General features: G+C 50.7%; 6 protein-coding genes across 16 annotated transcripts in view; all 6 read right to left on the bottom strand.

Annotated features, from left to right (window-relative positions):
* The window catches only part of UNC13D (unc-13 homolog D), a 20,490-nt gene extending 19,010 nt beyond the window's left edge, over positions 1–1,480 (bottom strand). For all 4 annotated transcript variants that reach the window (XM_065694108.1, XM_065694109.1, XM_065694110.1 and 1 more), the window contains exon 1: positions 1,198–1,480. In XM_065694108.1, coding sequence (XP_065550180.1) covers positions 1,198–1,458 — 261 coding nt within the window. In that variant the 5' untranslated portion in view covers positions 1,459–1,480. The remainder of the gene's footprint in view (positions 1–1,197) is intronic.
* A 3,421-nt stretch (positions 1,481–4,901) lies between these two features.
* On the bottom strand, positions 4,902–12,957 carry WBP2 (WW domain binding protein 2). The gene is made up of 8 exons (XM_065694137.1): positions 12,826–12,957; positions 11,011–11,119; positions 10,341–10,476; positions 8,694–8,786; positions 8,269–8,385; positions 7,914–8,036; positions 6,751–6,827; positions 4,902–6,561 (listed from the first exon to the last, which is right to left on the bottom strand). Exons 1-8 carry the CDS (start codon positions 12,882–12,884, stop codon positions 6,508–6,510), a joined length of 768 nt encoding a protein of 255 aa, XP_065550209.1. The 5' UTR covers positions 12,885–12,957; the 3' UTR covers positions 4,902–6,507.
* Positions 11,033–24,881, bottom strand: TRIM47 (tripartite motif containing 47). Of its 2 annotated transcripts, XM_065694135.1 has the most exons (7): positions 24,112–24,881; positions 22,404–22,499; positions 21,658–21,888; positions 20,896–21,091; positions 20,125–20,199; positions 18,305–18,922; positions 11,033–11,119 (listed from the first exon to the last, which is right to left on the bottom strand). In XM_065694135.1, the coding sequence occupies exons 1-7, from the start codon at positions 24,820–24,822 to the stop codon at positions 11,112–11,114; spliced, it is 1,935 nt and encodes a 644-aa protein (XP_065550207.1). In that variant the 5' UTR covers positions 24,823–24,881; the 3' UTR covers positions 11,033–11,111. The 2 variants fall into 2 exon arrangements, with proteins under 2 accessions (XP_065550207.1, XP_065550206.1); XM_065694134.1 differs by lacking the exon at positions 11,033–11,119 and having other exon boundaries at positions 14,784–18,922.
* A 2,026-nt stretch (positions 24,882–26,907) lies between these two features.
* TRIM65 (tripartite motif containing 65) lies at positions 26,908–32,209 on the bottom strand. Its single transcript, XM_065694136.1, has 6 exons — positions 31,638–32,209; positions 30,780–30,875; positions 30,472–30,705; positions 29,664–29,835; positions 29,254–29,334; positions 26,908–27,964 (listed from the first exon to the last, which is right to left on the bottom strand). The coding sequence occupies exons 1-6, from the start codon at positions 32,082–32,084 to the stop codon at positions 27,432–27,434; spliced, it is 1,563 nt and encodes a 520-aa protein (XP_065550208.1). The 5' UTR covers positions 32,085–32,209; the 3' UTR covers positions 26,908–27,431.
* A 1,708-nt stretch (positions 32,210–33,917) lies between these two features.
* Positions 33,918–39,836, bottom strand: MRPL38 (mitochondrial ribosomal protein L38). 2 transcript variants are annotated; one of them, XM_065694174.1, is made up of 9 exons: positions 39,758–39,836; positions 38,551–38,730; positions 37,570–37,698; positions 37,278–37,486; positions 36,832–36,904; positions 36,234–36,279; positions 35,688–35,846; positions 34,946–35,082; positions 33,918–34,569 (listed from the first exon to the last, which is right to left on the bottom strand). In XM_065694174.1, the coding sequence occupies exons 2-9, from the start codon at positions 38,693–38,695 to the stop codon at positions 34,433–34,435; spliced, it is 1,035 nt and encodes a 344-aa protein (XP_065550246.1). In that variant the 5' UTR covers positions 38,696–38,730; positions 39,758–39,836; the 3' UTR covers positions 33,918–34,432. The 2 variants fall into 2 exon arrangements, with proteins under 2 accessions (XP_065550246.1, XP_065550245.1); XM_065694173.1 differs by lacking the exon at positions 39,758–39,836 and adding an exon at positions 38,947–39,054.
* FBF1 (Fas binding factor 1) lies at positions 39,667–54,991 on the bottom strand. 6 transcript variants are annotated; one of them, XM_065694168.1, is made up of 23 exons: positions 54,890–54,961; positions 54,294–54,440; positions 53,601–53,789; positions 52,571–52,639; positions 50,708–50,821; positions 49,461–49,581; positions 49,083–49,216; positions 48,574–48,676; positions 48,077–48,472; positions 47,557–47,651; positions 46,680–46,773; positions 46,191–46,249; positions 45,185–45,315; positions 44,666–44,850; positions 43,808–43,915; positions 43,370–43,500; positions 42,987–43,087; positions 42,733–42,855; positions 42,235–42,333; positions 41,353–41,529; positions 40,800–40,932; positions 40,388–40,506; positions 39,667–39,868 (listed from the first exon to the last, which is right to left on the bottom strand). In XM_065694168.1, exons 4-23 carry the CDS (start codon positions 52,626–52,628, stop codon positions 39,800–39,802), a joined length of 2,550 nt encoding a protein of 849 aa, XP_065550240.1. In that variant the 5' UTR covers positions 52,629–52,639; positions 53,601–53,789; positions 54,294–54,440; positions 54,890–54,961; the 3' UTR covers positions 39,667–39,799. The 6 variants fall into 6 exon arrangements, with proteins under 6 accessions (XP_065550240.1, XP_065550238.1, XP_065550241.1 ...); XM_065694166.1 differs by lacking the exon at positions 53,601–53,789; XM_065694169.1 differs by lacking the exon at positions 54,294–54,440.
* Between the last annotated feature and the right edge of the window lie 10,621 nt (positions 54,992–65,612).

Here is a 65,612-nt window from a genome sequence, read left to right as displayed (position 1 = left end):
GCAAGGTGCACAACAGAAGCACAAGGCAGAGGAGGGGAAAGTAGTTTCAAAATGAGAACAGGGAGGATCCTGCTCCTCCTCCTCAGGGCTGCCCAGGCAGGGCCTGCCCTGGGGACCTCTGAGTGCTGTGTGCTTGAGCAGCAATTTCACATCCAGTGAAGTGAAAATGCCAGTCATTTCACCTCCTTGTCTACTATGGGGTCTTCCAGTTATTTCTGCCCTAATCCCTCATCTTTCCTTCCAGAGGCTCTCCTGAGTGCTTTGAGGGCACCTCGCAAAAAATGATGGTCTCTGAAAAGAAGTGGGGGAACAAACAGCACCCCCCATCCCACTCACATCATCTTAGAAGGACATGAAGGCAAAACCCATCCTTTTAGGAAGAGCGAAGGGGACTTCCAGGCACCCATAGGGGCAGGGCCCTTGTGAAAGCTGAATTTTCCCTGGGAGCCTCAGGCAGGAGCGAGGTCTGCCAGCGCCACGGCATGAGCATGTGAGGATGACTCTGGCCACACTGCCTCCACAGCAGTCATCACCCTGAGGCTTCCCTGGACAGCCCCAGCCCCTCCAGAAGACATGCTGCTGTGATGCCAAGCTGTGCCCTTTAGAAGGTCACAGACTTCAGGTACAGGCCTGGATGGCATTCATTTGGCTTGCAACATCACGTCACAGCTTTAAAATGTTTTCTCCATCATTGCCATGTTCTATGTGTACACAGCAAACATTTCTGTCACCTCCCTCTTCCAGTGAGACGAATGCCATTGGGTTTATCATCCCTTTACTCACTGCAGGGACAAGAAAGGGGGGGACAGACATTTCAAGGCTATTTCATCTGCTGGTTTGGGGCACTGAGTTCAGAGCAGCAGGATCTATAGGCTGTGCAAGAGCTGAGGAGGGACCAGGGTAGGTGTTCAGGAAAGTGGAAGAATTTGCAGCAGACACTCAGGTACCTGAGGAGCGCATCAAGTGGAGTAACCCCCTGTACCACCCCAAGATCCCACTCACACACATCAAAGCACAGAGTACCACTGCAGCCAATCTGTGCCACGGGAAGAGTGACTTAGCCCCAGCCAGAGCCTAGCCATTATGGAGCAAAGTGCATGGAGGAGAAGGAGAGACTGGACTTGAGCAAGGGAAAGGAAAGGTTTAGAAAGACAGGATTTGCTGAATCAAGCTTGCAAATGGAGTCCAAGCTGATACCTTTGGCTCCAGTATCCGGACACTGTAGGAAATATGTAGGAAATGGCTGGAAGGATGTAGCAGAGACAGATCCTGGCCCTTTTGCACCTGAGACGTGAGATCCAGCAGCCCCCACCAGGCAGATACAAATCCCCACTCCTGCTCGTGGTTCCTTGTGGTTGCGTAGGTCTCCTCACACCCTGCTGTGGCCTCTCCCAGCAGCACAGTGATGGCCCTTGAGCAAGGAGTGTGCTGAAATATCAGTTTCCAGTTGAACCTCATGATAGCAGCTCTTTGAGCTGACTCAAGTGGCAGAGCAGACGGGTGACTAATACCCTGTACAGCTGTAAAGGAAACCCTTGCCTAAAATGAAGATCTGTGCCCTGCATGTACTGGCATTTCATAACAACCCACAAACCCCCAACATTTGTCACTTGGACTTACTTCTATAGCCTTAAACCTGAAACCACCTCTTGATCACAGTCTGTCTTAGCAAAACCTATCTTCTGATACCAACCTGGAAGCTGTTTACGGCTGGAAATACCTGTGATATGATCACATTAGCCAGCCACATGGTGAGGGCTGACCCAGCTCATGGCTGCTTCTGGGAACAGCTCAATCCAAACTTGTCCCCACACCTCCTGCCACCTCCAGCAGTGCTTGCAAAGAGAGACATAGCTGCAAGCCACAGCTGCAAGCCACAGCTCATCAATTCCTGTGTCCAGCATGTGGCAGAGATGCAATTTGACTGTCTACGGCTCAGAGTGGTGGAAAGACCACGTGGTCTCTGAAGGAAGACACGGGACAGGAGGGTGCTGCCCAGCCAGGCTTAACCACGGTACCCATGTGTGCTCAAGCGCATCCCTCCAGCAATCAGAATCCCAAGCTGGTTTAGGTTGGAAGGAACATTAAAGCTGATCCAGTTCCAACCTCCTGACACTGGCAGGGACCCCTTCCACTGGAACAGCTTGCTCCAAGCCCCTGTGTCCAACCTGGCCTTGAACACTGCCAGGGATGGGGCTGCCACAGCTTCTCTGGGCACCCTGTGCCAGCGCCTCAGCACCCTCACAGGGAAGAGCTTCTGCCTAAGAGCTCATCTCAGTCTCCCCTCTGGCAGGTTAAAGCCATTCCCCTTGGCCTGTCCCTACAGGCCCTTGTCCAAAGCCTCTCTCCAGGTTTCCTGTAGCCCCTTTAGGCACTGGAGCTGCTCTAAGGTCTCCCCTTAAGGAGCCTTCTCTTCTTCAGGTTGAACCAGCTCAGCTCTCTCAGCCTGCCTCCAGAGCAGAGATGCACAATAATGATTTAATTTTTTTCTTGGAAATACCTTGCATGAAGCATGAGTGCTCAAGGTAAAATCTGGGCAGAATGGTGTGGAAGAAGAGGGCTCAGCTTTCGTTCAGCTGGAGGGAACCCTGGGCAAGCATGCACATATCCCATCTTTCCAGGGAAAAACCTTCTCCAGCTCCCAGGGATATCATCAAGATTTCAGGGCTGATCATAGGAAATCTGTAAGTAGTACCCACACTTCCTGTGGTAACAGGTTTTCGCATAAGATCTCAAAGCACTTTAGAAATAGCCTGGTTGTGCCACACTCATGCGGAATGGGGAAAGAGCTGTACATGCAGAGTGGGGAAGGAGGCAGAAGATGCAGCAAGGGACTTCTCAAATAATGAGCTGAAGTTACATCAGAGAGATAAAACCACACAGCAGTAGAACATCTGCCTGTGCCAAAAGATTTAACTGGATCCAACATTAACTATTCATTTTTTTCTTCAATAGTGTAACAGCATCCAAATATTGGAATTTAATGGCACTCATCCAGCTCTCACATGACAGCCTTTCTGTTGTGGTGTTAATTATGCAAGAAGGGACCAGATCCGGAGATGCATTAACGCACAACATTCCCTCCTGCCCTACTCCCACCTTCTTCCAAAGCAGAAGTAGACCTTGAATTGCACTTCCCCACTTTAATATTTAAAACCTTCTATGCTGGCAGCACAACCAGCTGACCCTTTGACCTGCTCTAAGGCCTTTGCAAAGAAGAGTCCCATCAGGGACATGGGAGCAAGTGCTAAAAATCTAGGCTAAATTTGGGGTTTGGGGTTTTAGCAACCAAGGCAGGGATTCTCACCACCATCTGTCTGGCCAAAATTTGCATTCTCCTGAATTGTGCTTCTCCACTCAACCTAATACATGCATGAGCCTTGCTGACTCAGTGACTTGCCCAGCCTTCCAGGCCCACAGATTCAGTGTTCCCAAAATATGCTTCACTTCTCATCAGTACCTTTCCAAATGCACCAATACCACCATGATCAATCAATTAGGCTTGCTTCTTCTCACCTCCCCACAGACTATGCCAAGCTCTAGCCTGGAAGAACAGGGACATTCACTGACAAACCAATGCAAAAAGATCACAGCTCAAAAGTCATTAATTTAGCTCACTAACACCCACGTGGAGGAAATGAGTATTTCATTTATTCCAGCCTGACTCAACCTTTCAACATATTTTCCATTTTCCTGGCACCAACCTTCATGGTCTCTCTGCAGATCTTCCCACTTGTCCACACTAGCAGAAGAGACACTCAGCTTGAACCAGAGCCAAGTTTTCATCAGAGCAGATACCTAAATGTTTCTTCTTCCAAGAACACCCAGTTGAGGGAAGATTTTTAAAAACTTCCTGAGTTTGTGGTGATTGTTGGCATGAGCTCCACAGTGAGTGGTGCTGGGTGAGAGACCTGGAAACTTTGTGCAATCTGTTTTCTAGAAGCATCTGTCTGGGAGGGAAATTTTAAATCCATCTGGGAGAGAGACATTTTAAACTAGAGTACAGAGAGGTTTCTGCAGCATCTTGAAGTTGGACTAATGTGATTCAGGAAACCTGATTTGAAGTCATCTAATTCAAAAAGCAGGATTTATTAGGCTCTTACGTGGCTGTAATATTTTTTCTTTTCATGCTTTCCTTCTCCAACCACTTCTTGCTACAAAAACCAAACCCAAATAGCTCAACCAGCCTTAAAATGCTGGGAGGACATGAAAGTTGAAAATCACATAGAAGAGCAGTACCTGGAAAATGTTGGTCAGGGAGTTCAAGAGAATTAAGGCTGCTAGTGGCAGCTGGGAAGAGGAATGAAGTCAGGCAAGGTTTGACTGTCACCCGTAAAGCAGCTTCTGAACTTCTGTTTGACAAATGTCAGTACAAACTGGACAGAGTCACCTCATCTCGGAGGAACCACAAAACTAGACCTCATGTGGGACACTTCCTGCTCCAGAATATCCAGACAGGCCTAATTCTGCTCACTCTGATGAGCAACAGCTCTTGCAGCGCTGCCAGAGCACACCTGGGAGGAGCTTCATGGTGCCTGAGAAACAACTGCTCCACTTTGCCAGGGAGGAGAGCTACCAGGTCGACCACAGCACCTTAGAGTGTTCAGGCCTAACAGAGCAGAACTACCCAGGCACCTCAGCACACTTAAACAATAAAAAAAGATTATTGATTGCTTCTAATTAGAGAAACACTTTACAGGCAGTAACTACACTACATCCCTTAACTACTTTTATCAGGTTACAACCATCTGGTAAAGTGTTAAGCAGCTGCCGCACCAGTTTACAACAGGAATAGCAAAATGGTGTTTGACAAAAGATTTTAACATCTTATTTTTCATTTTACAAAGTCAGTCAAGAGAAACCAAGCAACTAATGTCAGCAATGAGTAGCCAAGAACAAAATCCAAGTGACTTTGCTGTTTAATTCTCCCTCTCTCCATCCAAAGCTACTAAATCACCATTAAGTTTGCCCATTCACACAAAAGTGCACAAATACTTTGAGTTTTGAGCTTTCTCTTTAGTTCACAGTCTCAGCAAAACAAATCTGCATTCAAGAGTCATTTCACAATATATTAATCAAACATTTTCAAAATAATTATTTCTTTTTTAAATAACCATTTCTTTACATCACTGCAATAGCAATTCTAGAAAAGTCAGTGTACAGGTAGTAGCAATTTGATTAATCAGCTAGACTCAAACAAAATGAGGGGTGGACCTTTTTTTCTCTCCAAGCAGGTTGCATGCAGCAGGTCTCAGCAGCTTCCCTAGCACACACATCTTTCTTCACACTTGCTGGGAAGGATTTTCTCTCTTAGCTGTCAGAAGACAGTGAAGTCTGGTTTGTGCAAAGCTTTGTATAATGCAAAGTTTCACAACCTAGATTCTGATCAGTCTTACAGAGGTTCTGCACACTGGAGTCATTGCTAATGAGATTGATGAATCAATGCTACAGAAAGGCAAGGCCTGAACCCTCAGTCTAATGAGCCCATGTTCAAGTTTCCAGGCAGTATCTTCAAAGCTGATGCAGGAACACTAACAGCACTAAAGAGCATTCAAAAAAGCAGCTCAGCTGTACCCAATAGCTTGTCCCAGTGTTCTGCATATTCTCTCAAGACCTTCCAAGGCAGAAGAAACTATTTTCTCCCCATTAGGTATTAATTCAACAGGTAAATGACAGCCATAAGATACTTCACTGGCCAAAATGTGTAACGTGTATTACATCAAAGAAAAATTAAAGAGAATATTCAGGACTTGATCTCAAGCCCATGAATCTAAATGGATAAATAAAGACATGAGAAAATTAGTGTTCCCATATGATCTATAGCGAGTTAGCTACTCATCAACCCTGTAAGGAGTATTATGTTTTTCTTAAGAATGGAAGCTCATCAGCATCATCACACACAGTGCACAGCAGAGAAATCTGGAGGGCTACCAGATTATCTGCTACAATTGTAAAGAACCCAAGGAAGTTTAATAGTTATCTGAAAAACACAATAGGTAGCCATTTCCTTTGAGATGCTAAAGATTCCGTTTGAAACCCCTTCTCAGTAGCAGAGGGGAAAGTTGGATATGATACTCTTGAGAGGAATGTCCACATATGCTCTTGGCTGCATACTAAGGTAAATTCAAGACACCCCTGCCCCCAAACTTCATTTCCATGTTATGGGCACTTTAATCATCAGTTTGGAGCAGCTGCTCACTCTAAAGAGGTATAATATAAGAATAAAAAGAAACAGACATAAGGGAAACAAATTAAAAGAACCTCCAGTTCTAGTGATGCGGTGCACAGGGAGAAGGGAATACTGCAGTAGAACAGCAAACCCTCAGAGCTCTACAAGAGAACCCAGGCTGCCGAAATCTCTCCCCTTCCTCTGCATGTATCTACCACTAAAGTCCATGAAAACTATGTGCCTTGGTGGAGGCTCCTCAGTGCTATGGACTATGCCCCAAGATTCTGCCAAAATGGGAAGTAAGAAAGCAATGAGTTTTGGAGAAGTTCTGTGTTAGCTTATTGGTTTTTCTTGTCCTCTGGTGGAAAGTATGGAGGAGGGGGTGGCTGGTCCTGAAATAAAGACAATAAACTGACATCAATTCATGACTAAGAAAAACAAAAGCAATCCCAACCACCCTGCAAAAAAACCCCCAAAACACTGAAATGAATTCAGACAAAGTTTGCTGTGTCACAGAGAAAAAGAACAGCTATGTGCACATTTACCTCACACTGCAAACCCAGGATGACACAGGAACTCACCGGAGGCATGTAGACATTATGTGGGTTGACTGGGCTGTAGTAAGCACTGGCAGTGGCTTCGGCAGCCTTCGCTTCAGCTGTCACAGAAAGAGAAGTTACAGATCTAGTGACACACACAAACTTCTACACTGAAAAAAAACCCTCTACATATTACTGGACAGCAAGTGTTACTAACAAAGCACTATTTGACCAACACTTGAGTTGCAAAATAGCTACAACAAACACGATGACTGAGCATTATCTCTTCCAGTTGCCACAGGATTTTCACGTGCAAAATGAAGCAGACCAAGATTTCATTTGGCAGTGTCACCTTGGAGTAGACTTGTAAATAAATGCTAACAGCAGTTTTGCCTGAATACAGACAATACCTCTTAAAAAGGCAGTTAACAAACCTCCTTCTTGGAAGTAAAAACACAAGAGAAAACAAGAATCAGCAGAAGTTTATAGCAGCTCAGGGACTCATTCTTTAAAGGTGATTTATGAAGGTAATCCAGGTTGTCTGTTTCTGCAGAATACAGAAAACCTGTACAACCATCTTGATCAGTGCCACTTCCCAAATAATAGTTCATAGGTGACTGGTTGTTCATTCAACCCGAAGAGAGACAAATATCATTACCTGTAAGAGATCTATGACTGTGTCCAACCACAAAAAGCTCTCTTCCCCCCCTCCCCCACAAACCTTTTAAGACCACACTTGAACTCATTTTGATAAACCACAAAGAGTGAAAATGAGACTGATATTTCCCCAGCTTCTCTCCATCATCTATTCCTCTGTTACATATTGTTTAAACAGAAGTAATCAAGTTAGAGTGAAATGGAAGAAGGCAGAGTATCACCAAAGCCCGCTTTGCTAACTAAAATGGACTACAGACACATTTCACCAGCAACATTACCACAGCAGGATAATCATAAACTGTATTTTTTGTTTCAACAAGAAAAAACCAGCCGCAAAATATCTGCTAATGGCATCTACCCTGGAGAGAATCAGGCTAGCCTCCAGACAGAGCTGGAGATTAGGGGAGCTCCTTAATCCCTTTCCTAAATATTTTTAACTTCTAAGTGCAGTTTCTACATTCTATGTTCCCTAAGAGATAACAAAGAACAATGTCCATTTCATGGGTAACCAAACAATGTGAGCTAATTCACCTGAACATGCTTCATACCTGCGGGAGTGGTGGGCAAGTCTGGCCCACTCACAGGAGGTTCCATGGGCCCCGGGTATGGCGGAGGTGGAAACTGCATGTAACCCATGTCTCCATCCACCACAGGAGGGCCAGGATAAAACTCTGTCAGGAAAGAAGTAACACAGCAAACACTTCACTCCTTTGGGAGGGTCACAGCACACAGCCAAAACAATCCAAAGGAAAATACAGTTAAGCTCAGAAACAAAAGTGGCACAAAGCATCAGTTCAAATAAAAGCAAATCCAATTTGATTATGTAAAAATCAGTATTCTCTATTTTACCTATTTTAACTCTTGCTAACTAGAATAATCCCTATCTTCAATGCCCAGACTTACCAGGAGGAGGTGGGGGGTACGGATAGCCCCCATTAGCTGCAGGTGGTGCAAAAGCATAGGATCCATTTGGCATACAGGAATAGCCATAAGCTCCATTGGGTATTTCACCTCTGGAAACTGCAAAAGTAAAGATAAGCTGACCTCATCAAAACATCAAGCCTGCAACAAACACAGGCCAAGAACTCCAAGAAAATTAGAGTCCTTATCTGAAAAACAAGCTCCATCCCAATAACTCCTCTGTTCATTGGATGCAAAAAAAAAAGTATTTTAATCTATTATGTAATTATTTTTTAAAGCAAGCAGGTTCCAGATATAGCTTGAAACTTTCATCAATTTGAATCTATCTTGAAACCACCCTTGCTATGGAACGAAGGCAAGGCCTCCTGAAACCACTGAACTCTGGCAATACTGCCAGTCTCCTGTACCTTGTGATGCCACCTGCAGCATCCGCTGGCCAAACTCAATCGCACCTCCAGCTGAGAAAGTCATCTTGAACGTAGCAGATCCTTCCCAGCCACCTGCAGGGAAGAAAGACAGAATTCAGAAGCAAGAAGCCATTTTGATGCTATTTAGCTTCTAAGGTTTACCTACAGAGGCCCTATATGCAATTCGTTAAAGAGTTTATCCAAAAACTCAAGGAAAAGATGCAGATAAAGTGGCAGAATTACCCTACGAGAAAAATTCACATTGGGGTATTTTCAGGTCAAGAGACACCTGAAGAAGACACATAAGGAGGGAGATCTTCAGAAGCTTTCTAAAGTTGTGCCTGTTACCACACCAGCTGTCAACAGACCAAGCTATCAGGAGTGCTGGATTTGCTCTAGCTTTATAGAAGATTAGTGCAGAAGACAGGGATTTTCTTAATCCTGTTTGCTAAAAAGCCTTTGCAACTACACCTAACTGTCAGCTGTAAATTAGTTTGGGTCTTTAAGTGCCCAATACAGAAAAGAGCTCAATGAAAAACATGCTCCACATAAATCCATTAGAGTCCTCAATTTCAAGTCAGGATAATAATAACAATAAAAATAAATAATAACATCTCATATTATGGACTAAAAAAGAAAATCAAGCACAACCCAGAGTACCAACAAAGCATCAAAGCAGAAGCTGTGTCAGTGCTGAAGCAGGGACATGTAGATTAAAGAGCCCTTTGAGGTAAACCAGACTCTTACGGCTGTTAAAGCAACACCCTCATTAAAAAAGACAGCCTTTTGGGAAAATTCACAAAGATTTAGCTAAAGCCATTTGCCTTTCACACAGCTTACAGAGTTTGTCATTACTGCTCAGGTTTCCGCTCATGCTGGATGGTCCCACTCTGCTCCTCTACAGAAGCTATAATGCTGATTTCAGGATTACAGACTGAAGGCTCCTAAGAACTCCAATTTCAGTGCTCAACTAATAGACTAAATCTAGCTGGAGATAAAAGAGTGTACTGCACTATGTGTCTTTGGTAAAAAGGGGGAGCATAAAGCAGTAATTAAAAAAAATCTTGCTGAAAATATCTACCACAAACTTCTCATTGAACATACTATGAAACCACCCCTGGAAGATTCCTTGGTTTCAAGACAGTCCATTCTCTTCCAAGTGTCATTTTTACTGCTAAGATACACTACAGCAACTGTGTGCCTTTTCCTAAATTGCACAAAAAACTGATGATGGGGAACAGTGCTCCTGAAAACCCAAACAAACCCAGAAAGGATCATGAGCCTTTGGCGCAAGAGGACCCGGATTCAGAATTACCAGGTAACTCCACTGAGCAATGCGGAATGACATCCTCACTCCTGCTGACTCTGCTCTGATGTTTACTCATCACTGAGATCACCTGGCTGACTAAAGTCAGTATTCTGCACAGAGGGCAGGAGTGAGATCAGTTGCAGGACACATCTGGTCACTGTAATTGTACAGGGGGCAGGCAAGGGGAATATTTTTGGCTGTTAATTTCAAAGACAAGACACATTCTAGCAGCACTGTAAAAACCCAATTTGGCCAGTACCCAGCTTCAGTTACACTGATACTTTGTCATGAACTGTGCAGCTGAACTATGACACAACTTACATCTGTGCTGTACATACCTCCTGCCTCTGCTTTCACTGTGCCCTTGATATAATTTGCTCCAAAGACAGGCTGCTTAATTTCACAATCTTTCAGCAAATAAAAGGGCATCACAAAAGACTGCATAGCATCCTTTCCCTTTGACACAAAGATAACCTAAAAAGAAAACATTACAAAGGGTATTTAAAACAGGAAACATAGGCCTGATTCATTATGTGAAGTGACTTTTTGCTGGACTGAAACTCCCTCCTACATCTATAGTTGTGCAAACCAAAAGCTACACAGAACAGTCACAAGGGCAAACTGCAGCCTCCAGGCATAAAGCGTTCCAAGAAGGCTACACTTGCTTAGATAATACTCTTCCCAGCTTCCAGAGAACTTGCTACTGCACACAGCTATGATCTAGTAGCTGTGCTGTTGCATTCAGCATTTCCAGACCACTGCTAATTTCCAGCCTCAAAGATGCCTGATGGACTAAACAGCTGCCTTTATAAGAACTAACCAGATTGATTATCTTTTGACAAATGGATAGGCTGTACAATGAATTCATAATGTTCCCCAAGGGGAGAGGATGAGCCATAATTCAATGGGTAGTAGATTATCCTGACTTTCATGCACTGAGGACATTTAAATACAGAATTGCAAAGAGCCCCTATCTCCTTACACAAGACAAAGTCTTCTACTACTTACTCGGTAGGGAGTCAAGAAAACACTCCCTTTCTTGGTCCCTTTGAACGCATCTGGCATAGGTTCGATATCACTGAAGGTAATTTCTACATGATCATAGGTCATCAAGACACTGCAAACAAGATGAAAGAAGTGACACAGTGTTACAGTGTTATAGCTCAAGTCAGAAGTACAACACACGTGTAGGTTTACTGACCTACCAAAACTGCCTTTAACCTCAGCCTAGTGCGCAGCAGACAAAAATCAGAAATCACTCTGGCTTGCATTTTCCCTTTTTTTTTTTTTTGGCAGTAGCAACTTATGCCATACTTGGTGCTTGTTCTCAGCCTTGTGCTCCCTCCTCAGTGTGCTGGCACAGCTACCACTGTCTGCATAGCCAGGCAGTGAACCCAATCAAGTGAACTGATCAAAATCTCAAGACATATATATAATTTTAAGCACTATATTTCTGCTGGATCAGTTCTCTAATTTGGTTCACCACAAGTAACACAACAGAGGAAGGACTGCTGAAGCAGGAACTGCTTAGGATGGCTTGCACAACACAGCTGTCAAAGGTCTAACCACAGCTTAAGCATCTCTGTCACAGAAACAGGATGGAGAGGAACTCCCCCTTTTATGCCACTAGCCTTTATTAACCCATGTTGTCTGCACTGACTCCTTCATTCTCAATTCAAAACTGATCTTATTAAAACCAGTGCAATACCCTTGCACAGATACAGCTGGTAACTCGTATTAACATAACAGCATCCACATTAGGGACTCTAATCCCTAAAGCCAGAGAAACCTCCACCACCTTTACCTTTGGCAGCTTACGTGCTACCATCCTCACTCACCTGCCCTTCCCTTCTGCCAGCCCATAGCCGTCCCTCCAGCAAAAGCTCTGGAAAGGCACAGGGGCCAGCAGCATTGTTTGGGCTATAGCACATCAGCTGAATCAACCACCACAAGCAGCATAGGCTGCCACATGAGAGGTAACCCTGATCCAAGGCAGGCTGACAACTAGGAACAGTAATACACAGTTGTTTGTTTCAATGAATGCAAATTTAAGCCCCAGAGTTACTAAATTCTTCGAGGAACGGTCACATCCCGAACTGAAGTCAGGCACAGAATTCCTGTACCAATGTTTAAGTGGCCCTACAGAAAGTCACCCTGAAAACTGAAGTACTCCTTTGCCTAAGAAGCAGGTGACTGCCACGTCAGAACCAGAGCGCGCCGGCAGACGCAAATGATGAGGGCAGCCAGGCAGACAAAGACAGCTCTGTGGAGGCTTTCCGTTTCCATGGTTATATCCTAGTGCCTTTTCCCAACACTGCTGCTCCATCCTGCACACACGGAGGGGGTGTGGGTGTAAAGAAACCAGCAGACCCAAGCGGGCAGCTCTTGAACTGCGGCACACTGCGTCGAGAGACAGAAGATCGGGTCCTGGCCAGAATCACAGGGCTGGGGGGATGAGCTCTGCCAGCTCTTTCCGAGCACTCGGAGAGAGGCTGGGACAACAGGAGGGGGCAGGAGGGGGCAGGAGGGGGCAGGAGGGGGCAGGCCGCAGAGGGGAGCGGTGTAAGAGGGAAAAGCCCACGACAGAGGCCCAGCAGAGTCTCCCCCGGGGAGTCCCAGGGGCGGGGGATACGTACAGCCCCTACCCTCGCAAGGAGAAGAAGGAAGGACGACCCACGCCGGCACCGAGAGGGTTAAACGAACCCATTCCTTATATCCCCCCACCCCACCCTCCTCTCCCCAGACAACCGCTCCCCCTGAGGAGAGTAAGCAGCATCCTGCTATCCCCCGGCCGGAAGCAGGGAGCAGGGAATGGCACCTCACTTCTCGCTGTTGTTAACGATGACGCCACCGCCCTCCGAATGGTTCTTGTTCAGCGCCATGTCCTCCTCTTCCTCCTCCCCCGGCGCCCAGCTCGCTCTGCACCCGCGCCGAACGCGGCGGGAGCGCCGGCAGGGCCGGGGCGCGCCATGCATGCTGGGAGCTGTAGTCCGGCAGCGGCCAGCGGCCGCCATGGCCGTCCGCGCGGCTGCGCTGCTGATGCACCACCACCGCCCGCTCACGGCCCAGAGCCCGGCGCAGCAAGGGAAGCGCTTCCCTCCCCAGCCTGGCCACCCCTGAGGGCACCCGCAGCCGTGGACCCCTGCTCCCGCCACGATTTATGATCAGTATTAATTTACCGAGCGCAATCCAGTTTAGGTTTTAAACTACCTCAGTTTTCTAATGCAGAAGAGCCAGTCTCCCTTTTGGAAGAGCTCTCTAACATATTTATAAACCCCATTAATCATTGAGTACGTGTCCTGCTGACCATATATAATAGAGTGATTTCAGTTATTTGGAACTCGCCTGAACTTGCGAGCTCTCAGTTTTCCTGGGATTTCTGCCCTCCAGGCACTCTGGCACAGCAGCGCTTTGCCGGTGGGAGTTCGCAGAGCATCCCGACACTGATCACACATTTCGTTTTAAAACGCTGTCTTTTGCTGCTGTTTGCACCTCATTTTTTATCCTGAATACATTTCCTGGCCAGCTCACCAGAGAATAAAACCTTTTCCCTAGGAGGCTGTCCAGTTTTGTTTGTAGGAGGGGGCTGTTCACACATCTCATGCAACCACAAGTGATTTTAACACTGTTTGGCAGGATCTCCCAGGGAAAAGCCCAAAATTAAGTGAAATAGAGACAAAAATGAACTTCCAGAACTTGGCTGAGCAGAATCCAGATGTTTGGTAGAGTAAAATAAAAATCATCCCACATACTTGGTGGTACTGCACATAAAATGAAGCTTAACCCCTTAAACAGCAAATATGTTTGCTCTGTTTCCAACCATTTTTTAATTCACTTTCGACCTACAATTCACGTTTCACACACTTGCAAACATATATTTGAGCCCAATGTTGGCTGCTTTCCGTGCTGGAATCAATCACATCCTAAAATTACCCCTTTATATTGGAAAGTGTTGAACTGGAAAGGCTAACCAGTTGCCCTGTGACCAAGTCAGGACTGTGTCTGTCTGCCTGGAGGGTATCTGGGAGCAGAAAATTCTCTGTGAAAATTTCTTTGCAGGGTTACAGTGAGGGTCTAATCTCCTGCCTCCAGGTGCACAAGCAGGAGGAGCTCTTAAAAAATTAATGTTTGCATGACTTCATTAAAAATAGGAGCCTTACAAAACCAATCAACAGTTTTGTAGGGCTTCTCATAGCAATAACGGTCAACTGTGTATCAGTAATACACAGATATTTATTAAGAGCATATATTACCTTAAATTTTACCTTCTCATATAGATTTGAGCTTTTTTCTGCAGGGTTTACAGCTCAGGCCTGTTTGAGTGCTTGAGAACCAGATGGGGTGTGGGAGCAAAAGCAGAAAAACTACATAATGGAAACCAGGTTTAAATAAATGCAGTGACATAATCTGTATGGTTCTTGGCAGAAAAGAGCATATTTCTACTTTTCATATTCGCTTTTTCAGTAAGCTGTAAGTTTCCCTTTTAAGAAATGGTTATAACAAACGTTCTGATTTCTCTCCTATTAAAGTCAGTAACAGACATCCGCTCAGCTTCCGCTAAAGCACCCAGCTGTGAAGCACTGCCACCTCGTATGAGCCAAGACTCCCTGAATGTTTCTCTCCTCACTCCAACCAACATTGGTATTAAGAAACACAGCCTTCATTTAGAAAAGGTACTGGTATAAATGCCAGTATACATGGGAATATACAGACCTCCTCATCACATAGGAAACCTTGGAAATTTATGCTCTAAAAACTGAAAACACTCAGAGAAAAGTGCCTAATCTGTTCATCTTTATTATTTCTAGTCTGAGGACCAAGACAGAAGAGAGAACTGAGAAAATTCATTGTTTTGAATTGCCCAGGACTGACAATATTGTTATTGGATTTTAGGATTATTCTGCTCCTAAAAATATGTATTTGGCACAATTCCCTTAGACACACTTGGAAAATAAAATCTGTATTATTTTATGCCAGATGTGCAGGACATGGAAAAATAAACACAAGGTAATGGGACAACTCTAATGGTTTGGTATTTACAGGAAAGACAAACCAGAGCGATGTCTGTGTAATATTTAATGGCAAATCATAGTCTCTAACATCATTACATTATTCTGTTACAGTTCTTTTACACACTGTAAAATACAGTATTTGAAAAATCCTAATTAAGAGGAACACTCTGTGACAGCAGAAATAAGTCAAGGGAACACAGAAAGACTGTTTCAATTGCCAAGTGTTATCTAATCATCTAAACTAATCCTATGCCACATTTAGCCCTTTGTTTGCAGCAAAATCATGGACCCAGAGCTGGGGTAGTGTACATTTCCTAATCATTCCAGTTTATACCCCATATTATAGGCAACACAGCAAACTCTGGTCCAACACCATGGGGGTTTGCTCCCATCTTACATCAGTCAGGATTTGCTTTATGTGTTAAGCCACAAGGATTTACAGTGCTTCCAAGCAGGATAAAAGCAAGCAGCAGGAAGGAGATGGTTGGGTAGCACTTCCCAACTATCTACAGGAGCACTCAGAACCCCCCCGAAGCTGCATATCAGCATCCCAGCTCTTGGGGCAGAGGTGAATTAAGTAAAAGCAGCAGCACAATCAGAAGCAAAGCCCAAACACCAGACGTGTCCCCCTGACCTGCTCCCATGTGGTTACAGGATGGAAAGACATGGGGTCCCTCCAAACCATCCCAAACCCTGAAGGAGTTCAGAGACTTGTGTCTGTGCATTTAGGAACACAGAGAAGGGAGGGATGCATGACTTAAGCATGGATTTCCCCACAGAGCTATCAATCTGCCTACAGCAAAATGAAACGGGGCAAAGGCCCAGACCTGCTGTATTTACTCTGGCAGAACTCCTCACTGCAAACAGTGGGAGTTTTGCCTGAATAAAGGAGATTTAGGGCCTAGATTTGAGCCTCCATGCAAAATCTCTTCCTGCAGACACGCAGCAGAGATCACGATTACCTTCCTGTTCCTCTTGGGATGTTGCATGTCTCCACCCTTCTTATCTGGGTAAGGCATTTCTGTTACCAAGTCCTCTCCAGTATTGCAAATAACAGCAGTGCCACCTGTGCAGTGTCACTGCTGACATCTCATCCAAAGGCTGAGATTTGCAGGAGAGTGCCTGGCATGAGCCAAACAAAGCAGTTTTGAGGTAGGAGCTCAGGACACACAGAGTGAATTCCCATCGGGACAGAAGCCTGGGCGGCATTCCCACTGACCAAGTAAAGGCCAAGATTACACTCTGGAAGCCCTTCCTCTCCTCTCCATCTGCAGCATTTTAGGAGACGCTGCATGTGGAGGACAAAGAGAAGGGATCTGCAGACATATCCCAGCAGTCTGCCTCCCAGACCAACTCACCCGCCCTGCCCCAAGTCAGGGGCAGCTGCATTTAGACCCTTCAGCCCCCAGAATAAGAGCCCACAGCAGTGGCCGTATGTGGGGAACCAGCACCTCTTCCCGTGCCAAGAGGAACTGGCAGCACTGGCAAACAAGTTACAATTAAGCAGCTCTTCTAAATATGGCTTTAATTTTAAACCTCTCAGCTTTGTGATTGCCTTTTTATTCATGTTCACTTTTTTCTCTTGGCTCTTCTTGAATACACTACTACGATTTCCAGCTTATCCTTTACAGAATATATATATATTTCATATATTTAGCTAAATGGGCCATTTTTTATCCCTTTTGACCGTTGATGTGTCATCACCAACCTGCTCATACCAGCAAAGAACCTGACCCAATATATTTTCTCTCTGGGTGCCTATTAAACAGCAGTATGATGTTGTAAAGCAAGGAGGTAGGTAGCAAACTAATACTAGAAAAGACAAGCTTGTGGAAGGGCGGCCTGTGCTGAGACAGGGGCTGCAGTGTGTTGCCCTCACAGGCAGTACTTCTGTATTTTCCTTCTGGAAAAGCTACCTCAGGACATGTGAACTGGCATTTTTGGCTCTCAGCCTCGAGTTTCCACCCTTTCCAGAGAGGAAACTTGCTTGAGAGTAGTTTTTGTTAATTGTTACTTATTACCAGAGTCCAAAGTATTGTTTAATAACTGACTGATGCTGTACCTTTAATCCATGTGCTCACAGCTGTTCCTAGAACAGGCCATACAGCACCTCTTTGCCACTTAAAAAACTCCCTAAGCTATGGGGTGCATTTACAGCTCAAGTAAATGCAGCTGTAAAAAAATGCCCAGGGTACTTTAAGAGTTGGGGGTTAAACAGTATTAAAATCCCTTAAAATAGTAGTGTCATTAAAAATGTTGGGGGAAAATTAGGCTGTAAAGCTTTGGTAAGCAGTTCCTGAGGAACATGTTTACTAAAAGCAAATCCTCAAAAGTGTTCCATGCTGCTCACTTCACCCTCTCAAGGCAAGGAACAGTGCTGTTGCTTCTTGGCAAAATGTTTCTCCCAACTCCCAGCTGGGATTTTTGGCTGCTGTGGGGAACAGCCCCACAGCCACGGGGCTCCAATACATGCAGGCCCACAGCTTTTCCCAAATAAGCCTGACCACAGAACAAAGTACACCCTGGCTGTCATGTGAGGGAAGGCAAAGATCCTTGTTTTGTATCTGCAGCACTAATGGGTGGCCAGCCCTGCAAGGAGAGGTACTGCATCACTGCAGCATAGCCCTAGCCAGCCTCCTCTGCATCCCACCCACCCTGGAGCACCCTGCTTACCCACACCAAGGCACAACAGTGATGCAGGCACCAGGGGAGTGACTGCATCTGCTCTGCAGGCTCGCCCAGTCCATGGAGGGCTTGCTACTTCAAAGGCACTTTATAAGGAACATGTGGAAGGTGTTGATGAGCCAGTCCTTCAAAAAACCAGCAGCAACATAGTGAGCAAAGTAAGGCACAGCATGGAGCATCTATACAAGTCACCAGAGCAGTGTTAGCAGATATTAAGGAGAGGGATTGGACAGCCTGGCAGCCGGACAACACACAGCTTCAAATCTATGTGGCACTTCCCCTAAGCAGTGCACTTTACCAAGAAAGGCTGTATCACAGTCCCTGAAAGGGAAACCGAGGGGCAGGGAGTAGCAAAGACTCATCCAAGTTTGCTCAGCAGCCCAGGGGCAGAGCTGGCACTTGGATCCAGCTCCCTCCTGGCTCTCAGCCCATGGCTCTGCCAGCCAGATAGCTTCATGCACCCTGGGACACAGGCAGCACAGAACAAGGATGGCTGTGACAGAGATATACAACATTACCAAAGAGAAGCCGTGATTCTGGCAATACAATGCAAGAGAGACTTTTCTGAGTCCTCCCATGCTCCCACTCTCTGAGCAGTTACCTACGCTTTAGCACTGAAACACAGTCTTTCTTCAGTGGTCCGATCTGCAGGTGGGCATCGACGCTCTCCAGGAAGAAGGCTGGCTTCAGCTTGCACAAGAAAAGAGAGGCAAATTGGTGATTGATCTTGTTCTGGAATGGGTCAAATATACCCTTGGCAAAAGGGGAGACCTTGAGCTGCTGCAGGCAGGTCATCTTGGAGTCCTTGACCCCATAGAAGGTCAGGGCCTTCTCTGAATACTCCAGGAAGACCCCAATTGTCTGGAAAAATGGCTGCTGAATGACAGACTCAAAGCCCCCAAACCAGACCACATAGTTCTGTCCATTCCACTGTAGGCAGCAGGACTTCTCATTTCTCCCCAGGCGGCCACGGGTGTAGGACTCGCGGGGGTCAAAGTCCTCAGCAATGACACCAATGCTGACCCAGCCGTCGATGAGCTCCACCTCCCAGTAGTAGTTGCCCCGATTCATGAGATTCAAACCCAGCACCTGCTCACAGTTGATGAACCGGGTCGGGCTTTCTGGGTAGGGGATGGGGCACAGCACCCGCTTGGCCCCTTTGGTGCCAAACAGCTGAATAAACTTGTCAGCTGTGTCACTGTCCAGGTCAATGACGAAGGCAACTGTGTGGGAAAAAAAAAAAAAAAGACATGACGATGAGGAGGGAAACAGGAGGAAATTCCCCCTCCTGTCCCACTCTGATCCCCTGCTTCAGCCTTCAGTGATTAGCACGATCCTTTCTGACTTCTGCCATCACTCTGTCCCCTTGTTTTTAAATACCATGGCCAATTTCAGCCTTTGAGGATGAGGCTCTGGAACAGCTGATAATAAGCAGGATGAATACAGGTAACCAGGCAGAGGAGAGAGCAGGGAAGCTACTCAATGAGTTCAACCATGATACCAGACACTGGAGAATCTACCTGACAGAGTGGTAGCAGTAACATCCCACACAAAAGCAGATTTCTGGCAACCACAGACAAACACAACAAGGAGGGACCCCAAGAAGACAGGGGAAAGCCAATCATATAACAACCACAAACCAGCTGCTCCTTGCAGGTGGCTCTCACTGCCCTATGGCTCCTGTTGGAGCACAGACAGCCTCCAACATGCAGAGCCACATGAGAACTGCCACTGGATCCCAGACAGAGGGGATATCCAGCAGGAACAGCCCTGGACACGTATTGCTGCCAACTGTGTTGCAGGCCTGAACCATAGCCATCCAAAGCCTATAGAAGTGGCACAGCAGACTCTACTTGAGCCCAGGCTTTGCTGCCCAGCTCCCTGTCTCAGTAGATGACCCCATTTTCCCTGTACAGGCTGTGGGGGGATGCACAGGGTGTTGAAGCCCAGCCCTGCGCTCTCCAGCCTCAGCCCCTTCTGTTCCACTGTCCCTGTGTGGCCACAGAATTATCCCTCTGCTTGCTCTGCTGAAGCTGACCCTCATCAGAGTGCACAAGGCAGATGCACAAACTCTGATTTAATTTAATGGAGGATCCAATTTGTCAAGGATTGGAAGGCAGCAGAAATTACGTAGTGCACCTACAGCCCCTTGTCAGTTGGTCCATCAGAACTACAGACAAGGGGGAAAAAAATCACCTAAACAGATTATGGCTGTTGTCAGGAAAGCAAGGAAGCTTCCTTGTTAGCTGAGCAGAAGCCTCCTTGTTAGCTGAGCAGTATTTCCCACAGTGGCGGCAGCGCTCCTGCCAGCTGTTGACTTGGGGTGAGCACAGCCGGGCATGTGGGAAGGAGCTTGCTGGCTGGGAGAAAGGAAAGGGAAGATGGACCTTAGTAACAACTGTCAAAGCAAAAGTCCCTTGCTTACATTTCAGGAAGTAATCACGGCTCTCCTGGCAAGCAGGACTGTTTAACTTCTCTGGTAATCTGGACACAGCCAACACTGCAGAGACAGGGACAGAAGGGTTTGTCATTAACAAAGAAACCAATGCCACAAGCAAGGGTGTCACTGGAGCATCACCGCCTGCCTGACACCCTGATGGTACCCAGCTGCTGCGGGCCTCGAGCCCAGGCCAGCATCCATAGTTCCCCCTGCACATCTCTGCTGGCTCAGGTACAGGGAAGGACAGATGCCGTCTTTGCCACCTCAGGGGGATGAGCTGGGGAAGCAACAAACTGGCTACAGTTCCTATGGCCATCTGAGAAACGAGAGAGAGGAGAGAGCTCAGGCTAAATGAGAAAGTGTGGGAGAAAGCTACCATATCATTTTTATAACCCTGGTGGGTTTGGGAGACCACAGCCTCCCCCATAAAGAGGATCGTCTGTCCTGCGAGGAGAGTCCCCTTTCATGGGAGGCCTCTTTGGCCACTTGCCCTGTCCCACAGGGCCCTCCCTAACTCCCAGGCTGTTTGTTGCCTCTCTAGTCTCTGTGGAAAAAATCATAAAACCTCAAAGACAAGGAATAAGCCCAGACAGGAACTGTGCAACACAGCGCAACCGTGCCCTGCAGCTTCCAGGGCTGGAGGGAGAGGGGCCAGTGCTCACAGGGTCCATGGTGTCTGCAGGCACCTCCCACCTATGCAGGGAGGACAAAACGTGCTGGGGTGACCTCCGGGCAGAGGGCTGGATGAACACAAACCTTCCTCTATCTCCTGGTAACTCTGCTCATCAATCCCTTTCCCCTGCAAGTGGTCCCACTGGTTTTTGCAGGTAGCAGACAGCACATCCTTCACAGCACTCACAGCTTGGGTGCATTTGGTGAAGTTCAGCTCGTTTGGGAAGCTCAGAGCTGGTGAGAGGTTTTCTTCCATGGCAACTTTTAAGGCCTGAAATTCCTGAGCAAAAAGAGACAAGTTTCAGGAGGTTTCAAACAAACCAAAGTTGTCTCTTGTTCCACAACCCCACCCTGCCCCAGACGATTTGGGAACTGGCAACTCTCAGGACGTGGCACAAGGCCAGCCTTATGAAAAGGAGGAGAGTGCTTTCCCAGCCACACATTCCTGGAGCCTTCTCTTCACTCCCTCTCAAACCAGACCCATGCCAAGCTCGCACAGAGCAGCATTCCCCCACAAACCAGTCTCTTGCTGGGCTGCCAGGGAGGGGAGGATGCTGGATGGGAGCAGTGGGACACCCCAGCCTCTTGCTCTCTATCCCACCTTGTGCCCCAGCCTGGGCAGCACAACAGCTGCTCCAGAGTCACAGCCAGGACAGAGATGGGGACCATGGAAGAGGGTCTTGGCTGCTCGGCCCCCCCAGGAGCAGAGGGGGATAGCACTGTGTCAACAGGACTGAGACTCTGTAGCCCTCACGTCCCAGGGCTCCTGGGTCCATATGAGATGGGACAAACCCCCCAAAAGACCAGATTATCAGCTCCTTCTCTCCGCTACATCTACCCAGGCACCTGGAGGAAGTAGATGGTGTCAGTGCTGGGGACATTCTCCAGGTTTTGCTTGCACTGGACTAGCTTGGCTCGTCTCTCCTCCTTCCAGCGGAGATCAGCCTCAGCCTCCCCCAGCATGGAGCGCTCCCCTTCCTCGATGAAACTGGCCACCTCCTTCTGGAAGGTTGCCAGGACCTCAGAGGCTTCTGCAAAGAGCTTCTCAACTTTTTCCCTCTCCTTCATGGCGGCACCCTGAGCACAGGGAGAGAGGGTTTGGAGTCGCCTCCCACAGGCAAGGGTGCAGAGCCCCCTTGTTCCCTGCCCAGCACCCAGTTCTTAGCTCTGTGGGATCCTTCTGACACCCTGTAACACCCTTTACCCAAAAGCTCAGAGCACTTTACAATGCAGGTGTCAAGGGACCTGGCTAGGCACAGACTGCTCCACCATGTCTCATGTCCCCAGGCCGTGATGTGTTTGCACAAGGGGCAAAGGGGACCAAAACCCCCTTGGACCTGGGGAAAGAAGCTGCAAGAGCCAGTGGATGCCCTGGCACAGTCCTTGCACCAGGTTGCAAATGAAAGCAACCAAAGATGTCGTGAGGGTTAGCAGAGATGAGGAGCAAGAATCCTCAGGGATCCTTGCCAGGGTCATCATCCGTCTGCTCCCTTGTGAACACCACCTCTACATGCCATGCGCCCCAAAAGCTCATGGCTGCTCTCCAGCCCAGCAGAGCTGCAGCTAACAGAGCAAACCCATTGCAGAGTCACCTTAATGAGCTCCACCATCTTCTTGGCCTGTGCAATGGTGACTGCCAGCTCCTCCAGCTCATTTTCAGCATCACTGAGGAATTTGGCTTGTTGGGCCTGCAGGCACAAAGGACAAACATTGAGCTCTGTCCCCTAACCCGGGGTCAGGGATGTGCATGGGATCCAAGCTCTCCCTAGACTCAACCCTCAGCCCCCTCTCTGACTGACATTGCTACTAGGCTTCAGGTGAAGAGTGCAAGCTGTTTCCCTGGTTTCCTCCCCTGTAACATCCAACCTGCAAATACTCCTTCTCAGCTGGGCTGCAAAGGGTGATGGCCCAGCTCTATGCTCCCCACCCTGGTCCCAGCTGAAACCAAAGAAAAAGGGAATACGAAAGCAAAAGCATCAGGCAGCAATTGAAGCAACATGTTCCTAGTGTGTATTTCAAGGCTGGGAAAAATCCACCAGGGACTGGTGTGGAAGCTGAAAGGCAGACCAAGAGCATGCAGAAATGCAGCGCTGGAGTTTTTTTCAACATTTCTCCAACTTCCGCTGGAGGTTTTTCATTGGGAGCAAAGCAAACCAGCTCTGGAGCATGGGGTGCTGTACGGCCGCAAAGGAAGCACCGTCTGAATGCAGTGCTTCCTGACATGCTATTGTTAGTGCCAGCATGAGGACAGGTCCCCCAGGACCCTGTAGGGCAACAAGCAGCTCGCCACCATGGTCAACCCCCACTCCAGCTCCCTGCAGCACTTGTGCCCAGTGAGGCCAGACAGGTGCTTCCCCTGTCTATCCTTCCCACCCCGTACAGGCAATGTTAAGCAGCACTTGCCGAGGCCCGGCAGCTCCTCAGGTCTGGGATCACAGGGGCTTTCTATTTTAAGGCACCTGATGACTAATAATGTCAGTAAAAGGGTTTTCCTGCAGTCCCATGAGCTCATGAGGGAGTGGGAGGTGGCTTGGGTCTGCCACTGTGCTCCCTGCCAGCATGTCCACAGCCCCCTGGAAAAAGCAAACCCTCTCCAAATGCCCCACAGCAATGCAGAGGTGCCACCATGCTGCAAGCTTCACAGGTTGTGACCTGCAAAGGCACTGTGTGCTCGAGGCAGCACTGCCCATGAAGGCAACACTGGGATGGATTTGGAGCCCCAGCTCGTGGGTGCGGATTTTCTAGGTGACTCAACCACATCTGGGAATGGGAATGATGGAAAAACCCTGCTGCCAAAACACCAGGACACAAAGGACTGGGGGAGCGGCAGCTGGGCAGGCAGCCAGCATGCCAAGAAAAACTGCCTTGACAGGGCTGTTGGAACAAGACAGAGAAGGCAAGTGCCCTGTGACTATGGGGGTGGCTGCCGTGGGGTGTCCCAGGCACCCTCACTCCTAGCCCCACACCCGTGATTGCAAACTTAGCCCCGCAGTGGGACAACCCCTCCGGGCTGGCTGTCAGCTGCTCTGCCCCAGTGCTTGTCCCCATCTCCCACCCTGTCCACACCCCACAGCACCCTGTGCCCCGTGCTGAGGAGAGGTCCCCTGGGGGTGGGGAGAGAGAGGGCGGCAGCACCCACCACTTATCTGGCATCCTCTGGCGCTGTTCCCTCGCACTGCACACGTGGGGATCAGCTTTTCCGTGGGTGCTGCACGAGCCCGTCCCAGAGCTGCCCCGCACGCACACCCCACAGCAGGGTCCCACCAGTACGGGGACGTCCCGAACCCGCTCCGCACGCACCTCCTTGTGCTCGCGCTCCCGCTCGAGGGGCACCACTTCGTGGCCGCGGTGATCGTGGGCGCGGCAGCGAGCGCACACGCAGGCCTGCTCGGCGCGGCAGAAGCCGTCGAGGGGCTGGAGGTGGCGGGGGCAGAGCCCCTCCTCCAGCCGCCGCAGCGGGGCCACCAGGCGATGTGCGCGGAAGGCGCCGGCGCGTCGGTGGGGCTCGAGGTGGGCCTCGCAGAAGGAGGCCAGGCAGACCAGGCAGGACCGCGCCGCCGCAGCCCGCGACCCCGCCGGGCACACGTCGCACAGCACCGCCGCGCCTTCCTCAGCCGCCGCATCCTCCTCCTCGGCTCCCGGTGCCATCGAAGACCCGGCGGCTGGCGACGGCGGTGACGAGCCGCCTGCGGCGGCCGCCAGCAGCGGCAGTACCTCACAGAGGGCGCGGTTCTTGCGGAGCCGCAAGGCTGCGGGGACGGGCTCCTGGCAGAGCGGGCAGCGGACAGCCCCGCCCGCCCCGCCGCTGCCGTCGGGCGGGCCCGCCCGCTGGCGGAGCGCCCCCAGACAGCGTTGGCAGAAGTTGTGCCCGCACGGCACAGTGACCGGGTCCTTTAGAAGGTCGAGGCAGATGGGGCAGCCGAATGGGCCGTCGGGCAGCCCCGGAGCCGCCAGCGCCAGCCGCAGCGCCGCAGCGGAGAACGGCAGGGCGCTCCCGCGAGCCGTCTCCATCTCTGAGCGCCCAACACCAGCCAGCCCCGCCGCCCGCCCCAGCTCCCTGTCCCGGCGGGAGGCGGGTGGCCGCCTCGCCCCGCCCTCCCGCTCCGCCTCCCCGCGCCCGCCGCCGCCGCTCCGCTCCCCGCGGTTGTCGGGGGTCGGCTGCCTCCCGGAGATCCTGCCCCCCCCATCCCCGGGACCTGGTCCCCAGTCACCCGCCCCCCTGGAAGGACCCTCTCCCCGGCTTCTGTTGCCTTCTGGGGATCCACTTCCCCAGAGGGATCCACCCCCCTGGGGATGCACTGCCTTCCACCAGGGCCTGCTGTGTCCTAAAGGATGCATCCTGCTGGAATCTGGACCGTCCCCGGGGCTCTGGTGCCCCCAGGGTTACCTGCTGCACTGCCAGCCCATCCCAATCCCCTTTCCAAGATCTGCTGCCCAGATCGCTGGTTGGGGAGGGCTGGGCATTGATTGGCAGGTGGTCAGCAATTGTACTGGGTATCACTTGTGTTTATTGTTTTCCTTTCCCCTTTCAGTGTGTCGTGGTTTAAACAAAGTCAGCCATAAACCACACAGCCCGTCCACTCACTCCCCCCCTTCTTGCCCTCCCCCTAAACCTGGAGGGATGGAGAGGAGAATCAAAAAGAATGCAACTCCCATGGGCTGAGATAAGAACAGTTTAGTAACCAAGGTATAACACAAATCACTATTGCTACCACCAATGATAATAATGATAAAGGAAATAACAAGAGGAAAGAATACAACACCTCAACACCAGCCAACCAATAACTCACCCCACTCCCCCCAGCCGAGCACTGACCGATACCTTGTCCAAACCTTCAGTCCCTATGCCCTTCTGGGTCACTCTCCGTTACATCCTGGGCATGATGTGCTGGGGTATGAAATACCTCCTCGGTCAGTTTGGGTCAGGTGTCCTGTCTCTGCTTCCTCCCGGCCTCCCCTCCTCCCTGGCAGAGCATGAGGCTCAGAAAGTCCTTGGCCAGACCAAACATTTGACCAGCAACTAAAAACATCAGCGTTATCAGCACTGTTCCTAGGCCAAAAAATCAAAACACAGCACTGCAATAGCTACTAGGGAGAAAAATAACTGCTACTGCTGAACCCAGGACACAGTGTCATATTCTCTCCCCTTGTTATTTCCTTTATCATTATTATTATTGGTGGTAGCAGTAGTGGTTTGTGTTACACCTTAGTTATTGGACTGCTCTTACCTCAACCCATGAGGTTTACATTCTTTTGATTCTCTCCATCACTCTGGGGATTGAAAGGGGAAAAAGGGAGGAGTGAGCAAGCAGCTGTGTGGCTCTGAGTTACCAGCTGGGCTTAAACCAGGACAATAGCTGCAGGTGCTTTCCTACCACCCTCATGCCTATGGCCCCACATCAGCCATTCCCATGTCCAGGAAAAGCTGCAGCACTCAGGTCCTGCCTCTGTCCCTGTTCCTTCCTTCTCTAGGACCGGCAGGCACCAGGCTGGGATGGGAAGGCACCAAAGTGTTCCCAGTATGAAGATCTGTCTGATAAACATGGCATCTCCAGACACATTCTGTGTAGAGGATACAATATATAATTTTTTGGCTTGGATAAGTTCCCAGGTCCATGCTGGGCTAAGGTCCCACCTGAGGACACAGCTGGGAGGAGCATGGAGGTGAGGAGTGAAGGGGGAAACACAGCACAACAAAACACATGTGTCTATGAAGGAGAATGAGCCTTTTAAACCTTTCTTTTTCCTCCAAAGGAAACAAGCTGATGTGATTCATTCCACAGGCATTGCCCTGCATGTCCCCAGCACCTTTGAACCCAGTGCCCAGTTTCACCCTTAGTCCTCACCAGCATTCTGGGGGAGAGGAGGAGATCCCAGACCTGCGGTCTCACCCTTGGAAAAGCTTCAATCAAAGCTTCAGATTTTATTGTGTGCTGGATCAACCTTGGAGCAGAGCTGTAGGAAACCAGGTTTCCTCATTGCAGTGCTACTGTAAATAAAGCACCTTCTAGTGTGGAGCAGGGGTACCCAGGGCACCCAGCTCAACCCCCCTGCTGCTTGGTCCCACAGCTTCCACCATCACAAAGATCAAACCAGTAGTAAAATAGGGCTTTACTGGGGAAAACAGCTTCGTACATTGAACAAATGCAGCATGGCACCCAAAAAAAGTTGCTCTCCCATGTCCAAGAGTGGCAAGAGGGAAACAGAAGGGCTGGGATGAGTACAGGACTCCCTCCAACAGCACCCTTCTCCACAGCACCCTTCTCTAGGGTTCCCCTCACCTCAAATCTAGGCTTGGGAGATTGGGCAAGGATGGAAGAAAGAGGAAAAAACTCATTCTTTCACCCTCCCTATCCCCCCACCTCACCCCATCTACACCTCACACAGCAACTGGCCCCTGCAAGCTTTCCCCTGCCCTAACTGTGCTATCTGCATGACACTTGCACGTGCAAATCAGAGGGCTCATTTGTAGGTGTGTCCTCATAAGCTCTTGTTAAAACACTGCACCCCACTTGGCACTGCGGTCCCACTCGCACTGTGACAGCCACTGAGTGCGGCCTGGCTATGGCACCAGCCTATGGCTTGTGGTCTGGTTCAGAGAGCCACACGTTTGTGCTGGCTTAATCCCTCCAGCACAGCTCCACTGCTCGCCCCTCGCACAGCCAAAAAACTGGATAGAGGGGCTCGGTGAAGACATCATGGAATGAGTGGATAAGCCATGTCCTCTCCCCAAGCCCATAGAAGGAGAGGAGCCCCTTGTCATAATCCAGGCTGACCCCCAGGTTCCTACACAGCTGTTCCTGGATTTTCTCTGGCTGGCCCTTGTGCCAGGCCAGGTAGCAATCCTCCCGCACCTGCAGCCCCCATGAGCCCCCATCCAGACCAATGTTGAACTTATGTCCTTGCTTCTGCTCCTGGGGGAGGCTGCGATAGGTCACGCCCAGGACAACGGAGTGGCTGGAGATCTTCACCTCCCAGTAGTGGTGGCCATGGCTGTAGCCCTGCGTGCACAGCACCTGCCAGGGCTCGAAGCGGGGTCCCTGCTCCTGCTGCCTACAGATGGTGCTGGGGCTGTGCTTGGCCTTCCGGTTACCTTTTGACAGCTTCAGGTACTTGTTGGCCCTCTTGGGATCAAAGGTCAGGTTGCGGTGGTCTGGGAAGAGCAACAGCATGAACAGGGCTGAAATGCTTCTACAGGCCTTTATGCCCTTGGCATGATCTCCCCCAGCAGTGATGTGGTTTAAACTGCATAGGGCTGGTTCCCAAAATAGAAGGGAGCAACTTGTAGTGTGTTTGGAGGGGAGGGGAAGCAGGGTGAGACCAAATACCTGCCCGCCTGCCTCCCAGAAGGAATGCAACAGCCCAGAAATAGCTGGTGAGGAATGAAGATGCAGCGCTTCCTGCTTTTCTTGCACAGCCTGGCTCAAAGCCAGTGAGCAGCCATGGCTCTCTGGTCATTTTGGAAGAGATGTGCTTGGTTTTAAGAGCAAAAGAGATGAGTGTGCATGGGGAGAGGGAGAGAAACCCAGGCATTAAGTGAGCAAATACAGTACTGTGGGGACTCACTCTCCTCTGCACTGGCTGCGGTAAGTTCTTGAGCCGTGAGCATTCACTGGCCACCAGCACCTCATCTTCCTCCTGCAGTACCCCAGCCTGGCAGCTATGCTGGGCTGAGGATGCTGCCCAGAAATAACTTTGGGTTTTTGTTTTTGGTTTTTTTTTTTTTTTTTTTCCAATTAATAACCCTGAGAATGTTTTGGGGGGCTTGATGGAAGGAATCTTCACAGGTCCCAGGACATTGATTGTCTCCCTCGCAAGAGTGACATGACCAACATACCCTAAACATTATCCAGCCCTCTTCCCAACAGGGAGGAAATGGGAAAAGAGTAAATCCCTAAGGAATTAGAGTGTGATGGGCTGAGAGAAGACATGAAGGACTGTAGCTGGCAGCACTGGGGCCATATCCCTGGATAGAGCACTGACTGCAGGCATGGCTCTGGACTGGTGCTGTGCTATGTGGGACAGCTCATGGCCAGGCCTGGGGTGATCACTTGCCAGCTGCTGCATTGCCTGCAGGAAAGCACCATGTTTACATATGGATCATCAGGAACAGGCAGCAGAGACACCCAAGGAGGGTGAAAGGAGAGGATGGGGATGAGGCAAGATCCAGGTCAGTGGCTGACCCAATGCCAGGCACTGGCAGCCGCCATTTTCATGGGAAAGTGCTCCCTGGTGCACCTGATCCTCCTCATGGCCCTTTCCCAGCTGTGCAGTATCCCCCAGCCCATCCACCCCAGCCCTGCACCACCATTCTCTGAGTTTAGGGAGAGCGACTGGAAGAACAAGGGAAGGAGCCCTTGTCCCCGCAGCCACAACCAACCTCCCTCGCCTGCTGGGACCCCAGGGGAGTGCTGTCCCTTAGGAGTCCCATGTTCTCCTCACCCTTCAGAAGCTCAGCTTGGAACTGGCGATCAGGGAAGTGGGCTGCCACCTTCACCACCATCTCCTGGGGATGCACGGGGCCTGTGTAGGATGGGGACAAGTATTTTGAGTGATGGCACCCAAAAACCTATTTCTCCCTGGCTTTGATGGGAAGAGGAGGAAGCCCATTGTATACAAGCCTGGGAGTGGCCACATGCTACTGCAGCTTGACACTGCCTGCGAGGAAGAAAGCCACAGGGAAGCCACCCAGCTCTTTCCTCCCTTTCTTGACATCCATCTGCTGAACAAGTGTGTCCCCATTCCAACCCTCTGTGACCAGCAGCCCTGTCCCCAGAACAGTGACATGGGCCAGGCAGTGATTCAGGATGACTTGGAGCCCTTTGGGGTGGCTCTGCAATCAGACGGGTTACCTTGGATGACAGGATCAAGGGCTTTGGGGGCCACAGAGCTGGGCAGGTCCTCCAGCAGAAGCCTGGAGATGTTGGTGAGGATCTCAGTGATGGGCTTGACCATGCCTGCCACATCAAACTCCATTGGGAGCAGCACCTCTGGGCTCTCCAGAGATGGGAGCAGGGGGAACTCCTGTGGACAGACACACAGATATGCATGCACTGGCCTAAGGAGAATCAGAAGCTCCGACTCCCAGCCACACACTCTCCAGTGGGTGATGGGGGCATCCCCTAAACATCTGCTGTCAGCTGTGGCTGGTGCGCAGGGGTCAGGGGACAGTTGCAGGGTGAGTGTGAAGCTGTGGGGAGCAGAGGAGCTGCAACACAAGACTGTTTTGCTGGTGGTGGAAGAGCCTTGTGGAGTGGTTTCAGGGGTGGAAGATGCTGTCCATGGTCTGTGGGCAGCACCATCCACTCCGATCCAGCATTGTCCCCCAAATTTTAAGGGACCCCTCCCAAAAGCAGCACTTCTCTGCAGCCCCATCACATCCCAGAGCTACGCTGAGGATGTGTTTCTTTTGGAGAATGGGGTCGACCAAGTGTCTGCCCTCACCTAAAGGGCATGGGAGGGGACATAGCACCAGGAAACTGTGGCTGCCCCACCCTGGCAGTGTTCAAGGCCAGGTGGGACACAGGGGCTTGGAGCAAGCTGCTCTAGTGGAAGGTGTCCCTGCCCATGGCAGGGGGTTGGAACTGGATGAGCTTTAAGGTCCCTTCCAACCCAAAACATTCTGTGGTTCTGTGTGTGTGCAGTTCTGTGGGATGGTACCTGGAGGAAGGTCCTGTTGTCGGGGCAGGCCAGGAGTTGCTGAGCCCTCTCCCTGTGCTGGCTGAGAATGTCCAGGCGGTCCTTCAGGCGGTTCCAGTCCTCCCCCATACGTCCCAGTGCCACTGCCTGCTCGTGCTCCATCTTGGCCACTGTCTGCCGCTGGCAATCCTCCAGGGCTTTCCTCAGGAGGGCAAATTTGCTCAGAATCACTGATTTGAGCCCCTCGGAAGAGTCCTGCATGGAGAGGAGGCATTAGAGCTGGCACACTCCCACCCCTGCAGCTGGCACAGAGGCAGCCACAGCATTACCTTGATGCTGAGTGTTCTCTCCTCCAGCTCCTTCATCACCTGCTTGATCCTCTCTGATTCCTCCCGGGCTTTTTCCATGGACTCTTTCAAAAGGGCCTGTGAAATGAGGCACCAATGTACTGTGGTGCAGCATGCTCCTCTCCACCTAGCACCTGGAAGCCCTCTCCAGGTTGCATGACAAGGCCCACAGGGAAGGAGAAGGCTTGAGAAGGGGAGAGGCTGCATCTAGAGTCAGAGAGAAGTGAAATCCTAGGCTGGTTGTCACCCCTTTTTTAACTTTTCCCTCTAGATCAGTGGGTCACAAATACCTTTGGCACTGTTCATCTGGTGCTGCTGGATTTACTTAGCTCTCTGCTGCTCTTGACAGCCTTAGATTTCTCAGGGAGCAGCTGGGTGCTGTTGTCATAGAATCATAGAATGGTTTGGGTTGGAAGAGACCTTAAAGCTCATCCAGCTCCAACCCCTGCCATGGGCAGGGACACTTTCCACTAGAGCAGTTTGCTCCAAGCCCCATCCAACCTGGCCTTGAACACTGCCAGGGATGGGGCAGCCACAGCTTCTCTGGGCACCCTGTGCCAGCACCTCAGCACCCTCACACGGAAAAGCTTCTGCCTAAGAGCTCATATCAATCTTCCCTCTGGCAAGCTAAAGCCATTCCCTTGTCGCGTCACATCTCCCTATCAAAGCACATGCCAGTCCCCCATTCAGCTGAGGCCAGGCACAGGGCAGCACATGGAGGCACACCATGTCCCCACAGCAGGGCACAGGACAGGTGGATGTTGTGCCATGCCTGAGCTGCCACAACTTCCCCTGCTTGACCCTCCACATTGCCGCAGTCCTGCCACCCATTGTTCTCACCTGCTGTTTTGAGCGCTCCTCCTCAAAGAGCACCCGTTGGTGCCGCTGGCACTGCCACACCGTGCAGACACAGCAGATACACCGCTGCTCATCCTTGCAATACAGCTCCAGCAGGCGCCCATGCTGTGGGCATAGCTCACCACAGGCCACCTCACACGCCTCTGTGTCCAAGACCCACGCCACAACATCCTGTGCCAGCTCCACCACGCTGCACAGGGTGACATTCTTCTCCAGCTCTGGCCGCTGGTTGAAGCCCCTGCGGCACTCGGGGCACGTGTAGCTGCTCTCTGTCCAGGTGGGCTCCTGCTCTTGCTTTTGCCAGTGGTTGCTGATGCAGAGCTTGCAGAAGTTGTGCCCACAGGGCAAGGTCACAGGCACCCTGAAAAGCTCCAGGCAGATGGAGCATACTAGCTTCTCCTCCAGCTTCTTCGAGGTGGGTGATGCCATCCTGCCTGCACCATGGATCAGGGTGACAAGGGAAAGCTGGGGAAATAGAAACTTAGCTGTTCAGAGGAGGAGCCGAGAGGCGGGTCAAAGCTCTGAGTCAGGCATGCTCTTAAAGGAGACGCCCTGTGGGTGCACCCTCACCATACTGGCTGTGCCACACGCTTGGAAGATGATGGGGAGGGTTGCAGCTGCACCTCTCAGGGAGAGGGAGGGCTGTGAAGTACAGCAGGAGGCCGTGGAGAGAATGAAACACTGCAGCAACACCACAGGCAGACAGATGCAAGCGGCTGACAAGCGTCAGAGCAATGTGTATTTTGCTGTATGCACTGCATGGGTATATATATAATGTATAGTTTGATTTCACTCCTTTTTTGCCCTTTGAGGGAACTTCCTGGTATCCTCATGTCTCCCAAGCAGAGCATGGCAGTCCTCCCTAGCAGAGAGACTGCAGTACAGTGGTCCTGACATCATCCAGCCATGGAACCAGCAGAGAGGGGCACCCACTGCTGCTGCAGCCACGTCACCTCCCTCTGCAGTGACAAGGGCTATAACACATGCCAGCAGCCAGACATGGCTACATTCTGCCTTTGCATCTTTCCGTTTTAAACTACAGGTCCTGCTGTTTGTACATGCCCCTGTGCACACCCACCACTCCTTTTCCTACTAAGTTCCTTGCAACACCTGTGCGTGTCAGTACTTTGAATGTAAGAAAGGTATCACCTGAGCAACCAGCCTCTGCTCAGGCAGAGTATTCTGCCTGGAGGTGATAGTGATGCCCAGGCACTGCATACCTTCACCCTGTCTTCAGGAGAAAAGCTCCCAACCTTACAATCTAAACCTTATCTCCTTACCCTTGCAGATGTGATCTTCAGGGAGCTGGCAAGTCACAGAACCAGAGATTGGTTTGCGTTGGAAGGGACCTTCAAAACTCATCCAGCTCCAACCCCTGCCACGGGCAGGGACACCTTCCACTACAGCAGCTTGCTCCAAGCCCCTGTGTCCAACCTGGCTGTGAACACTGCCAGGGATGGGGCAGCCACAGCTTCTCTGGGCACCCTGTGCCAGCGCCTCAGCACCCTCACAGGGAAGAATTTTTCAGCACAATCTCAGTTGTTTGCTGGAAGCTCTTATTTCTTGAAGGGGGAAACTTCAGAAAAAGTTACTGTGAACCAGAGCTGGGAAGAGGCAGTTGAAGCAGTATGTTGGTATTTGGGGGTTTGAACATGTGATCAGAGGATCCAGAAAGAGCCCAGCAGAAAGCAGAGTCTCTCCACTGGAAACATGAATCAGTCAGAAAAAATGCAAAAGCTCAAGGTGGGTGATGAGGCCCAGGGTGACTGCAGCAGGCATGGAAACCAGATGAGGTCTGGTGGCTGGTGCTGCTGTGGCACTGGGGAGCAACATGAAGCAGGAGAGGTACTGCAGGACCCTGTTCTTCTGCTTGATACCAATCAATGTTTTGTACACCTGCTACTAAGTAGCAGGTCACCTGGTACCAAGAAATAAACCCTACAACACAACAAGGAATGGAGGGTTTGAGCACAGTCCCGCCCCCAGCACTTTGTACAATAATAGTTAACAAGGTATTCCAACTCTGTCCCTAAGTGGGGGTGAAAATTTGAAAAACATCGCAGGGACAGACGGATGGGTTTGTACACCTCACCCCCCCCAGAAGGACACCTTTTGGTAGGACTCATGTCCTTGGCTATGCCAAGTGTTTTGACTCAGGAAAGTTACGTTGTTATGCGATCATATTGTTAGTCCACCCCTCTGAGATCCTCAGCTCCGTGCCAGCTGGTCAAAATACCAAGCTCTTCCCAATAAAGACATCTCTTGCCAGCCTCACTCAGGGTGTTTAATCAAACTTGTCTCTAAGAGAACAGCACAAACAAAAGCCAACACAGTCCTAAACTGCAGCGCTCCAAGAGAAGGAAATCCAGGCTGGCCTGGCTCTTTTTGTTCCATGAACATGCAAGAGTGGAACTGTGATCCTTGCAGAGCAGCAAAGCAGGGCATCTCTGGGGGGACTCTACCCTGACACCCGTACTGATTAGATGTCCTATGCAACGAGTAGCAAGGTTTCAGCCTGGCCACGGATTTGCTTTCATCCATCTTTACTTAAGTAGCCTTTTGATCATGCAGCTGCCAGCAGTGCAAGCCCTGTCGCCCCCAGCTGTTCAGTTCCCAGCGCTGCCAGCACAGGGGAACCTGTAGCTGAGGGGCTGAGACCTTGTCTCCCTCCAGAGGTGAAGATGCTCCCAGCTGTGTGAATGCAGGAACACTGGCAGCTCCATCTGCCTGGCCGGCACCCAGCTTATGCCTGAGTGCTGCAAGAAGTGTCTGGGTCCCTAGTAAATGCCGTAGGTGGGCTCCTGAGTGTTTCGGTATCTGTCCAGGTACCTCAGAGGCTGGTGGCGCGGGAACTTCAGCTGCGGAGGATGGTAAACGGGTGGCCTCACAAACTCAAACACAGGCTCTCTCATATCTGGAAAGGGGTAATGCAAAACGTCAGCAAGATGGTTCAGTCCCAAACCTCGGACCTCCCCCTTCACTAGCAAGGGCCCCCATGTGCACACAGGACCAGGGCTGGTCAAGCATGTGCTGGTGAAGGCTCTGTCAGTGTTATTTTAAAATGCTCAATCAAAATGTTCTTTGAGAGGCTGTTTTAGACTGCTGTTTGTTTGGGGGATGATGGTGCAGTAAGTAACCACTCTGTGCTGTAACAGATCCTAGACAACCACCAAGAGCAAGTGCGAGCCTCCAGTCACAGCTCGCTCAGCAGCCCTGTGTGCTACTCACAGGACCGTGTCCCAGTTCACCAACAGGCTCCCTCCAGCACCTCTGAACACTGCATTGCTTACTGAGAAGTTGATGGAAGACCTCAGTAACGGAGCTGTCCCATTGACACTGGAAAAATGCCAGCCCTGCTGGGGTCATTGCATCCTCGTGCTTTCTGTAGAAGTCAAATGTGCTAAAGGTTCGCATCTTGAGGCTGTGGCTGGAAACAAGACACAAGCACAACACCTGACGTAAACCACTTTTCCCGCAGCATCCTGGTAGGCAACCACTTCCCCACATCACCCCAGAGTCTATAAAACAGAGGTATATAACCTCTTTTCTTCCCTGTGAGGGTGCTGAGGCACTGGCACGGGGTGCCCAGAGAAGCTGTGGCTGCCCCATCCCTGGCAGTGTTCAAGGCCAGGTTGGATGGAGCTTGGAGCAAGCTGCTCTAGTGGAAGGTGTCCCTGCCCATGGCAGGGGGTTGGAACTGGGTAAGCCTGAAGGTCCCATCCAACACAACCTTTCTAGAGTTCTATGAAAAGGAAGTCACCAAAAGCAAGCCTCACAGGTTCTCCAGCTCCATGCACATTCCTGCCCATGCAGGACAAACCACTTTCTTAACAGTCTGTTTAAAGCAACAGGATACCACAGTGCTTGCAGGGCTGGGATTGTGGCTTCAGGTGACAAAAAACCTCAAAACAGCTCCAAACAACCCTGCAGATTAAAAGAAACTGCTCTCCTACAGCAGTAATAACCATGTGATCATAGCACTAACAACCAAGCCAACGGAGTGCAAAACTACCCAGTGAAAGCCTGAATTACCACGGCATTGGCCGAGCATCCTCGCTGAAATCTATGGGGCAGTCTTGCTTGAAGAGGAGGAAGATGAAGCGATGGTAGCCAGTTCCCATGGCAGGGAAGGGCGGCAAGTAGTGGCAGATCTCCTTACCCGACTTAAAGTCGTTGCCTGGGATGTTTGTCCTGAACACAAAGAAGTTTACTTCAATAGACCCATTCATTTCCCTCCATTAGAACCAGCAGACTCAACCCAGAATTGAAAATCACTCTGAGCTGCGTTTTGACGTGACTGGTGCCCTGTTTGACAAGTGAACAGATAGTAGAGGCTGCTTTCACTGGAAGAAAATTCATACCCAGTTATCTGAATGCCAAACAGCAACAACACCTGGAACTACTGCATGTTTAACAGAACCCAGAACACAGGGGCAGAAAAGCTACTGGCAGGAGCACCAAAGCAAGCCACTGAACTGCTGTAGTAAATGTTTATTCCCCAGCTCTGCTGGAGGAGTTTCTACCTGCTCTGCCTGGGCTTTCCCTGGGCTAAACAGCACATGCCTCTGATGTACTCACACCAGCCAGTGGAGGTACTCTGAGTCTGTGTCTCTTAGATGTCCATCTGCAAACACACAAAACAGAGAAAGGCGACTTAGGGGCACCCTGGTGTTTGTATCAACCCCAAAGGGTAAATGCTTTGAATGGAGGGGTCAGCTCAAGACCTCCCAGCATTCCTTTCCTGTCACAAAAGTAACTCATTCTAATAGGACTGGGCTTAAAATGAGGAGCAAAAAACTCTACAGATGTAATTCCAAAACTAATAGAACTTCTTGGTCATCTGCTTCACTTCACTGTGCCTTGGTTTCAAACAATGTCAGCTAACCTGCCTCCCAGGCAGACTGCCAAGGGAGAGAGGAGTTAACAAAAGTTTGTTGGGGGTAAACAAAAGATGGGAGCCAGGGAATTGTTTCCTCTACACTGTGACAGAGGTTTTGTCGCGTCACTGTCCATCTCTCAGCCAGAGATCTGGGGAGGCTACAGCCCTTTCTGCATATGTCCCTGCTTAGCAGGTATCACATCACCTCTGGTTATTTCCCAAAGGAAACAGAAGCTAACCAAAAGCAGACTGAAATGACCAGTTTAAACATGTTTTATTAAAGAACTCACTACTCACCTGGATTTGTGAGCAACACGGTCCAGAGGGAGCCTTTATCTGCCTCATATGACACTGCAGGGGGACCAGAAGCCTGAAAGAACAACATAAAAAGAACATACATTGCTCAAACAGGTTCCATTAAGACCAGATCGCAATTTCCAAGGCAAAGAACATAAACTTCTTGTGGGCAAGACCAGGATGCAACACAGACTAGACACAGCCATGCCACCCAGCTTCACATGGAGAGCCCCCTGGAGCGTTAATAAACATCAGCGTGCTGGTAGACAGTGATCCTGTTGCAAAGCTCTGTCCTTCTCATTTCCAGGAAATAGATTTCCTTCATCGCAGAGGAAATAACCCTTTTAAAAGAAATCCCCCCAAACAAACAAGCCTGTTAGAAGCATCTGACAGAAACACAGAGGCTTCCCATGGGGTTGAGGTTGCTCCCCGCTCCCCTCACACACCTCTGATGGAGTTACCATGTTCCCATAGTATACTGGCACAAGGTACTCATCTTCTTGGCTGTACTCCACCCTCAAGGTAATCCAAGGGGTGAATGTGGCTCCCTTGAACAAGTCACGAAATATCCCACAGTGCTCTGCTACACGCTGCTTGTGGAATGGGCCACTGCTCTTCTCCCACTCAGCTCTGACTTTGTTGAGGGGAATCAGCACTGCAAGGAGAGAGAAATGCTGCAGGAGGCAGCTGGGCACCAAGAGCAGCCAGGACAGGGAGAAAAGGTGGTAGGGCACAGACCAGTCCTGAGCCGGGCTGCTCTTTCCATCTCAGTATTCTGGTGGTTCTCCCTCAGGATCTTTTTTCTTTTCTTGAGTTCTTTAGACCGCAGCAGCTTATCACGCGGCAGACTGATGTCAGTCTTTGGCTCTTCACAAAGGGATGAAAAAGTCATGTATGTAAAAATGCGAATACCTCAAACACCCAAACACAAACCCCCTGCAACATAGAATCATAGAATAGTTAGGGTTGGAAAGGACCTCAAGATCATCTAGTTCCAACCCCCCTGCCATAGGCAGGGACACCTCACGCTAAACCATCCCACCCAAGGCTTCATCCAACCTGGCCTTGAACACTGCCAGAGATGGAGCACTCACAACCCCCCTGGGCAACCCATTCCAGTGCCTCACCACCCTAACAGGAAAGAATTTCCTCCTTATATCCAATCTAAACTTCCCCTGTTTAAGTTTTAACCCGTTACCTCTTGTCCTGTCACTACAGTACCTGACGGAGAGACCCTCGCCAGCATCCCTATAGGCCCCCTTCAGCTAGAGTGTGAGAGAGGTGCAAACTTCAAGACATAGGGGACTAAATTCTACCACCTTCCCCCTCCATCTCCACACTTCTGCTCCTTCCTTCCCCAACTCATAGCATTCCTAGTCCTGTGGGTTTCCCAGCTGGTGAGCAGGTCGTCTCTGGGGCTGCTCAGCAGAGCAGCCGAACTATGTTACTTGCTGCAGGTCTAAAGCTCTAGGTCCTGGGATTCCCAGGAATCATTTTGTTACTCTGCTCAATGTCTTTTGGGAGGAGGCCAGCCTCCCTCCGTTCAGAAAACTGTAGCCCCTTTCCCCTGAAGACGTTTGTGCACTGCAAACTTTGAAACAAAACAAACAAAAACATCAGGACGAGCCTCGTGCCAAAGCACCTCATCAGCTCTTAACACCCACAGTTTCCCTGACCTTTAGCAGCAAAACCATGTGGTGCAGCTGCTTCCACGAGTACCTGGCTGGGGACTGGTGTGCTGCCGGTACGTTTTCCACCACCGGGGCCTCCTGCTCTCCTTTTCCGCCAATTTGAAGTAACGAGTGAAACTGCGGTATTTTTCCAGCGCTTCCAAGTTGCTGACGTCGATATGTTCGTTGGGCATCGGTCCCAGAGGGGCTGCCCGCTTGCAGAGCGCGGCTGGAAGCGAAGAGAGTTCCTAATTCATACAGAGAACGGGAAACGAGACGGAAGGAGCCCGCGGAGGGCGAAGAGCAGGAGCACGGGCCGGGCCAGTGCCACCCCAACCCCGCTTGGGGAACCCAGACGTCCGCGAGCTCTCCTGTCCCCCTCCAGCCCCGAGCGGCTCCCGCTGCCCACCCGTGCGGAACCGCGGCTTCTCGGCCCGTTTCTCACCGGCCGTGCCGAAGGATCGCGCACCGCACCGCGCCGCCATCAGCAAGGGCGCCGCCATGATGTGAGTCTCCCGCAAGGGAAGGCCCCCGTTACTATAGCGACAGGGGCTCCGCCGCGCAGGGGCTGCCTTGAAGGGCCCCCGCTGCCGTAGCAACGGGGCTGTCGCAGCCAGGGCCTGGCTAGAAACGTCCCCACAGCCGCAGGGTGACGGGCTCTTCCCACGCCCGGGACGCTTCTCCGCGCCCGCGCCCTTGCTCCTCGGTCCCCAGCGCTGGGACGCTGAGCGGAGCGAAGTGGTGCTGCTGTCAGCCAGGGGCGGCTGGGAGGGAAGCAGAAGCCCAGCATAGCAGCCACGTTTCTTCAGGAAAAGGCTCCCCAAGGAAAAGCTGGAGCTACCAGTGAGCTGTGGAATGGCCTCGGGGTGCTGCGGGATGTCATGGAAACCCCGAGGCAGAGCCGCCACACAGTTCTTGCCTTGCCCATCCTTGCAGCAAGACCAAACCTCCTCCGTCCCCTCTAATAGCTTGGCTGTCACAGCCCTGCCCAAGAGCCAGCAGCACACCAACTGAATCCTGCCCACAAGGGCAATTGCCTCCCAGGCAGTGCCAGTGGCACTGGGCTGTGGGGTGGAGGCCGGACAAAGTGTGTGCTTGCAGCCTCAGCCAGGGATTTCACACTCGGAACATGTCAAGACTGTTTTTTAAAGAAAAGAACAGCTGCTCCATGAAAACTGGGATTATTTAATGTTTGTCATTCCCAGCCCATGCAGAGGGCACGGTGGCCTCCTGCAAGGATGGACACAGCCACTCACAGAGTAGTGTGTAGGGCTGCCACCTCCTCAGTATGACAGGGTTCAAGTGGTGTAGGGCGCTTTCTTCAGGCTGTCCAGGAAGATCTGCTCATTTTCTAAGAAACGGTGGTCCTGAGAGGGATGGACAGGATTGGTATCAGAGTGCCACAAGAACGGGGTCGCAGTTCAAAGTGTCAGTCATGAGTAAGGGAAGTGTCCCAAACCCTCTTTCATCTGGGCAGGTACCCATCTGTGGTACCCCCTGGGTGTAATGCCCCACCTCACAAGCCCATAACCTCACACAGAGGAAGCCTCAAAGAGCATCCCTGCCTGGAGAATGACCCAGCAGGGAGCTGACAGGAGAGGACGCGGGTATCACAAAGCCAGAGTCCAGCAGAACTAGCTTCTTCTCACCCCATCCCTGGGTGGAAGAGGGGCAACCCCATAAAGTCAAGGATATTCTCCACGAACCCAAGGCAAGCTGTGAGGATCCACCCATCCTTGCTTCTGGTATTGCCCCTCAAGATGCCAGCCCAGCAGCTCAGAAATGATCTCAGGAGATCCTCCAGCCTATCACTACCAGGCTTCACCCAGCCTGCTCCAACCCCGCTGATTGAAGCTCCTTCCACCCATGGTCTCCTACCACCTCACCTGCTGGGCCTTGTAGTTCAGCAGCAGCAGGCTGATGTAGTGGTCAGTGGGGCTGGCCATGGACAGGGCTTCTGGGATAGGAGGCAGAAAGCCTGGAACATTGTGTAGTGCCTGTGCTGCTAAGGAGACAACAGAGCATCCCTTTTCGTTTTCTGCTGCCTGCATGTCCCTGCAGCAGGGTCCTCCCCAGCCTCCCAGTGCAAGCAGGAGGTTTAACCCACCTGCCTCTCCCCCCTCCTTCCCCTTCCAGGCGATGCCCTCGCTCAAGAGAGCGCAGCTCCTTGGACAAGGAGGCCAAGCCACATCTGAGGTTTACACACAGGGGAACTAAAAGAGCTCTCAGAACACCTCAAGCCTCCTGAGAAGTGGAATACAAGTGCAGGTGTCCCCAGCAGCATACAGGAAGCCTTACGCAGTGTGGTGGGAATGCCCGTCATAGGGGCACTGAGGTCCTTGCCCATAGTCTGCAGCGTCACAGGGCTCCTGGGTAGCATCTCACGTAGCTGTTCAAGCTGTTTCCTCTGGCGAGCCATGCTCAGCCGCTCCTGCCCCATCCCCAAGAGACAAGCTGTTTGGAAAGGTCCAGGCCCCTGGCATGGCAGCCCCAAGCCAAGAAGGGAAGGTCTGGGGGTATTTGCCTGGTGCAGACACTGTTCCTGCTGCTTTAGCTGCTCCAAGTGCTGCTGTATGACCTGCAGCCTGCTCTGGTGCTCAGACTCTACTCTGCGTGCCTCCCGCAGGGCTCGCTCCCCTTCCTCATACTTCTGGGAGGACAGCTGTAAGAGAGCAGCTGGGGAGGCTGGGGACAGGGACCCTCGCTGCCCTGAGGCAGGGCTCCTCTGTGCATCCCCTTATCCCCCTCCCAGGACAGGATTTGGATTCATGACTTTGGGAGGGACAGGAAACCCCAGCTTTGTTGCTGGCCCCTGTACAGCCATGAATTGCAGTGCAGATGCTCTACTTGCCTTGGTTGTGCTTTTAATCTCCTCCTCACGGTTCTGGATGCGCAATGCGGCCCTGTTCACCTTCTCCTTCTCATGCCTCAGCTCCTGCCATGCTTCTTCCAGCAGCTCCCTGTCCCTCAACAAGTGATTCTCCTTCACTTTCAGCTCACGGCTCCGGATCTTCAGCTCTGCCTGCTCCTAGCGTGGGCATGGGGAAAACTAGTGCATCACCAGCCCTGTTGAGCTTTTCATGTGTGCCAGTTTTTGGTGCAGAGCAGCGCCACCAGGTACCCAAGCAGTGTCCTCATACACCCACCTTTGGGGGGGGGGGGGGGGCAGGGCTGGCACAGCTTGGATTGTACAGATACACAAACACACTCCTTCCCCAGAAAAGACGGAACCCCCCACCATGTTGCATACCCTAAAACATGCTCAAGGCATGGCACTTTGTCAACAGTGGAAATATTCAGCCTGAATGTGATATTTTTCACCCTTGTAGTCCTTACTAATGCAGCTTTGCCATGCTGCCTGTGCCACATATCCCCTCTGGAAGCCCCAGCGGGGAGCAGAACTGGCACTGGACAAATCCCCATGGTACAGGGAGGTTTTGCTTTATCCAGCACAGGGGTTTCATCTTGCCAGACTTCCAACGGAGGCAGCTGCACCTGGTCTGGCTGCCCAACCTCCTCACAGGCAAAGGGGAGACAGAGACTGATGCTTAAGTCCATCTCTAAAACAGGCTGGTGTAGGCTGTTTCTGGAACAGCTGGATTCTCAGCACCCCGAGTGAAGTCTCGGTCTTAAACACCTGAAGGCAACGCTGAATGCCTCCCCATGGGCAGGACCCATCCGTGAGCCTGCCAAGCAGTGCTGGAGGCCACAGGAAGGGGCTCTGCTGTGGTACCTTGGCTAGGCTCATGATGGTGCTCTCTCTCTGGGAGGCCGTCTGCAGGGTTTGGTCCATCTCACGCTCCAGCTTCTGTCGCTCCTCCAGCAATGCACTCTGGAGAGCATCACAAGAGAGGAAGAGAAAAGCACCAAGTCCCATTTGCCCCAGTATTTTTCTCCTTTAGCTCATCTCTGCCACCAAACACCACGCAACGTCTACAAGCTTGTTCAAGCCTACAACACCTGTCATGAACCCTGCATAGAGAGCTCTGGCCCCATGCTCCTCGAGAACCAGTGTGCATCATACACACACACAGAAGCCTCTTGCATCTGTGTGCAAGAGGGTTGGTCTGATTGCGATTCACTGTGAGACCAGGTGTGGTATTGAGGAGCCAGATGGCAGAGGAAGGATGCTACAGCCCAGTACCCAAATCTCATTTCTACCACACACTGCAGCCCTGGTCAGACTCAAGGGACATGCAGAAAGCACCTGGAGATGTCTGCCTCACCTTACCTTCTCCCTCTCCAGCTCTGCTCGCTCCATGAAGAGCTGCTGGGTCATGCCTCGCCGCTGCTCCTCCAGTGAGTGCTGCAGCAATTCCGCTTTGGATTGCTCTGCCACCAGCCTCCATCTCTCCTGGGTTCAGACATAGAGAAAAGACAGATGCCACCCACAGGCTCCAGGCCAGGAACCTCCGATGGGCAAGGCATATGTCCCACAGCCAGACAGGAGGGCTGACCTGGGCAACAGACACAGTGTGGGCTCACCTGCTCACTCAGCCTGGAATCCATTCTAGTGATCACCTCCTGGAATCGGCTCCACCCCTCCTCCATGTCCCTCTTCTGTTGTGACAGCCTGTCCTCAAGCACTAGTGAGAGGAAGCAACAGGGCCATGAGCAGCATGAGGTGGGAAGCCCTCCTCTTGCTGTACTATGTTCACAGAAAAGCTGCATGTGTTTATGCTCATCACCTTCTGTGCATCCCCAGGACACTGTTTTTGAAGTGGAGACCCGGAGGTGTCCAGTGACCAAAACAGGCCTTGGCCCCCAGCTTCTGGCTAACTTGGGTCAACTTCTCCCTGTTTCCTGGGTGTCCCCAGCCCTGGCAGGGATCCTGCAGACATTCTGACACATAGGAACAGCAGAAGTACCTTTGAGCTGCTTGTCCCACTGCTGTGCCAGTTCCTGGGATGTGGTTTGGTGCATGGTCTCCACCTTGTGTGAGAGGTCATGCAGGTCACTGGAGAACTTCTCCATCTGCTCGATGATACCATTCAAAGACCTGCGGAGAGGAGAGAGGGGAGGGTCACCCCTGTGGACACACTTGGTCTCACTGTGATGGAGAAGGGGATGTGTGGTGGGCCAAAGGCTGGGCAGCCCTGCCCTGAACCTCTCTGGGTCATGACAGAGTGGTAGGAGGACAGAGCTGCTGCTTAGAGTACCAGAGGATATTAAACAGATCAGCATCCTGGAGGCAGTGGGTGGGAGAGGGGATGGCACCTCCTGCCATGGTTCTATGCTGGTTCCCGTAGAGCAGGGAACTCCATGGCCAGGGACTCATGTGGGGATATGGCACCAGGTGTCAGCACCTGGTATGTGAGGTGGCACTGGTCACTGCATCAATCTCCAGGTCTTTCAGCCGTTTCAGCCGCTGGAGCTGCTCTTCGTAGTCTTTGCGCATCTCCTTGACCAATGTCCTGCAGGACCCAGGGAAGGAGCCCACCACGGGCTGTTACAAACCAGTGCTCCCCATGACAGCACTGTGGAAGAGGCTTGGTTGTGGGGCTGAGAACCAGGTCCCAGGAGCTGAGCTGGCATGGTAGTCTGTTACGGGGCATCCCACTGACAGGCACCCACATTTCGGTGAACCACATTTCGCAGTTATGGGCTTCTCTACCAAAACCTGATTTCTCATTGACTATGTGGTCATCAGCGACTCACTGACCAGAATAAAAGGGATCTAGGCGAGGTAAAACGCTGCATTAAGCATCTTTCAAAGTTCAGAGCATTCACTTTAAAATAATGTGTGCAGCCAGATCTTCCCATTTCCACCTACAAAGCAAATCCTCATTCCAAAAGCCACTGAGCTGCCCATAACACAGTGTTTCTGGGCTCTGACTTCTCCATTCCCTGTGTTCCCAAACTACTCCCTGGTTCCTTTGGTAAGACTGGGACTACCAGCCCCATGTGTGCTGCTCATGCTGCTCTTACCCAGCATCTTCACCCGGCTCCCACCCAGGGAGGTCATAGCAAGGAACAAGTGTTACTTTCATGGCAATACCCATGACCCTCCACCCAAAGTGCACACAGGGATTTAGGAGCAGACCAGTGTCACTATGTGCACAGGGAAACATACAGACACCCTGCAGTCTGAGCCCTGAACCCCCCTGCTACTGCCCAGTGTATTGTCCTGGTTGGCAATGTGCTGGCAATGGGAGTGGCCCCACCTTCTTGTCATCCATGGGACAGAGTTGGTGAGAGTGGACCCCCACCTCAGCTCACCCATGGGCTGCTCTTTGCCTCCACCAGGTCCACATTGACATGGTTTTGTGCCTGCACGTCCCACGGATAGATTTGGGAAGTGCTCCAGCATTCCCAGCCTGGGGAGATGGATGGGGCAGCAGGCAAGTACCTGACAGAAAAGAGGAGCAGAGGTGAGAGCTTGATACCTGTATGTGCTCTCGAGATGATCCAGGTCTGCCTGGTGCCGCTGCTGGAGACTCTCCAGCATCAGTTTGTACTGAGTCCGCTCCATCTCCAGCATCTGGACCTGTTGGGCAGCCAGAGAAGGTCCTTGTGCTGCCGCAGGGACAGAGATCCACAGCAGCTCTTAGCGACCATAGACATCCCTGGACAGGGAGGTTTCTCCTCCCTCCCGTCACCCTGATGTTATCTGGAGCAGACGCAACCCCTTCTCCTTCTCCTGGGTCTCCCATGGTCCGCACCCAGCAGGCTATGGGGTTCACCTGGCTCTCCAGCTCTGCCACACGGGCCTGGGCCCTGAGGAGCTCTGCATGACAGCCTGATGCATCCTTGTAGAACTGGGTTGTGGGAGCTCCCAGCCTCCTCTCATGTAGCAAGCCTGGGGCTGCAGAATCTGCCTAAGGAGATGAAGAAAGAAAATTAAGACTCTTTGGAATCAGTGGGTTTGTGGTGGGGCCATCAACCCTCAAAGGAAGGCACGAGCCTCACCTGCAACTGTGGGGCACTCTGCAGATGTGCCCTGGGTGCAGCAAAATGCAGGGACACAGGGATGCTCTCAGGGAGGTAAAGCCCTGGGCACCTCCTCCCAGCATGGGAATGGCAATCTACCCCCAGCCTGCTGGTGTCCCTCCTCTCCCCTTCTCCAGCCCAAGCCCATTGCTGCCCTGGGCCCTTTCTCTCCAGTTGACACCCAGCAAGTAGCCCCTACCCCAGACACAAGCATGCTGGGCTCTTCCTTCTCTGGTAAGACACCCAAGGATACAAACATGAGTCCCCTAGGAGAAAGCGTGTGTTCTGCCACGAGGGCAGGCACAGAGGCCAAGCTAAATGAGAAATGGAGGCTTCAAAGACCAAAACTTATTTCCCTTCCATTGTCTAGAAACAATGTCAGAGCATCTTCACCACCATACTGGAAAAAACAGCTGAAGAAAGTCTTCTATCAACTGGAGCCTCTGTTGTCTACTTAACATCATCCATATATATATGCCTGGGGAACTATGTAATGCTGCTCAGGCAACACAGGGTTGTAAATACATTGTGATTTACAAAGCACATGTGCTTTGGCCTGATAAACACAGCTTGTGGCATCTCAGGGCTCTCCACACACTTTGCCTCCATGAACACAGGCTCACAGAGAGGCAAAGTGAGGCACATCTTTCCTCCTGCTGAGGGAGCATGGACAGAGCTGAATCACAGTTTGTCAGTGGACAGGGCTCAAGATCACTGCCCTGATCCTGCACCTCTTGGGGGCACAGCCCCAGCACCTACCTGAGTGAGCACAGCAGGGCCTGGTATCTTCTGCTCTTGTGTGATTGTGGTTGTAGGGACTGAAAATTGGACAAGTCTGTGATTTAGATGTGGGAAAATGAACCATCCCCTCCCAGAAGGATGAGGGCCTCGTGGGAGGAGCAAGAAGGATCCTGCTCCCTCCAGTGGTTGCTGATGGGGATTGTCGTGGTTTAAACCCAGCCACACAGCTCGTCCACTCACTCCCCCCCACTTTCTCCCTCTTTCTTTCCTTCCCCCCGACCTTGGCTCCCGGAGGGATGGGGAGGAGAATTGAGAGAATGTAACTCCCACGGGTTGAGATAAGAACAGCCCAGTAACTAAGGTATAACACAAACCACTGCTGCTACCACCAATAATGATAATAATGATAAGAGAAAATAACAAGGGAAGATAATACAATACCACTCGCCGAACGAGTCTGACCCCCCCTGAAGAGAGCCCGTGCCCTTCCGGGTAACTCCCAGTTACCTCCCTGGGCATGATGTGCTGTGGTACGGAATACCTCTTTGGCTAGCTTTGGTCAGGTGTCCTGTCTCTGCTTCCTCCTGGCCTCCCCTCGTCCCTGACAGAGCACGAGACTCATAAAGGCCTTAGTCAGAGTAAACATTACTTAGCAACAACTAAAAACATCAGTGTTATCAGCTCTGTTCCCAGGCTGAAAATCAAAACACAAAGCTGCACCAGCTGCTAAGGAGAAAAACTGACTGCTACTGCTAAACCCAGGACAGGGATGGATGCTCAGACAGCCTTGCCCACCTACCCCTACAGCCACCCCAGACGCTGCAGACAGCCTGCACCCCTGCCCCACCTCATGCACAATAATGATGGGACTCTGCTCTGCAGAGCAAGTCTGGAGGCAAAGCATGGCTCCTCCTCCATCTCCATCACTTAGGGAAAAGGCTGGCTCCCCTAAGTCACTTTCAGTGGCCTAAGAACTGCTGCACAACCTCAGTCACAACAGCAGGGGGTCTTCCAGCACACAGCACTACTGGGATGAGTCTGAGGATAGCAGGAGGGAAAGGAGAGAGACACAGGACAACACAAACTTAAGCCCACCCATTGCTCAGAGACAGCAAGCCCCTTGCAGCCCTCTGAAACCCCAAAGGCAGAACTGCAGAGCTCAGTGTGCCTCAGCACCATGTCCCCACCATGTCACAAAATGGGAATGGTGGGATCCTGCAGCTTGGCAGCCCTCTGACAACGGCTGCTCAAAGCCTGGGCAGCATTCACATGGCCAACGGCAATGATGCTGTGGCTCCTGCCTTTTTTTGGGGTGTTTTTTTGCAGGGCAGGGGGACTCTTTCTGCATACTGCTGCTGAAATTGTACAACCACATGAAACGCACCCAGGGCACTGTCATCTCTGGTGGGATTCCCCTGCACAGACTTCAATGGGTGAGCTGAGTCTTGTTTTGTGGTGCTGAGCCAGGGGACCAGCTGCCTGCATGGGTACAGAGACACCAGTGATGCACAGCAGTGTCACAGCTCAGGGAGAGGCATACAGATATTATCCTGATTGGCACTTCTAGAAGCTTGAAGCTGGGTTGCCCCACTGTAATCAAACAAGCAAGAGCCTGACAGTCCTTCACAGCTTCCTTCCCTCCCAGTGACAGAGTTCCCAGTGACCAAAGCAGGACCCAGGGCAGTGTGTACAATCCTGGCCACAACTGGAAGGAGAGCACAGAGGTTTGATGGGACTGCAGGCAGTATCAGCAGAATAAAGCCCTGCATTATTACCCCAAGCCAAGCCAAGATAGTGCTTAAAATTATTTTCTTAAATTGGAGCCAAGAATTTCTGAGAGGTCCTGCTGGAGCAGCTACATGTGGAGCAGATGCAAGAGTTGCGGCCACAAACCATGACCTTACCTGACAGGAGACCAGGGATCCAGCCCATTGCCTGGAGCTTCTGAAGGCTTGGCATTTCTCTCCTGGGTCTTTGCCTGTGCTTGGGCTTTCTTGTGTGCCAACGGGGCCATCAGCCAGTCCTCCTCCTCCCCTGGTGGGTCAGGTTGAGGCGCTGCCTTCTCTGCTGCCGGAAGCTGGCTGGTGGAGCAGTGCCGCCTGGCTGTGGCAGGGCTGGCGTGGCTCACTGTGGGACTGGCTTTCACCGGGGACAACAGCTCTGAATCCATAAAAGCTTCATCTTTCAAACCCAGCCAGTCTCCTCTATTCCTGCTCCCCCACACAGGGTTCCGGCTGGCTGGAGGAGGCTTGTGGCAAGGCTCTGGTTTTGCTTCACTGCTGGTCTCAGCAGAAAACCTGCTGCAAGGACAAGCAGTTGCATACCTGCCTGTGAGGGGACCCCAGGGACTCTGCTTGCTCTGTCAGAGGGGAAGCAGCCATGCACTCACGGAGCACAATACCTCACAGATTGCCTTTTCCCTAGCTGGCCACTGGGCATGGAGGCCATCGTGGGCTGGTATGCTCCAAAGTCAAAATCCTCCTTGTCCCATCCATCTTCCTTCTCTGTTCAGATAACCAGCCTTGAGTCAGCACCCAGAGAAACAGCCATCTGCAAAGGCACCAGCCCTTTTCCTCCCCTATAATTTCCACTAGGATTGCTGCCTCTGGGAAAACACAGGTGGAACCATCATTCCCAGCAACCCATGAGCAAGTGCCTCCTCAGTGTGGCTGGGAAAAGCTTCTTAGCTGGAAATCAGACCATCTCCAAAGGCAATGGAGTTATGGCTACTGCGCAAACGCGCCCAGGCTGCCTCAAGGGCAAAGTACTACACTTCTGCACTAGCCACCTTTCCCTGCACTACCTGACAGCCCATTAGCATCCCTGCAAGGGCATCAGAAATCAATCTCACTCTCCCAAGCCAATGCTATCACCTCTGCAGACCTTCCCAGCATCCCTGGCTGTGCTCACCTGGCTGGTTTTGGTATTTCTTATCCAGTTTGAACTCCCTGGGCTCTCCCTTGCTTGGCTGTTTCAGGATCTTGCCCATGGAGCCTTGTCCCAGCAATTCATCTATCATGGAATGGGCTGGCCAGAGCTCCTCTCTGTTAGGGACACAGTGGCAGATTGGTTTCTCTGAGGGGCAGGACTCATCCTCAGCATGCAGCCTTGCCAGGGGGCTCTGGCTCTTCTCTGCCAAACAAGGCTGCTCTTGTCCCTTTCTGGGAGACACAGGCAGAAGCTCCAGCACCTCCTACCCAGCATGGTGGCACCATCTCAACACACAAGACATCCCCTACTTTACCACTGCCTCTTCATTGCCCTTACTCTTGTGCCTTCTCTCCTTACTTCTCATCTCCTTTTGGGCCACTCCCAAATCCCAGTGCATCCGTCAAGTCATCATCATCTTCAAATGTGAGCTCCCTCCTCTGGACTGGTGCCATGGTGTGCAGGGGCATCTGAGGTGGCTCTGTGGATGGGATCACACAAGGAAGGAGATTCGATCAGAGCTTCCATTTTTTTTTTTTTTTTTTTTAAACAAGAGATCAAAGCATCCCTGACTGCTCTTATCACTCAGGACCATTTAAAAAGTAATTTTTAAATAACTCTTCCAAGTAACCACATCTCATAGTAAGTGAAGAAGTGGCAATGTGCTACTGCCTGGTTTGTAGTCATGCATCCACTGATTGTACATTGCTGGGTATCACTGAGTTTTCTGCTCTGGCTAACACCAGGAGCTCCTTTACCTTTGCAAGTTTCCAATCAGATAATTCCTGTCCCTCATCACCCAAAGTCGTGCTCCACCAAGGCACCTTAGTCCGTGCCCTAACCTACTAGCTGCTACTTGTGGGTGGGGTGGATTTATCAGGGTGAAAGGTGATTTTTAGAGGACTATCAGACTATTTAAGCTGAAAGAAGGAATATTTAGCTTCAGTATTAGAAAAAAAAGTCTTCATTACGAGAGTGGTGAGGCCCTGGCACAGGGTGCCCTGAGAAGCTGTGGCTGCCCCATCCCTGGCAGTGTTCAAGGCCAGGCTGGACAGGGCTTGGAGCAACCTGCTGTAGTGGAAGGTGTCCCTGCTTGTGGCAGGGGGCTGGAACTGGATGAGCTTTAAGGTCCCTCCTAACTGAAACTGTTTTATGATTAGTATCCCTGTTGCAGGAACAAGAGGAATGAGTGCCAGTAACACAGCCATAGTGTAGATGGATCCCACCGACAGGTGCACCAACTATGGTTTGGTGTGGACCAGTGATGTTCTCAGCAACCCAAATCCTGACCCAGAAAACTTGTTCTCATCTGGCAACATGCAGAAAAGGCTGGATGAGGTCAAATGTGAGATACGAACCTCCATTCCCAGAAAGGAAAGGTCATTTCTGAAACCAGTGGCAAACTGAAAATATCAAGCACTCAATGAGCTGGGTCACAGTTAACTCCGTTACCAAGTTACATATGCCAATATATATACCAATAAATGATTAATAAGAGATGGACTAGGTGGCTTTCAATTCAGTTCAATCAGTTTGGACCTCACACAAACTCAGCCAGCTGCTGATTCACTTAATACAAAGAAAATGCATCAAGCAACCCTGCTTACCTTTTTCTTTGCTCTGTTCTGTGTTCTTCTCAGAGCTGCTTTTAGTGCCAGCTGAAGATGGCTTTTTGGGAGCATCCTGCTCCTCATCAGATAAAAGCCCCACCAAAGGATCATCTAAATTTGGAAATTATCCCATAGGAAAGGAGAATAATAAGAAAAACAAATAAACCCAATGTTATTTAGAAGAAGAGTTCTGTGCTAAGCCAAGTTCTATCCCGTACCATGTGCACATGGGGACAGCAGATCGTATCTGCTCAAAGCCATGGTTCTGCAGGGACCTGGGATACCCTTGAGTCTCCCTGCACTTCACACACGCAAGAGTTACATTTATGTTCAGTTTTTCCATGTTTTCTTCCTCCTACGAAAAAATAATGCAAACTTTGGGTGCTTTAATGCTTGAACACTGTTTAGGCAAAGAAAAAGGGGAGAAAAAAAGCTCACCTAAATCACCTAAAACCTATCTGTAATTTGAACAGATACTAATCTTGGTTAAAGTGCAGCCTTTGACAAGCAGATCTCAGCTGTGCCAGAAAACTATTGCTCCTGTTTGGAAGTTGGACAGAATCCCTTCTGACACAAGGGCTGCATCTTTTTTTTTTCCTTTGATCATCTCTGTAGGTCTAGATTTGCATCAGCATCGTAGGAGTGAAGGACCCAAGTTTCACTGAGCAGCCAAGCATTTAGTTAACACATTAGGCAAACTATGGTGTCCCGGTTTAAGTAACTCAGAACCATGCAGCTGCTCACTCACTCCTCCCCTTCCTCCCCCTGCTCCCAGACAGATGGGAAGGAGAATTGAAAGAGTGTAACTCCCACGGCTTGAGATAAGAACAGTCCAGTAACTAAGGTATAACATAAAACCACTACTGCTACCACTAATAATGATAAGGGAAATAACAAGGTGTCCTGGGTTCAGCAGTAGCAGTCATTTTTCTCCTTCTTAGTAGCTAGTGCAGTGCTATGTTTTGCTTTTTTTTGGCCTGGGAAGAGAGCTGATAACGCTGATGCTTTTAGTTGCTGCTCAAATGTTTGGTCTGGCCAAGGACTTTCTGAGCCTCATGCTCTGCCAGGGAGGAGGGGAGGCCACGAGGAAGCAGAGACAGGACACCTGACCCACACTAGCCAAAGAGGTATTCCATACCACAGCACGTCATGCCTGGAGAGGTAACTGGGAGTTACCCGGAAGGGCAGGCTCTCTCTGTTCGGGGGGGTCGAACTCGTTCGGCGGTGGTATCGTATTCTCTTGTTATTTTCTCTTATCAATATTATCATTGGCGGTAGCAGCAGTGATTTGTGTTATACCTTAGTTACTGGGCTGTTCTTATCTCAACCCGTGGGAGTTACATTCTCCTGATTCTCCTCCCCATCCCTCCGGGAGTGGGGAGGGTCGGGGGGGGGGGGGGGTGTGAGTGAACGACCTGTGTGGATTGGTTTAAACCACGACACAAGGGAAGAGAATACAACTGCTCAACACCTACTGCCTGATACCCAGCCCAACCCAAGCAGTGATCTAGCCCTTTTGGGTAACTTCCCCCATTTTCTATACTGGGCATGACATGCTGTGGTATGGAATACCCCTATGGCTAGTTTGGGTCAGGTGTCCCGTCTCTGCTTCCTCCTGGCTTCCCCTCCTCCCTGGCAGAGCACGAGACTGAGAAAGTCCTTCGTCAGAGTAAACATTACTGAGCAACAACTAAAACCATCAGTGTTACCAGTGCTGTTCCCAGCTGAAAGTCAAAAAACACAGCTACTAAGGAGAAAAATGACTGCTACTGATGAACCCAGGATATAAGGGCAGAGAGCAAGGGCAGAGTCCTCAGCTGCCCCCATGCGTCTACGTGCTGAAGTGAAGAGAGATCCTACCTTCAAAGTTCTTGTGCAGCTGGCGAGCAGAAGGAGATGAGAGTGCCTTCTTTTCCATAGCAGGCTTTTCTGGAAAGAGAGGCCACAGATGTTAAGACAACGTACTGCAGAGACATCCCTGTTCCACCCTGACTGAAAGTCAGTTTTCTGGTGGCAGCCCCCTAAAAGCAGATGTTGTGACACATAGCTCACCCACAGCCCTACCAGATGGGAATCTTTCTGGAAAGGCCTCCTTGCAAGCAGAGAAAAAAAGGGCCCGGGGAAGAACAGGACACTTTGGGGACAGGCATTTCTTAAACACAACCACTCTTGCTCTCCTGACACAGAGATTAAGCAGATTCCAGTAGGAACACTTTGCAGAGGGAACAGCCAAATGGTGTTTGGTGGGAAGCTGCTATGGGAAGAGCATGGGTGCTCTTGCTGCTATTAGCGATGTAATAACATCCTGAAGAGGGGCCAGGTGATACCTATGGGACAACAGGTGGCCAGAAAAACACTCCCCCAAAAAGGGAACAGGAAAATTATTTTCGGGAGCAAGTAATTTTTTTGTTCCCTATACCAGATGAAAATATTCCCTGCTCGTTTACAATCAGGCTGCGAAAAGAAAAGTAAAATCTCCTTTTTAATCTTCTCAGGAGTTAGCTGCTTTCCTGTGATTTTTACTCCTCCGCCCAAGGAGTCACATTTCCCAGAACACTGCACAGTTGTCTTCCCTGGTCCAGAACTGGATTTTGGCATTCCCAGGAAATCAGCTGGCTGGTAAACTTCAGGAAATTTACCAGGAATTCTGTTTGGATGTTGTGGTTTGAACTGAGCTGGAAACTCAGCACCAGGCAGCTGCTTGCTCACCCCTGGGTGGGATGGGGAGGGGAATCAGAACAATGTAAAACCCATGGGTTGAGATAAGAACAGTTCAGTAGCTAAAGTATGATATTCTACTAGTAATATTACTAATAGTAGTAATAATAAGAGAAGTAAGAAGGGGAGAGAATATAAAAAAACAAAAGGAGAAATGAAAAAAACCACTAACCAGCAGTGATGCACAACTGCTCAGCACCCGCTGACTAATACCCAGTCTGACCCGAGCAGCAATCTGGCCCTTCCAGGTGACTCCCCCCAGTTTATATACTGGGCATGACGTGCTGTGGTATGGAGTATTTCTTTGGCTAGTTTGGGTCTGGTGTCTCTGCTTCCTTCTAGTTTCCTGTGCTCCTTCTCACTGGAAGAGCATGAGATTGAAAAGTCCTTGATCAGGGTGCTACTGAGCAACTAAACCAGCAGGGTGTTACCAGCATTATTCTCAGCCTAAAGCCAAAACACAGCAGTGTAACAGCTACTAAGAAGAAAATTATCTCTATTCCAGGACACACAGCTGAAACCAGGACACTGGAAAAAAAAAACAACAGGAAGAGATAGGGTGATGGACATGGGCATATTCCTGAGCTAGGCACTACAAAGGGGGATTTGTCCACCACACCCAGGGCACACAGAAGCTTTTAGCAAGAGATGAACTTCACTTGGCCTCCCCAGGTTGATGTCTACCCTATTCAATGGTCTCTGATTCTGGGCAACCCTGCTCCATGCTCTGCTCCCTGCTGCATCCCCCCTCACAGTTGGAACCCTCTCACAGATCAATGGCTGTTGTACAGCATCTCCTGCTTGTGGGAGGGGAGGAACAGGATAAAGATGCTTCCCTTCCAGCTGCAAAGAAGGTCCATTTTACCATTCATCTCAGGAGGTCACCAAACACGTCATCGGTGGAGCCCAAAATGAAACAAATTCAAAGTGTTGAGGAGGCAGGAGAGCTCACTCTGCTGCTCAACAGTCCAACTACCATCCGGCAGTGGTTGCCTGTGCAACCTGTGGATGTCTGAAAAGCGAAGGAAGCGTTAAACTGGAGCCACCTACACTCGCTGCCTTGTCCTGCAGGGCAGCTGCTGTGGAGAAGGCTGGCTGGGCGCAAGAAAAGACATCCTATGTGCGAGAGCAGAGGAGAGAAAAAAGAGCCTTTCCCACACACCACGTCCTGACTCACAAGTGAAAGCCTGAGCTGCGGCAGAATTCAGCGGGTTCAGCAGGAGCAAAGAAACCTCAAATTATCCATCAGAGCACTACTGGAAGCGAAGAGAGTTCCCAATTCATACAGAGAACGGGAGGGAGCCCGCGGAGGGCGAAGAGCAGGAGCACGGGCCGGGCCAGTGCCACCCCAACCCCGCTTGGGGAACCCAGACGTCCGCGAGCTCTCCTGTCCCCCTCCAGCCCCGAGCGGCTCCCGCTGCCCACCCGTGCGGAACCGCGGCTTCTCGGCCCGTTTCTCACCGGCCGTGCCGAAGGATCGCGCACCGCACCGCGCCGCCATCAGCAAGGGCGCCGCCATGATGTGAGTCTCCCGCAAGGGAAGGCCCCCGTTACTATAGCGACAGGGGCTCCGCCGCGCAGGGGCTGCCTTGAAGGGCCCCCGCTGCCGTAGCAACGGGGCTGTCGCAGCCAGGGCCTGGCTAGAAACGTCCCCACAGCCGCAGGGTGACGGGCTCTTCCCACGCCCGGGACGCTTCTCCGCGCCCGCGCCCTTGCTCCTCGGTCCCCAGCGCTGGGACGCTGAGCGGAGCGAAGTGGCGCTGCTGTCAGCCAGGGGCGGCTGGGAGGGAAGCAGAAGCCCAGCATAGCAGCCACGTTTCTTCAGGAAAAGGCTCCCCAAGGAAAAGCTGGAGCTACCAGTGAGCTGTGGAATGGCCTCGGGGTGCTGCGGGATGTCATGGAAACCCCGAGGCAGAGCCGCCACACAGTTCTTGCCTTGCCCATCCTTGCAGCAAGACCAAACCTCCTCCGTCCCCTCTAATAGCTTGGCTGTCACAGCCCTGCCCAAGAGCCAGCAGCACACCAACTGAATCCTGCCCACAAGGGCAATTGCCTCCCAGGCAGTGCCAGTGGCACTGGGCTGTGGGGTGGAGGCCGGACAAAGTGTGTGCTTGCAGCCTCAGCCAGGGATTTCACACTCGGAACATGTCAAGACTGTTTTTTAAAGAAAAGAACAGCTGCTCCATGAAAACTGGGATTATTTAATGTTTGTCATTCCCAGCCCATGCAGAGGGCACGGTGGCCTCCTGCAAGGATGGACACAGCCACTCACAGAGTAGTGTGTAGGGCTGCCACCTCCTCAGTATGACAGGGTTCAAGTGGTGTAGGGCGCTTTCTTCAGGCTGTCCAGGAAGATCTGCTCATTTTCTAAGAAACGGTGGTCCTGAGAGGGATGGACAGGATTGGTATCAGAGTGCCACAAGAACGGGGTCGCAGTTCAAAGTGTCAGTCATGAGTAAGGGAAGTGTCCCAAACCCTCTTTCATCTGGGCAGGTACCCATCTGTGGTACCCCCTGGGTGTAATGCCCCACCTCACAAGCCCATAACCTCACACAGAGGAAGCCTCAAAGAGCATCCCTGCCTGGAGAATGACCCAGCAGGGAGCTGACAGGAGAGGACGCGGGTATCACAAAGCCAGAGTCCAGCAGAACTAGCTTCTTCTCACCCCATCCCTGCCCATCCTTGCAGCCAGCCCAGGAGCATTTTTATGTCATGGCTCTTAAGCTATGGGCCTTTTGTACACACACGGAGCTCCGCGATGGTGCCATCCGTATTGCTGTCGCTCCTGGCTTTCCCAGTCCAATTGCATGCAGCCTCTCTGATGCCTGCTCCCGGCTGTCCTGCAGCTCAGTATGTCAATATCCGGCGTCTCCTCCCACAGCCGAAGAGCCAGGAGGGAAAGCTGGGAGCTGGGCCTCTTCTGCAGCCACAGGCCTCCGCAACGGTGCAAAGTACTCAGCTGTAAAAATTCCAAGCGCCAACTTATGGTGGTACTGCGGGAAAAAAAACCCTAAGGTCTACACTTCCTTCGAACTGGAAGGCATCCTGCGCAATTGTTCAATTGGCAATGGCATTTCTGAGGGAAACAAGCTCCTCAAGGCATAAAGAGAAGGAATAAAGGAATAAAGAGAAGGAATAAAGGAATAATGAGAAAGAATAAAGACATAAAGAGAAGGAACAGCCTTTCATGAAAGAATCTATGTTGATTCAGTTGGAGTTCCTTGGGGAGTTCTTGATGAACATAAAGCTAGGAACTTAGGAGCAACAGGGTTTGAATCTTTTTGTGTGTGTGTTTTGGTAGGTTACAATCAATATAAATATAGATTGGATAAATTATATTTGTTATAATCAACAGAGGTTTATATATCATGCCAGGGATGCCATAAAAGGAACTGCAAAACGATTAGATGCTACCAGTAGAATGGCATGGGAAAATAGAGTAGGTTTAGATATTGATACGCAGATTGACTCCACAACTCTTTAAAGTTGTAAAGTAGGTATGCTTTATTCAGCGCTGGGGTGCATGGGGATAGCTCCTCCAAAGTATGCACACCCAGGGTCGTTTTTCCCTCTACATTTATTCTCTTAAGGTATACATATGCATTAGATTACTGATACACCTATACATATTTAGTATCTATCCCCACTTTGTATTATAATGAGGTAGAAGGTCCTTTGCGCCTGCGCAGTGCCCACTTCTGGTCATGGGCAGGGGTCTCAAGATGAAGTAAATGAATCTTCCTCCTGTGGGCAGGGGTCTTCAAGATGAAGTAAATGAGTCTTCCTCTTCTTAAGCTTTTCACCTTTTAATCTCCACGCATGGCCTTAGGGTTTGGTCGGTATCCCAACCATAAACCATCTGCTTCTCCCCCTTATCAATAGACTCAGGCGTCTGCTTTTCCTTGTCAATAGTTGCTTATCAGTAGAACCAGACCTCTGCTTCTCCCCTTATCAGTAGTTTGTGCCTTTGTTCTGCTTAGTAGGCATGATAGGTGCTTACAACAGACAATACTTTTGTTTAAGCAAGTGAATTTCTCTAACCCCCTTGTATATTGGTTAACCCTCTGCATCAGTCCCCCCTTTTCTATAAAGTGAGTAAATTCTTTTATTCTTCAGACAAGTTCCTCTTTCGACCAGTTCCTGCGGAAGGTATCTCTCAGCACCTTATTATGTGTGTTTGATAGGGAGGTCAAAATCATTATGTTTTGTAACATTCTCCAGTTCCAAACAAATAATTCAATAGACAATACAAAACTAATACTAACTAACATTAGAAGAACAATAATGGGGTGACACAACGTATTCAGTATGCCAGTTGCAGTTGGTGATAATCCCAAAAGTACATTTCACCAGTGGTGGCTTGTATCTGGTCCTACCCTTAGTAGGACTCTGCTTATTTCTTCTGTGCTATGATGGATGGTAATTAAAGTTTTCTTTCTGTTTTCCTGGACCCCTCTTATCAGGTCTGGATTTTATCAGTTGGTGGGATATAACTGGTGCTGAATATGTAAAGTCACACCCAGTGATCTTAGTAAAATTACAGAAAAATTAGAATGATTCTTAACAGTCAGGATTTCATTATCAGTACCTATTCTCACAAAAGCACAAGCAGTTCTTACGTACACACATATACAATATATACAAGTACAATATATACAAGTACAGTCCTTTGAGTAATGTCTGGATGGATTTCAAAATGATAAATGCCTTGTTCCGTATCAAGGCATATGTTCTTAGTATCAATTGTGTTTCTTCTCAGGCTATCACAGTTCTAGTTGGAGAGGCTTCTGGCTGATCTGAAAAGGTATCCGTTAGTGCCAGCAAATATCTATACCTCCCTTTTCTTGGCAGTTCTGTAAAGTTGATCTGCCACTGTTGTCCTGGTTCGTTGCCCCTCCCAATCTGACCCATTTTGGGTTTAGGACTACTTTTGGGGTTTGTTTGGAGGCAGAGATTACACTGATGACTTACCTGTTGAATAGTAGCATACAGAGTTCTAGCCATAATTTTGCTTATCAAATATTTATATCCACTCCCCAGTGTGTTTTTAATGTGCATTCTTTACTAAGGACCATAATGAAGATGAGGGAACAATTATCTTCCCCTGTGGTGTACTAGCCCACCCTTCGTCTTGATCTATAATTAATTTCTGATCTTCCTTATTATAGTTTGACTTAACTTTCAGAGAAATTTTCCATCAGGAATTAAAGCTCTTTCAATTGTTATCTCACCTTTTGCAGCTTCTTTTGCCTCTCTGTCCACCAGCTCATTTCCTTCCTCTAATTCTGGGCTCACCTTCTGGTGTGCCTTGACGTGCATAATTGCCACCTTCTCAGGTAGTTGGACCACTTCCAACAGTCTCAATATTTCTTGTGCATGTTTAATGTTTTTTCCTTGTGAATTCAACAGTCCTCTCCTTCCAAATGGCATCATGTGCATGCACAACTCTGAATGCGTATCTTGAGTCTGTATAGACATGTATGTTTTTTCCTCTTGCCAGTTCCAGAGCTCTAGTCAGAGCAATCAGTTCCACCTTGTCCTGGGTTCAGCAGCAGCCTGAACTCCCCCCAGCCGAGTACCGACCGATACCTTGTCCAACCCTGCAGTCCCTTCCCTTCCGGGGTAACTCCCGTTACATCCTGGGCATGACATGCTGTGGTATGGAATACCTCTTTGGTCAGTTTGGGTCAGGTGTCCTGTCTCTGCTTCCTCCCTGCCTCCCCTCCTCCCTGGCAGAGCATGAGGCTCAGAAAGTCCTTGGCCAGACCAAACATTTGAGCAGCAACTAAAAACTTTGATGTTATCAGCACTGTTCCCAGGCCAAAAGATCAAAGCACAGCACTGTACTAGCTCCTAAGAAGGAGAAAAATGACTGCTGCTGCTCAACCCAGGACATTATCCACCCTTTATTCCATACCATTCATGTCATGCTCAGATCCCACATCTTCAATATGCCATTGCTGTTACATATATATATACATCTACATATACACAGAGAAAAAGATAATTTCTTAGTGCATGGACCTATAAAGCTGCTGAGTCCATCTGGTCCATGATGGCAGGCTCCATCACTTGTAACAGTCTCTCAGAGCAGGAGAGGCTGTGTGCAGTGTTCACACTCGTGAATAACCTGGGCAATAGTGTCCATTGCTAAGTCCACCCCTCAATCATGAGTCCATCTCTATGTCGCATCTCTGCCCTGATGGCCTGAAGTGTCATGAGCCCACCAAGCTCAAAATAATTCACTGTCCCCTTCAGCAGTTTCTGCAGCTTGTTGCTGGGGACTCCAGAGAGCTGCCTTCCATCTCCGATGCTTCCAAAGCACTGGAGGGGTCCAGTGGACCAGATACTCGCTCATACTGTCCCACACACCGTCCCACTCATGACTGTCCAGCCTTGGGGAAGATCTCTTGGTCCTCCCATATTGTGGTCTAACCCCAGACAAGAAGCAAACCTGACTCTGCTTAACTTCTGAGATCAGACAAAATGGCCTTGGGTAGAACACACTCCGTGTGTGTGCCAACATGCTGATCCCCAGCACAATCAGCAGGCAGGTCCCAAGGGTACCCAAAGGCCATTCAAACCCTTCAGAACTCTCCAATGACGCTGCTGTACTTGTCCCTGGGGCTGGTGTAGCTGCTGTGCTTGCCGGGTCTCCCACCACCAGCTTCTCTTTCCCTGGGTGCAGCTCTTCCTCCTCTGCCTTGCTGGGAAATGCTGCCTGGGCTCCTGCATCCTCCTGGGGCTCGGCGGGCGGCTGCCGGGGGACGCTCTCGGCCGCCGCGGGGCTGGGCTCCTCCGCGGGGCTCGGCTCCTTCGCCGCCTCCTCCCGCTGCTCAGCAGCCGCCTTCCTCCCGGCCTCGGGCCCCGCTCCCGCCGCAGCCTGGTCCCCGGGGCCGCTCCCCCTCGGCTCCCCGCAGCCTCACAAAGACGGAGGAGAGGACAAGGGCCAGGACGGTGAAGAGCAGCGGGACGGCCAGGTACAAGTCCACGGCCACATCCATCTCTCCCGGCTGCTGGAGCCTGTCCGTATTACAAGTCATTGCGATAAAGTACAGTGAAACAAGAACCTTAGCCCAAGCCCCACATTTGATAAACACCAACACAGCAAATACCGGCTCTAAGTAATGTACTACATTCTGAAGCTCTGAGAGCAAGAGAAACAACTTCGAGAGCCAATAAATCAGCATTGTGACGACCATTAATCCGATCATCCCTGTCGTTATCTCAAGCCTTCGAGCCCCACGTTGGGCGCCAAAAAGAACTGTCATGGTTTAAACCCAACCACAAACCTCGTTCACTCACTCCCCCCCTTCTTGCCCTCACCCTGCTCCCAGAGGGACGGAGAGAAGAATCGAAAAGAATGCAACTCCCACGGGTTGAGACAAGAACAGTTTAGTAACTAAGGTATAACACAAATCACTACTGCTACCACCAATAATAATAATGGTAAAGGAAATAACAAGGGAAGAGAATACAACACCTCAGCACCAGCTAACTGATAACTCGCCCCACTCCCCCCAGCCGAGCACCGACCGATACCTCCTGCAACCCTGCAGTCCCTTCTCTTCTGGGGTAACTCCCCGTTACATCCTGGGCATGACGTGCTGTGGTATGGAATACCTCTTTGGTCAGTTTGGGTCAGGTGTCCTGTCTCTGCTTCCTCCCTGCCTCCCCTCCTCCCTGGCAGAGCATGAGGCTCACAAAGTCCTTGGGCAGACCAAACATTCGAGCAGTAACTGAAAACATCGGCGTTATCAGCACTGTTCCCAGGCCAAAAGATCAAAACACAGCACTGTACTAGCTCCTAAGAAGGAGAAAAATGACTGCTACTGCTCAACCCAGGACAGGTTTTCTCAAGTCTTTCAGACTGCACAGCACATTGGAGGTTTCCGAGTGCAGGAAGATTGCAAAGAGCATCTGATAAAAGTTATTTGAAAGTGTTTATTTTCTTACTTTTCAGTTTAGAAATTTCTGTTTCTTCTGGAATGCCTGGCACAGGGATCACTAGAACCTGCCAGGGCCCTGCCACGTCCCGCAATGCCTGGTGGGCTTCCGCCGGTCTTGCCAGAGCCAGGCAGGTCCCCTTGTGTTGAGCTCCCAGTGACAGCACCAGCAGCTGCACTGCCCAGGGGCTGCTCCTGCCCTGACACCTTCTCAGCACCTCTGACACCAGCAGCTCCTGCACACAAGGCTCCTGCTTTGCCCCCAGCACCTCTGCAGGCAGAGCTGAGCTCCAAGCACATGAACAAGCCCAGTGCCTCCTCCTCACCCATCCCCGGCTCCTGCAGCTGAGATGGCACCAGCACATCTCCTGACAGCTTCTCCTCCCTTCACAGCATGCACCCACAATGTGTTTCAAGCCAACACTAGAACAGGATTGCAAAGTCAAAGGACACATACCTGGATGCACAGGGCAGCCATGGGAGATGCAGCCTTCCAAGTCTGCACTGCAGTGGTTGCTGCAGGGCTCTTGCTCCTTAAAAAGCCCACGCTCACTCTGGGGGCCTTGTCACAACGGGCAAATCCACAGCGACTGCCACGGCTTTGTGATGGCGGCAGCATCGTGCCCATAGCCACTGGGCACCCAGGGGTTGGGACTGGGTGAGGTTTATGGTCCTTTCCACCCCAAACAAGGCTGTGACTTGGGATCGGGAGCAGTGAAGGGGTCAGGGCTGTCGGATAGGATGGAGCAGGGTGGGCAGGGGGTACAGCAAGGATGCAGTGGGGTGAGGTGGGCTGGTCTGTGCCAGGAGGGCACAGGAAGTGGGGCCTGACCCAGCAGGGTAAGTGCAGGCAGGGCTGGAGCCCACGCTGGGGCAGGGGCTGGGCATGCTGGGGATGGCGGGAGGACCATTGTGCCCCACCAGGGCTGGGCTCTCAGGAGGCCGAACCGAGGTCCTGTGTTTTTGGTGCAGGGGTGCTAAGAGTAGGCGGCTCCTTGACGAAAGCTGCTAGCTGCCCTTTCGCATCAGGTATAGATCTGATACCCCCACATTGTGTGTTCTGTGCACACCATGTGTGTGCAGCCCAAGAGAGGTTGCCTGAGAACTGCGCCAGCCCTGAGCCACTGTTTTGGGCAACCCAGTCAAGGAGACGTACACAGCCTAAAGAGAGTACAGACTAGGGAGACCCTGCCATGCTGAATCAGTGCTCTCTGCATTGATGTCGTGAGTTTACCAGTAGCCGTTTTCCTCCTTAATAGCTTGTGCAAGCTCTGTGTTTTGACATCCATTCTGGGCAGAAAGCTGATAACACCGATTGTTTTTAATTGTTGCTAAGTAATGTTTATTCTGGCCAAGGACTTTGTGAGTCTCATGCTCTGCCGGGGACGAGGGGAGCCCGGGAGGAAGCAGAGATAGGTCATTGAAGGTTGAAGTTCTTGAATGGCCTTTTAATATTGTTGAGACCTGTTTGCTGATTGTGATGGGGATTACCATGTTGGCACGCATACAGAGTGTGTTTTGCCCACAACCATCTCGTCTGATTTCAAGAGGTAAGCAGAGTCAGGTTTGGGCCTTGCCTGGGGGTAAACAACGATATAGGAGGACCAAGAGATTTTCCCCAAGGCTGGACAGCCATGAGTGGCAGGGTGTGTGGGACAGTATGGGCAAGCATCTAGGTCAGTGGGCTCCTCCAGTACTCTGGAATTTCACCACCAAACAAGTGCAAAACCCGGAAGAATTAGTAAAACAGTTAACTGAGGTGTGTGGTCAGACTGGCCATACCAGAGACGGACAAATCATGGCAACGTGCTGGGGCTTGGCCTATGCTTGCAGGGCCTTGTTCAACACTATACAGCACCTTCAAAAGGAAAAAAATGCCCCTGCATCTGAACCCAACAGTCAGCGCAGCTACTCCAGCTCCAAGCACAGCAGCTACACCACCCCCAGCGACAAGTACAATTGCTACTCAAACCACAGTGATAATCACTGCAGCTAAACCAGAGGACCAATTTGTACCAATATCGGATGCCCCTGTAAGCAAGAGAAAAAGCAAAAAGGAGGCAAGAAGGGTGAATCAAGATAAAGAAACAACCTGGTATTCACCACCTGGCCCAGTATTTGGGCAGGAGTCATCATCACATGATGAAGAAGAAGAAGAGGTGACCTCTCGACCTGGGAACTCAACCGAGCTACGGAATATGCGAAAAGATTTTACTCGTCAACCAGGGGAGCACATCATCACCTGGTTGCTCAGACGCTGGGACAATGGGGCCTATGGTCACGAACTAGAAGGTAGTGAAGCCAAGCAGCTGGGATCACTTGCTAGAGAAGGGGGAATTGACAAAGCAATTGCAAGAGAGAAAAAGTCCCTCAGTCTTTGGAGGCGGCTCTTGGCAGCTGTGAAAGAAAGGTTTCCATACAAGGACGATGTTCGGAGTCATTCGGCTAAGTGGACTACTTCAGAAAAAAAGGCATCCAGTCTCTGAGGGAATCAGCCATCACAAAGATGATCTATCACATCAAGCCGAATAACGGGATACACTCATAGACCCAGATGAAGTCGAATGTACACGACCCATGTGCAAAAACTAACACGTAATGCACCGTCATCATATGCCCATTCATTTGCAACAGTAACCTGGAATGATATAGTACCACTAACAGTGGATGAAATGATTCATGAACTCTGAGAGTTCGAAGACAACCTCACCCCTTCCATCATCTCAGCTGTGGAAAAACTGTCCCAAGATCTCAAACAATTGAGGGACGATCTATCTGATTTATCCAGCTCCTCACATGTACCAACACACGTCTCAGCTATTAACAAAAGGCGTCCTACTCTTCGAGAGAGAAGATACAGGAGGTATATGCCACGGGCCACCCTATGGTTTTACCTGTGGGATCATGGAGAAGACTTGACGAAGTGGGATGGAAAACCTACTTCAGCTTTGGAGGAACGGGTGAGCGAATTGAAGAGGGGAGAAAGGGCCAAGACATCCTCCCATGGGAGCTGCGGCTTCAGTCTCTGGTGAGCAGGTCCCCAGATGGAGTGGAAGAGCTGACTCTACTCCAGCTCCTGTGATAGCGAAGAATAATCCCTTTCAATATGACTGAAGTGTTCAAAGTTGTGATGACTATTAGAGGGGCCCTGCCTCCAGCCAGGTGGAGTTAGATAATTATAAGGGAGTTGTGCAAGGGTTAAGTTACATGGCCTACTCAATAAGTATACCACTCAGCAAAGACCTGTTGTGCCTTACCAAGAGAGTTAGGGTTAAGGAATGATTTATTTGGGGCAGTGGCTACTTGCTAACGTTGTTCTTGCCAAAGCAGGATGAGGAAAAGCAAGGCTATTGATAAGAGGAAGAAATTGTGACTTGGTTCCTGCTTTCTGGACCCCTAAACCAGCTGAAATTAACCTTGCGGTTTGGATGATGGCCAAACAAGCAGGGAGCATGTGCGACGACTGAAAGTGAAAAGTTCAGGCCCGAGAAGACTCATTTTCTTCATCTGAAGACCCTTACCCACGACCACCAGGAGGCATTGTGCATGTGCGAAGCACCTTTGATCTCATTATAATATGAAGCGGGGATAGGAAATGAATATGTATAGACGTATTGTGTAACCTAATGCATATGTAGTACTTTAAAATATAAATATAGAGGAAAAGAACACTGGACTCTGCATACTTTGGAGGAGCTATCCCCATGCACCTCAGCGCTGAATAAAAGCATACCTGCTTTACAACTTTAACGAGTTGTGGAGTCAATCCGCATATCAGAGGTATGGAATTGTTGCAGCAGGGGGGAATCAACACGACCATTGTGATCAATAAGCACGATTCGTTTTTTGGGCTTCTACCTTCGGTTAATATAACAGTGAATATGCAAATACTAGGCACTTGACAGGTTCTGGCACAAATAAGGCATTGCGTAAGCTCTACACCTTTGCAGCTACTCCGTGCACCCCCCCACCATCCTCTTTCTCATGCACTTATCGCTTAGTGTCCTTTGCTGTGATTGGTCATAGCATGTTGCTGTTTGCCGGTGTCCTTCAGTTCCTCATTATCTGGTGCTAGTAAGTCTGCACCATTCTACACAGATGTCTTGTTTCAGCTCATTGATGGGAACATGACCTTTCTCTGTTAGCCACTTCTCCACAATTCCCCCTTTTTCTTTACGAAGGAATAAGGACTGAGTCTGGAGTCACTGTAAACAAGCAGAACAACATTGCAAAGCACA

Source organism: Lathamus discolor, chromosome 13 (assembly GCF_037157495.1).
Source record: "Lathamus discolor isolate bLatDis1 chromosome 13, bLatDis1.hap1, whole genome shotgun sequence".
In the NCBI taxonomy this organism is placed as follows: Eukaryota; Metazoa; Chordata; class Aves; order Psittaciformes; family Psittacidae; genus Lathamus; species Lathamus discolor.
The sequence above is the reverse complement of the archived record's forward strand: the minus strand, read 5'-3'. Positions and strand labels throughout refer to the sequence as shown.

Excerpts from the sequence above, each read along its gene's own strand:
- WBP2 (XM_065694137.1), bottom strand. The coding sequence starts at position 12,884 with ATGGCGCTGAACAAGAACCATTCGGAGGGCGGTGGCGTCATCGTTAAC. Across the intron at positions 8,037-8,268 it reads GTACCCCCCACCTCCTCCTG|AGTTTTATCCTGGCCCTCCT; the intron begins GTAAGTCTGGGC and ends CTTTCCTGACAG. Across the intron at positions 6,562-6,750 it reads ATAATGTCTACATGCCTCCG|GACCAGCCACCCCCTCCTCC; the intron begins GTGAGTTCCTGT and ends TCTTTATTTCAG.
- TRIM47 (XM_065694135.1), bottom strand. The coding sequence starts at position 24,822 with ATGGAGACGGCTCGCGGGAGCGCCCTGCCGTTCTCCGCTGCGGCGCTG. Across the intron at positions 21,889-22,403 it reads AGATGGTGGAGCTCATTAAG|GGTGCCGCCATGAAGGAGAG; the intron begins GTGACTCTGCAA and ends CCCTGTGCTCAG. Across the intron at positions 18,923-20,124 it reads CCGTGATTACTTCCTGAAAT|TTGCCTTCGTCATTGACCTG; the intron begins GTAAGCAAGGGA and ends TTTCCCACACAG.
- TRIM65 (XM_065694136.1), bottom strand. The coding sequence starts at position 32,084 with ATGGCATCACCCACCTCGAAGAAGCTGGAGGAGAAGCTAGTATGCTCC. Across the intron at positions 29,836-30,471 it reads ACAACAGGACCTTCCTCCAG|GAGTTCCCCCTGCTCCCATC; the intron begins GTACCATCCCAC and ends GTCTGTCCACAG. Across the intron at positions 27,965-29,253 it reads CCAAGCTGAGCTTCTGAAGG|ACCACCGCAACCTGACCTTT; the intron begins GTGAGGAGAACA and ends TGCTCTTCCCAG.
- MRPL38 (XM_065694173.1), bottom strand. The coding sequence starts at position 39,004 with ATGGCGGCGCCCTTGCTGATGGCGGCGCGGTGCGGTGCGCGATCCTTC. Across the intron at positions 36,280-36,831 it reads CGTGTTGCTCACAAATCCAG|ATGGACATCTAAGAGACACA; the intron begins GTGAGTAGTGAG and ends GTGTGTTTGCAG. Across the intron at positions 35,083-35,687 it reads GATGCTCGGCCAATGCCGTG|CCACAGCCTCAAGATGCGAA; the intron begins GTAATTCAGGCT and ends TCTTGTTTCCAG.
- FBF1 (XM_065694166.1), bottom strand. Across the intron at positions 43,916-44,665 it reads GTCCCATGGATGACAAGAAG|GACATTGGTCAAGGAGATGC; the intron begins GTGGGGCCACTC and ends TGGGTCCTGCAG. Across the intron at positions 42,334-42,732 it reads CAGAGCTGGAGAGGGAGAAG|AGTGCATTGCTGGAGGAGCG; the intron begins GTAAGGTGAGGC and ends GATGCTCTCCAG.